This window comes from Pistacia vera, unplaced genomic scaffold, assembly GCF_008641045.1.
Source record: "Pistacia vera cultivar Batoury unplaced genomic scaffold, PisVer_v2 Contig333, whole genome shotgun sequence".
Lineage (NCBI taxonomy): Eukaryota > Viridiplantae > Streptophyta > Magnoliopsida > Sapindales > Anacardiaceae > Pistacia > Pistacia vera.
The window spans coordinates 584,375-645,976 of NW_022196150.1; the positions used below are offsets into that span (position 1 = coordinate 584,375).

The 61,602-nt window shown below is 35.5% G+C and overlaps 6 protein-coding genes and 1 pseudogene across 8 annotated transcripts; 5 read left to right on the plus strand and 2 right to left on the minus strand.

Moving 5' to 3' along the window:
- Window positions 1–1,597: 1,597 nt before the first annotated feature.
- Window positions 1,598–3,487, plus strand: LOC116137753 (annotated as a pseudogene).
- Window positions 3,488–15,384: 11,897 nt separating this feature from the next.
- On the plus strand, window positions 15,385–22,065 carry LOC116137736 (protein NSP-INTERACTING KINASE 1-like). Of its 2 annotated transcripts, none has more exons than XM_031423433.1 (11): window positions 15,385–15,836; window positions 15,972–16,104; window positions 16,191–16,262; window positions 16,362–16,505; window positions 16,621–16,692; window positions 16,781–16,840; window positions 19,917–20,014; window positions 20,131–20,280; window positions 20,373–20,714; window positions 20,805–21,184; window positions 21,313–22,065. In XM_031423433.1, the coding sequence occupies exons 1-11, from the start codon at window positions 15,734–15,736 to the stop codon at window positions 21,631–21,633; spliced, it is 1,875 nt and encodes a 624-aa protein (XP_031279293.1). In that variant the 5' UTR covers window positions 15,385–15,733; the 3' UTR covers window positions 21,634–22,065. The 2 variants fall into 2 exon arrangements, with proteins under 2 accessions (XP_031279293.1, XP_031279292.1); XM_031423432.1 differs by lacking the exons at window positions 15,385–15,836; window positions 15,972–16,104; window positions 16,191–16,262; ... (1 more) ...; window positions 16,621–16,692; window positions 16,781–16,840 and adding exons at window positions 18,385–18,831; window positions 18,967–19,099; window positions 19,186–19,257; ... (1 more) ...; window positions 19,616–19,687; window positions 19,776–19,835.
- Window positions 22,066–26,989: 4,924 nt separating this feature from the next.
- Window positions 26,990–27,385, plus strand: LOC116137754 (secreted RxLR effector protein 161-like). The gene has a single exon (XM_031423449.1). The coding sequence runs from the start codon at window positions 26,990–26,992 to the stop codon at window positions 27,383–27,385; it is 396 nt and encodes a 131-aa protein (XP_031279309.1).
- Window positions 27,386–31,842: 4,457 nt separating this feature from the next.
- On the minus strand, window positions 31,843–32,364 carry LOC116137756 (F-box/FBD/LRR-repeat protein At1g13570-like). Its single transcript, XM_031423450.1, has one exon. It carries the CDS (start codon window positions 32,362–32,364, stop codon window positions 31,843–31,845), a length of 522 nt encoding a protein of 173 aa, XP_031279310.1.
- Window positions 32,365–33,409: 1,045 nt separating this feature from the next.
- Window positions 33,410–33,931, minus strand: LOC116137757 (F-box/FBD/LRR-repeat protein At1g13570-like). The gene has a single exon (XM_031423451.1). The coding sequence runs from the start codon at window positions 33,929–33,931 to the stop codon at window positions 33,410–33,412; it is 522 nt and encodes a 173-aa protein (XP_031279311.1).
- A 10,703-nt stretch (window positions 33,932–44,634) lies between these two features.
- LOC116137758 (secreted RxLR effector protein 161-like) lies at window positions 44,635–45,030 on the plus strand. The gene has a single exon (XM_031423452.1). It carries the CDS (start codon window positions 44,635–44,637, stop codon window positions 45,028–45,030), a length of 396 nt encoding a protein of 131 aa, XP_031279312.1.
- A 7,149-nt stretch (window positions 45,031–52,179) lies between these two features.
- Window positions 52,180–54,181, plus strand: LOC116137734 (zinc finger protein CONSTANS-LIKE 2). 2 transcript variants are annotated; one of them, XM_031423430.1, is made up of 3 exons: window positions 52,180–53,038; window positions 53,307–53,693; window positions 54,049–54,181. In XM_031423430.1, exons 1-2 carry the CDS (start codon window positions 52,250–52,252, stop codon window positions 53,661–53,663), a joined length of 1,146 nt encoding a protein of 381 aa, XP_031279290.1. In that variant the 5' UTR covers window positions 52,180–52,249; the 3' UTR covers window positions 53,664–53,693; window positions 54,049–54,181. The 2 variants fall into 2 exon arrangements, with proteins under 2 accessions (XP_031279290.1, XP_031279289.1); XM_031423429.1 differs by lacking the exon at window positions 54,049–54,181 and having other exon boundaries at window positions 53,307–53,871.
- The last annotated feature ends 7,421 nt before the right edge of the window (window positions 54,182–61,602 follow it).

The window sequence follows — 61,602 nt, forward strand, 5'->3', positions numbered from 1 at the left end:
GTCATTATGAAGTTATTTTTTATATTTACATGTATGATAACTATATTATTACAAATTATATATATATTACCTTAAAAAAAAAAAAAGGGCTAACATGCGGTGATGTTATCTCTACCAATAAGATTCAATAGATCTTTCTACCAATCAGAATTTGACATGCACCTCAACATGAAAACCCAGATTGTCTCGAATGCCCATTAGTGAATTTGGTTTGCACACCTATCAAAGTCTTATTTCTCATTTAATTTAAGGTCTTATTTAATTTAAAGATGTACTTGGAGTTTTCAATGATAAGAAGGCAGAAAGAATCTTCTGCCATTAGACAACTTGTAAAAACCACCAATTACTTGAGTAAAGCGGGTATAAATAGATAACTCTCTCCTAAAAAAATAGGTTAGACAAACACTAATTACATTGAGCAATGGTCCGTTTAACAGGTCTCACATGGGTCTCATTAATTAATTATAAACTACCACATCAGGGTTATGAGAGAAAATTATAGGAGAGCGTTGTTGGTTAGTATTTATTTAAGGGGGTGTTTGGTTGAGGGTAATGTGGGATTACTGGGTTATGCATCTTATATTACTTGATTACCACGTTTGGTTGTGAAGTAAGATAAGTTCCGTAATTTTCAAATACCATAGTAACTACTATTGGTAATATTGTAAGTAATCTGATTACCTCAATTTTTTTAGGTATTCTAAGATTACCAAGAATCTTTTTTTTTTTTGTTACAATTTTATCCCTTATTAATAAAATTTAGGACATAATGGTCTTATTTTTAAATTTATTATATGCTATGGTTTTTACTATTTCACCCAATTAATTAACTTTCTGGATAAAATTATCATTGAATTCAAAACATATTGCAGCCCACCTAAGCCACCACCCCCACCCACCTGCCACCACTTGTCGCTGACAACCACCATCATGGCTAGCCGTGGCTGCCGTCGAACGGAGCACAAAAGCCCAAAATGTCGTCGTGCGTCGATATGGCCAATTTCTGACCAGATATCTGGTCAAAATGGCCAATCTTGTCGAAAATGGTCATATGGAGCACAAGCCATTTCTTGCCTTCCGTGCGTCGATAGGTTGTCGACGAACTACGGTGGTTCCCCTGTGACCGGCAATGGCTGGGTTGTAGGGGTACTTTATTAATTTTTCAAACTTTTATATGGAGTTATTTTTGCTAAGTTTTTAAATACCGGTTATAATAATCAAAATCATAATCAATATTAAAAAATAATTTAATATATTTTAATTAGAGGACAATTCAGTAATTTAAATATATACCCATCAATTTATTCCTTCCAACCAAACATATTAATATATACCCACTAATAACCATTTCAAGGTAATCTAACTTTTTATTAATCCAACATTCTTTTAATCAAAACCCTTTAATGTATTATTGAAAATATGGTCGAATTCACATCTAAATCCTGGACCCAAAAATAGTTGGCTCCGGGTCGGGTTGATTCGGTCCATTAAACTTTTAAGTACACCTCTCTAAACCCTAAAACTCACGTTCTTTCATCTTCTGAATCTGCAAATCTCTCTCACAAACCCCACAAATTTTTACCGAAATGAGACATCAATGGCGTTATCTCCTATTCCGAAAGTACCCTCGTTCGCCTCTCCAATTTCCCACAGTGCCTTCTTCCCAGGTACACTCCGTTTATGTACTCTCTTCATGAATCACTTCGTACTCTTTCTTCAAACATTCATAAAACACGCACTATCTCAGCGACAACCGTTCACAAAGATCCAGTTTCTATTTTCACTTTAAAAACCCCGTAAAATCTAGAAGTTCAATAGTTTATAAATCCCATGATTTGTAGCTTCTCATCTGAGCCAGCAATGGCTGAAAGACTCAGACTTCATGGTTGTTAGTGATATTTTCAATAAGTTTAGTGATGTTAATGATATTAACAAAGAGTTGGAATCGAGTGGTGTCTCTTCACTCGAAATGGTGCTGAAAGTGTTGAGTAATCTCGATCGAGCCCAGATGTCGCTCGGAGGTTTTTTATTGGGTTTCGGAAGAGAGAGCGCGAGTTGAGCTCGAAATCATATATTGATGTTAAAAATTCTGGGTGCTAATGGGTTTTGAGGAGTTTTGTGTCTCGGTTGATGCTAGGAAAAAAAGTTATGGTATATCTGGCCTGCGTATAAAAATGACTGAAAGTTCGAGAAAGAGGTTTAGATAGTGATTTAGAGAAGTTAAAAGGGGTTTTTGCTACTGGGTCGATTGATAATTCAATAGAGAAGATTAGCTCTAGGGTGTGCAAGATTGTCAGAAGTGGGTCTGGGGTGATGATGTTGAGAAGCGGTTACAAGAACTGAATGTTTACATTTTCTATTGATTTGGTTAAATTTGCAGTGGAAAATCTTGGTGATGACCCGATGAAGCATTGATATTTTTCAGGTGGGCTGGAGAGTGTTTTGGTGAAGCACGATGGGAAGAGTTATAATGCCATGGCAAGAGTTTTGGGGAGGGAGGATTGCATCGATCGTTTCTGGAGGTTGTTGATGATGAGGTGAGTAGAGGGTATCAGATGGAGAGGAGACTTGTTAAGGTTTTAGGGAGGTTCTCTAAGAGGAAATGTTAAGGATCCGTGGACTTGTAAGTTTGCAATGGCTGGTAAGAATAAGCCTTCGGTGCAGTGTTGCACGTTTTATTAGGAAAATAGTGTCGCTAAGCAGCTGATATGGGTCTTTTCTCAAAGGTTGTAAGTGTTTTTACAGAAAACGGGAATATGTTGACAGACTCAATGCTCAATGCAGTTTTAAAGAATTTGACTAGTGTTGGTAGGTTGGGAGAGTGTAAAAAGATCTTCCAAGTGATGGAGAAAGGTGGGTTGTAGCTAGTGGTAATATGAAGAGCAAAATTGTGTTTAGGCTTAGTAGTGTTGGTAAAAGGATGAAGCGGGCGAGTTTATGGATCATGTAGAAACTTCAGGAGTGATTTGGGCCACAGACTGGTGTCTTTGATTGAAGGGCATTGTGTACTGGGGATCTTGAAAGGGCATCAGATTGTTCCAAAAGATGGTTGGAAAAGAGGGTGCCTCTTGCGCCAGCCATGCCTTTGAATTGTTGATAAATGCTTATTGCAGAAAGAACAGAGCAACAGATGCTTGCAAGCTGTGCATGACTATGTGAGAGAAAATCATTTACAGCCTTCACATACAACATACAAAGAATTGATAAAGAAGTTATTGTTCAGCGCAGTTTTGAAGATGCTTTAAGTCTCGTGGGTTTAATGAAGAGTCATGGTTTCCCACCTTTTGTTGATCCATTTATTGATTATGTGTCGAAGTCTGGAACTGGTATGATGCTATTGCTTTCCTAAACTATGACCTCAAAGAGGTTTCTTCTACGACTGTGGTTCTCCGCTTGTTTGAAGCCTTTTTCCAGGCCAGAAGGCAGCGAAGCACAAGATTTATTGTCTAGGTGCCCAGGTTACATCCCAACCACGCTGATGTTTTAATCTCTTCCTCGTGAATAAATCTAGTGGGGTTCTGCTGCTGCTGTGGCTGCTTAGGCTTCAGTGTGGTGTATTTTCTTTGTATTTTTTGAGTTGATGTAGCATGGCATTTATTCAAAAATTTTGGGTATGAAATTTTGACAGTCATCATAGCAAATCTGTTTCCTGCTGGCACATCATCAACTTTTATTAAGTGGCAATAAAACTTTTAAGGTATTCAAGTTTCACATTTTACTGTGCTTTTAGTATTTATGTTTCAGTTTCCATACGCCCATATAGTATCTGAAATCCTCAATGATCTATGAATGACTAAATTGAATCAAAACCAAATACTTACAGTTTTATTCAATAGCTTGATGGAAGTTAAATTGTCAAATTCATATGTAATATGTTCTGAATTTTTTATTGTAACTGTAATGATTCTTCGAGTTTCAACTTACAGGAACCATCTTTGAAATGGCATGTTATTGCAACGTTTACAGCAAAAGACTGTTTTTACTTCTGAGTTTATGTTCTCAAATGATGATCCCTAACATGTTCGTTTTGTTTAAATTAGTTATCATTTATTTCTTTTCCAGATTATGTGGTACTTCAGCAGTAGGTTTATTAGGTTCTTTGATATTGAACCATATGAACTTTGGACGAGGTAAAATGAATGTGTTTAACAAGTTAGACTAGTCACCTAGTTTCTGTACTGTATTAGACATAGTATGGTTAGATCCAGGTCACTTGTTGTATGCCTGTTTCGATTCATGTTTTTCTTTGGCCATGTTTCCCCAAAGTGCATTAGAAATTTATCATACCTGTCTGCTCTCTAACTAAAACTGGTCTTAATCATTAATTGCCTTAAACTTTTTGGATAGAGTCAGTTACAAGCGCACATGGCAGAAAGGTTATTACAAGGATAGGTTATGAAGTAGATGGATTGGGATAATGCTGGAAGTATTACTATTAGATTATTGTTATTTGGAGAGAGATTAGTACAATAAGGACTATGGGTGGTGGATCATCTTAACAATTTTGTTCCTTGTTTTGATTTTGTTTTGCTGGTTGTTGTGTCCCACTCTTTGGCAGTTTTTGAAGGTCTTCATCTGAGGTTGAGTTGTTTTAAGGGATATTTAAGTGGGAGATACTGTCAATTTTAAAATATTTGGGAGCTAGGAACGAAAGTTTATGGAACCACAGTAGGAAACATTCAGTTATTGCAGAACTTTGAGGACCTCATATATCTTTTATTTTGGTTTGATGTTCTTTGTTGCTGATTTTTTTCTATTCCCTGTGTACTTTTAGTTAACTTGTGCATATGTATTTGTAATAATTTGTTAGTAATGAAATCCATATAACCTTTTAAAATGTGTTGCTTAGATCTATTATTATGGGGCATTGATATAAACATTGTCATGTAATTATCACTTAACTTAGAATACAAAACTTAAGATTGTACTTAAAATGATATTCTATTTTTAATTCTTTTAAGAAAATTCCTTGAGTTATCATATAGGTAATTTTTTTTTCTAACCTATTTCACTGTTACATGAAACTGATCTGAAAGTGTGGACTTCCTGATTACTCAGCATTGTTAGCACAAGACACAGTGTTTAATTTGTTGACACGCATTGGTCTATCATATGACCACCTTATCTTTGCAGCAGGACAGTTCTCTAAACTCATTACGCTTTGTAAATGGTTTTTGTAGGTCTAAAAAGCTTTAAGCTTTATAGTATTTTTAGACTTCCAACTTTCTTGGATCTGTTCTTAGGTGTATATCCAAAGCTGGGCTGAAATAGATGGGGATGCAATCATATAAAGAGTTTCAACTTAGGCCTCTGTTGGAAATATATTCAAATTGGAAGGCCTATGCGCACTGGACTTAATTTTGGTTTCCGGTTATAATTGTACCTGCTTTTCATTCTGTATGATGAGAAGTACTCTGCCACTCTGTTTGTCTCCATAGATTTGTTATGATAATGCTAACTTTCTGGGGTTATGAGTTAAATAATTATATGTAACTGAGGGTTGTTGCAACTTTACTCTATGTGCTATTTGCCCTTGCATAGGATGTTATATTGTACAGGTTCAAGTATTTATTGTAATGTCTTGTGTTGTCACAATGAAGCACAGTTGTATTGCCCTTGCTTGAAGGACTTTCTAGGTTTTCTTTCTTTGTTGTTTTAGTATGTAATATTTGTGAAGAAGAAAATTTATTAAGAAAGGAATCTTGGATCGGAGTGCAACCTTTTGTCTCTGGCTGGGCTTGGCTTTTTTCATGACCCAATGTTTAAATGGCATCCGGGAGTAGAAAGAGTATTCTGTACCATGTTTTTTATACAGTAAACTAATAAATTTATACCATGCAAATATTCTTTGAAAACCAAGTATATTAATTGTTGGAATATGAGGGAAAATATTGCATATATGTATTTATAATTTTTTTGTACTTTTCCTATTCTAGACATTTAGCTGAAAAAGTGATCAGGTGTGTATATTTTTAGGAATTTTGTCAGTTATATCTTGGATGCCCTTGTACAGTAAAACACAACATTTTTATATCCATATTCTTGTCTTAAGTTCTGATTTAACAACAGCAGTCTTCATATTAAACATTAATAATCTGGAGTTGTTTTTTGTGGGTGCTAATGCCTTGCCTTGCTTTGAAGCTAAGCTATAATTTGCTTCATGGAGCAAATTCTTTCATCTTTTTTTAGTTGGGGTAGGGGGGAACGAGATACATGTTTTTATTATGTTAAGAGTCGCATGACCTATAGAATTTGCTTGTTTACCGCTAAGATCTCCTGGCTGTTATTTAGTGGGTTTGTCAACACACATTAGTTGATGATTTCATTGGCTTTCATCTCATTGAATATTGTCTTTCACAAGTAGTGGCGGAAAATAACCTGCCCGGCCCACGACGGGTTATAGGGATTGGCAGGCCGGGCTAGGCTCAGCCTCCAACAAGGCAGGTTGGGTTAGGCCCACCTCTTGGCCATAAAGGCTGGCCCACCTTGGCTCGCCAACCTTAACCTACAGGTTATGATGCGGGCTGGGCCCGGTTAGCCCACAATTTTTTTTTTTGGTTTTTATTTTTTTTTTGTGTAATTTTTTAGTTAACTTTTCAAATATCAATAATTCAATTAAAATTTTTTTTTTTGTTAACATTTCAAATATTAATTCAATTTTAATACAATAAATTGTAATATAAGAAAAATTAGTTTATTCATTTATAAAAATAATAAGAAATTACAACAATTATTGTCTCGTTAAAAACCTTATCAAGAAAAACCCAATGGGACAAAAACTTTGGTAAAAAAATAGTGCAATAATTGACAATTAATTTAAAAGTTACAATTTACAAAACAACTAATTGGGGGGTTGACTATGCCCCTCCTCATCCGTATATTTATATTACAAAATTGAAATGATTCTATTAAAGATCGTCGCCCCCTCGTTTGATCCTAATGGCGCGACCGCTCCTAATCTCGAAGACATGTGAGGACTTCAATTTTTTTGTGAAAGTTTAGTCCTCCTTTTCATTTAAAATTCTTCCGCTTGCATTAATGTTGTTCGATGAGACGTTGAGACAAGAACTCGAAAACCTCCAAGGCAAGTCTTGATAATACCGAAAAAATACATTTTCTGGTTTTCCAATATTCTAAGACATCAAAGTTGGCTATTTGTTGTGGATCTACTGGTAATACTTCGGGGGTGTCCAAATATTGGTGAAGCTTATTACTCTATAACCGCATGGAGGACAGTACATTTGTTGTTGGTGCTTCTGAAGAGGACGCTATGCTTTGGGTTCGGGCCCTCTTCAGCTTATTAAGTGCACTCTAGGAGTCGAAGTCTTCATTTGTTTCTTCTGATGCAACTTCCTCGAGTATTTTGCCTCTTTGCTAGTTTCTATACCTGTTTTCATATTATAAATATACCTCTGCAAGACACTCGTTTACCTCTCTTAGTTGATTGGCATATGCTTCGTTTTGTAAATTTTCAGTTAATGTGTCTAAACCATTTTCTAAACTTGCTACTTTAATTATAGGATCAAATATAGGCCTAAATAATAAAGAAAATGAATGAGTTTCTAATATTTTAATTTTTGTTTTCATTGTCTTTATTGGTCCCCTTAAAATTTTATTGTTTCTGTTTTTTCTAAATAAATCTGAAATTTTTATAATTGTATGTATTACTAATGAACTAGTAGGATAATACACACGAAAAAGTTGTAAAGTGGATTGGTAAAATTTTTTAAGAAAGTTTTTTTAGCTATATGCCAATCATTTTCTACAAAATAATGATGACCTTTATTATTTGCTACAAAATAACTAATTAAATTTGTATAAGATAAACATGAATTAAACGTTAAATAAGTACTATTCCATTTAACAAGCATGTCTAATGCAAAAGTTCTAGGGCACATATTTGATTTTATACAAGCATATTGAAATTCAACATTTCTTTTATTACTACTAGTAATCCAAGCTAAAGAATCCCTAATTCTATTAATATTATCTCTAATTGTTTTCATACCACTTTTCACAATTAAATTAATAACGTGAGATGCATAACGTTTGTGAAAAAACTTCAAATTGTCATAAAAAAGATAATTAATTTTAAAAAAACTTATAGCTGTACTATTAACACTTGCATTATCTAAAGTTAAACTTATCACTTTATTAATAACATCATAATCTTCTAAAACTTTAACAATTTTATTATAAATTTGTTAACCACTATGATCTACATCTATTAATCTAAATCCTAATAAAGATTTATTTAATTTACATTCATTATCAAAATAACGACTAGTCAGACAAATATAATTTTGTTTAGCTCTACCACTCCAAATATCGGCGGTTAGAGCCACACTAACATGACAAGTATGTATTTTATTTTTTAATCCTAATTTCATTTTCTCAAACAATTTTATTAAAGCATTTCTAGTTGCAGTTTTAGAATAACTTTTAAATCCTGAGAAAAATGAATTTTTAATAAATCTTTCAAAATATTTATCTTCAGCCATATTAATAGGTTGATCAGCAATATATAAAAATAATTGCCCTCTATATACATTAGAGTTTAACGCCAAGTAGTACTCATATTAGTTATTTGAGTTTGATTGATTTCTTTATTTCCATGTTGAGTAATATATTTATTAGCATGTCTTTTTAAAGTATTAGTACCATTAACTGAATCAGCTTTATAAATATTTCCACAATACTTGCATCTTACTTTCTTCACTTGAAATCCATTTTCTGTCTCGTAAAACTTATCGAAATGCACTCAAATGTTTGATGTGTGCCTATCGTCAGTTTCGACAGCAGTTGATGAACCCGTTTATGCTTGAGATGAAGTTGGACGAGGACGACGATTACGATGACGACTTCTAGAACCATCGGGAGCTGTAGCAACATGAGGAGGAATCGGGGGAATATTATGAGGTGTATCGGATCTGAGACTGGGAAAGCGGGATTATTTGAATCTACTGCATTTATGTTAGTAAATTCAGAGGGACTATGATAGTTTTCTTCATCATCGAAATCAATGTGATGGAAATATCTATCCATTATAGTTAAAAAAAAAAATTGCTATAGAAGAAATAAAAAATTAAAGAAGGAGAGTTGAAATTTGGAAATATGAATTGAAAATTGCAAAAACTAATAAAAATTAAAATGAGAGCAAATTGACAAATGACAACAAATAGAATAATTGAGAGATTTCAATAGAGATTAGAGAAAATGAGAGAATTTGAGATGTAAGAAAATATGAGAGTTTAGGGCCTATTTATAGCCAAAAAAAAAAAAAATGGAAAAAGAAAATGACAAAAAAGACCCTCCAACTGCTATAAAACGATTTTATTTCAAAGGTAAAAAGGGTATTTGCAAAAAAAATTATTTTTTATTATTTATTATTTTTCTTCGTTCAACCCACCGGGTTGGTGGTTGCCAACCTGTAGGTCAACCCGGTGGGTTGGCGGGTTTTATTAAAAAAAAAAAGTAACCCGTTGGGTCGCCATATTAAAACCCGGCCCGCTCGACGAGGTACTTACGGGTCGGGTTCAACCTTATGTGGGCTGGATTTAAGGTTGACCTCCCTAACCCGGCCCATTTATTCCACCTCTATTCAGAAGTCAGTTATGTATTAGAAGACTCATTTGATATATTGCATGGTTTTCATTATGCTAATGGAAGCAAGAATTCTAAATTTGACATGGCATGTTCTGATATATTCTTTCTCAATAATTGAGGTGGGGGACCAAAGCCACAGCTTTTGTTTTATCTATTCATGCATGGTCCTGATAAGAATTGAATTTAACATATATGCTTCTGGAGTGTTTGAAACAGTGCAGGCTTTTTGCCTCCAAAAAAGAGTAGCATTTCTTCTTTTCATGAAAGCATGTGCATTAGAAATGCAGCACAACAAAGGCTTGGATCCTTTTCCATTGTTTAGAGCAAACAATATACCAAAGGGTTTAATTGATTAATCAAGGAGGGTTCAATTCATTTGATTTTCTTAGCTGTTTTTAGGGTTTATGGCCATTCTGATTGTCTTCAATAGAATGTGAAAACTGGTGTCCCTTATTTGTCTGAGCTTTGGTATAGAAAATGATATGTCATTGTTTATTTTAAAAATTTCTTTCCCAAAAGTGTTGATTCTATTATCTTTCCTTCTCAGTGTTATCTCTCTTGCTTCAACATTTCCATGATACTACATTGGGATGGTTGCAGATGAATTGAATGAGAATGAGACTCATCAATGAGCAAAACGCGATGACCGTGACAGAACAATCCATACATATTTGTTATCACTCCCCGGAGTGCATTAATACTCTGAGAAGTTTCTTTAGAAAAAACAGCAGTAAGTTATTGGAGTCTTGTGTTCCACATTCAATTTGCAGTGATATATAACTCTAGAATAAGGAGCATAAATAAAATGACAACTAATGTTGGTACAAACAGTGGGACAAAAGTGGCATCATGGTGAGATGATTAGTAGCTATTACTTCCACTCTCTCAGTGTCACTGTTGGTCAAGAGTGGGGAGGGAGGCCTTGAGGGGACCAACATTAACATTTTGTCTTGAAGATAAACAAATAGATATGTGATTCATAACCTTACTGAAAATTTCATAGCGATATACCATGTCATATCCTATTCCTATGTCCAACCTAGTATAAATTATTTGTTTTATACTTGCGTTTGCACATATTTACTTTCTTATTGAAAAATCTATATTATATTAAATTCTAGGTCTAAACAAGTAGAATTTGTCCGTTTTACATTTCATGTAAGTATCATTCACCTTAAACGAGTCTATTGAGTTATGGAGACTTACACTTTATAAACTAAATCACATATTCATTCATTAGCGACGTGAGATACGGGGACTTAAACTTTATAAACTAAATCAGATACTCGTGTTATTTGAATAGATGTCGAGAAACCAAATGCTTTCAACATCACTTTCTTAGTAAGGTAAACCAAGTTCAAAGTTGTTTGAGTTGATTTGTGTGGGAAAAACTTTCCCACCGAAAAAACCAAAAAAGGAAAGAGAATTGGTTTTCACAGTGAAGTTCAAGTAAAAAAGAAGTTGGGGGATTGAGCATGGACCAAACAATAATTATAGTAGGAAGAGCACAGATATAAAGTGAGAGGTAAAACATCATCAATTCATACATTATAAATAAAAAAATTGGGGACCCAATTGTTCCCTCAACCAAAGCTTTCATCAACCATGTCTGTCTTTCATCTAATGAACACTAGGAATCACTTTCACTTTCCTGTTAATTACCTCTCTCTCTCTCTCACTTTATAAAATTACAACTCATACCACTTATTATATTTATTTTTTCCTATTAACCAGTCAAATAATAACATGATAAAGGTAAATAACTCAACCCAGAATGACCCATAATGTCTCAAACAATGAAAAGAAAAGATGGCATAAAAACCCCAAGGAGTTGGCCTGACAATTAAGAAAACTTGCTCTCCTCATTGATTTCTGGAGTTCGAATCACCTACCATATTTATGGCTTATCTTGGAATATTAAATTTGTAGGGTGTTCAATAGACCTATACATTAGTTGAGGTATGCACAAGCTGAGCCAGACACCTCAGTCATAAAAAAAAAAAAAAAAAAAAAATGGCATAAAGAGAGAGCTTCCCACCAACACTAGATATATATAATAAATATGCTCTTGCTCAAGTCAAGAAATAGATTAATGTAAATATTCCTTTGTATTGATCAGAAAACGTTTAAAGTAATGCAAGGAACTCAAAATTAGAAATAAATTTATTCACTAGCCACGCATTTTGATGGAAAAATATAAAAAAAAATTTGACATTCTCTCTTTTAAAAAAGGAAATCACAAAATAATACACTTAAAGAAAAAATAATAGGGCTAAATTCAGTAGCCCTAAATTGACTCAAAGTTGGAATTTAAAAGTAATAGGGCGGGTACCCACTCCTTTTTCTTTTCTCCTTTTTTTTTTTTTTTTTTTTTTTGAATGGGGGGTGTAGAATCTAATCTTCTTTTTTCTTTTACAAAGAGCTAAATAATAATGCTTTTGCTTGGTGGCCACTACCCTCTTGCCAAAATCATTTCCAAAAGCATCACCACTATTTACTATTATAATGAAGAATGGACAAAGATTATTAACATGTTTTGTAGCACTTTTTACATACCCAATTGAACACAATTTGGACTTCTAATGAAGCTTGTGATCATCACCTTCTAAAGGATTACACGGTGTGGTATGATTAATATTTTCAGTGGTAATTGATAATGATCAAGATGAAGATGAAGATGAAGATGAAGATGAAGATGAAGATAAAGATGAAGTGACAACCCCACGTCTAAAATCCAGAAAAGAAATGAAGCCTATATACAAAGGAGAGTTTGATTTATCAGTGCACACATCTTCATTTCCATACATTTGAGTATTTCAGCATGCTTTAACAATTATGTGAATAGGGAAAGAAGGTACAATATGAAAATGGGTTGTGCGTTGTGGAGACAAGCGATGGCCTAATGCTGCTAGAATCAAGCTCGGATGTACTGTGATGTCTTGTTTTTTTGGTGAAGTACTGCCATTACAAATATCATGTGTCTGTGGACTCTGTACTTGAATGGAGGCAATATTAATGCAACTTCAACTGCTACATAATTACATCTTGGCTATAAAATTCACCTTAATCTTATCAAAAGTGATTGAATTTGTTAAGGAAAAAAATATAAGAAGAAGAATAAAGAACAGTTTCTGATTTTTTTTTTTTTTTTTTTTTTAACCAGGGGTGTCCGGGTCAGCTAATCTTGTGGGGCCTTGAAGTTAACAGTCGGGTAAATCCTGGGAGTGAGGACCCTTATTAGTGCCTGGAGGGACTTGAACTTTGAAACCCATATTGAATTCTTTTGCTCTTTTACCATCAGACCATCTAGCGGTGGTTTAATCTGTCTGTTCTTGAATTGGTGTCAATATTAATGCAACTTCAGCTGCTACATAATTACATCTTGGCTATAACATTCGCCTTAATCTTATCAAAAGTGATTGAATTTGTTAAGGAAAAAAAATATATATAAGAAGAAGAATAAAGAACAGTTTCTGGGTTCTGTATTGAATAGTTCAGTCCTCTATCTTCTATATATATTCCTATAAATACTGATCTAATGGCAATGGGACCTCCAAGGGTAGCAAAATTCAAAGACAAATTTGTACACTATCTTATTAATGTCCATATGCAGTTTACTGCATTATTCTCATTGCTTGCCCCTATTAAGCATAATATTATACTCATTTCCATTATTCTTTCCCTTTAATGGAACCTCAATTGACATGGCTGTCTATAACAATCCAATTATATGTGGCCGCGTGTCATAACCGGAACCTTGACCGGCGATCTCTTGAACACCTTTCAGGATCCAATAGGTTGCCTAATGTTACAGTCACACAGCCTTGGGCAATCTATCATTGTTACATGTGGTAAAGACAAAAGAAGGAAAGGACAAGCAATGTAGACAAATGAAGGGTTAAAAATTTGATCTTTGGGTGCAAAATCTTAGGCTAATGGTCCTTATTTTAATTTAGAGGTGATATAGATGATATGAGGAAAGAGACAACTAAATCTAGCTGTTCCCACTATTTTTTTGGCCCTTAATCCGTGGACATTTTTGTCATTTTACCCAACATTAAAGTTCTCTGTTCTTTTGCTGTGTTTGGTCAATTCTTCCTTGCTTTAACGTAAGGTTTATGATTGTTTGTCCCAAGTCCCAACTATGCCCTACTTTTTAAGAAGTGAATCCATTAGAGATTTTATCAAACATTTCATTTGGGTATTTAAGTTCAATCCCATCCAAAATAGTGTTCTTAAAAGAATTAATAATTATGAAAATCTTGACCAATGTGATCAACATAATATCTAAAATGGATTGTATGTATTGGGATACAATCCGATCTAATGACAATTTATTCCCAATAACCAGGAAGAAAGTTGCATAAAAGTAGGGCTGCAAAAAAAAAAAAAAAAAAAACAAAATAAAACAGAAAAACAGATAAAAAACAAAACAAAAAAAAAGATAAAAAAAAAAAAAAACAAAAAATAAGATTAGATAAAAAACAGAAAAAAAGAAAAAAAAAATAAGATTTAGATTAGAATAAACCATAAAACAAAAAAAAAGTTCGGTTCAAGATAAGACCAATCCGGTTCAGTTATCCGGATTTCCACACCCCTAGATAAAAGCAGGAGATAATGTATTCGAAGTGAGAAGAAATATCATATCTTGTCCAATCAAATAAATATTATCTGTTTGAGTTTAAGCCTACATAGTTTTGTCATTTAATCTTACAAATTGAATAGTAAACTCTTTCACCAAAGATGTGATATATGATAAAGAGGGTGTGTAATTATGCAATTCAAAGAAAGAAGGATGGCAGCTTTTGCTTTTAAAAGTTTTACTCTTTTTGAATAGTGCTTGTGGAATGGCTGTCTGGTGCTGCTGATGAGGCCTCAAAGGAAAGTCTTTTAGATAGACAGTGTGAGTGACCGTTAGCTGATAGTGGGTTTATGGAATCTATCAAAAAAAGCAGACCCATTTACAGCACAAAAGTAACTAAACATGCCCTTATATTATTTTACCATTTCCATAAAAAAAGAATATATACATATGAAAGCAAAGGCAACAAAGATACTCACTGTGGCTAATAAAATGGTGGGTGGGTGACCAAATCCACCTTCATCAATCTCGAGCTCACCTCGAGATTCTCACATTCTCTATTTATTATGTTAGAAATAAGTAAAGAATTGAGAGAAAAGATGGTTTCTGGGAATTTTACTGTATGGCCAAACTCAGGGAATGTTGGATTCTCTTCATTGTTACAAGCAAGCCCTCTGCCTTGCGTCTTCTCATACACTCTCTCTGCCCCATTTGTGGTTTCATGTTCTCATATTCCAATCACTAAATACAAAACACCCGCAGTAAAATATTTCCATTACTCTTCTCTATGCAGTATAGGATGACTCATCATCTCTCATATCTGCCTTTGTCATCAAGAAATGAGAATGCATGAGAAATTACATTTTCTAGTTTCAATGGTTAAAAATGAGACACAACACAACAAAAGCAAATAAAACATGTAAAATCCATCTGTGAAGTAAAAGAAATCAAGTTTTTCAAACAGAAATACATATGAAATGTAACATTGAACACAAGACATACAAAGGATTTATATGATACTTGAAAATAATAACCAAAACGGTCTTTAACTTTTTCTCATTTTTTACATCAAGAACATTAAACTTTGGTTAAAAAAGAAAAAGAAAAAGAAAAAAGAAAAAGTTACGTAGATACTTATATGAAAATGCAAAGAAATGGATGATTAATAGAGCTAGTGAATTCTCTATTCTAACCTTCTGATTTGAATATTGGTTCAAGATTTCGTTTCCATTTGTTGTTTTAAGATTATGGGCATTATATATTCTTTTCTTTGCAAGCGCCTGACTCAATGACAGGCATGCTAGTTCTCTTTACGGTACCAATAAAACTTGGTGTTTTTTCTTGGGTTCTGACACAGGATTTAGTGGATGGATTTCAGGCATAGAAAGCAGCAAGTGGGTTATTTTGATCTAAGGATTACATTCAACAAACTAAACTTAGTTCCAAGTTGGTTTTTTTCCTTGTAGTACTTATCAGTTTACTTCAGTTTTAGCAAGTTTTCTGCTTTGCTACAGCGTGTGTCTGGTTCTTTTGTAACTCAATTCAATGGGGAAGATTAGAAATGAAGTTGTTCTTTGTTTTATGGCTTTCTTGTGGTTTCGGACAACTGTAAATGGATTGTTATCTGCCAAAGGTGTAAACTATGAAGGTAAGAGTAGATGGTTTTCTTTTCTTTTATTGATTTTTGAATCTTTTATTGGTTCTTCAACAAGTTTTGTATTTGTTCTTTGGCTTCATAAGAGTTGGAACTGAAGATTTTTTCATCTGGGTGTTTTTGTTTCAGTGCAAGCTTTAATGGGTATAAAGAATTCTTTGCATGATCCTCATGGTGTTCTTGAAAATTGGGATGAGGATGCTGTTGATCCATGTAGCTGGACAATGGTTACTTGTTCTCCTGAGAGTCTAGTCATTGGCCTGTGAGTTTAAATTTTGAATATCCCCTCTTGAATTGATTAAATGTGAATGAACATGTTTTGAAGTGGTTGAATTTATTTTGCTGCAGAGGAATTCCTAGCCAGAATTTATCTGGTTCTCTTTCTCCAAGCATTGGCAACCTAACAAATCTTCAGATTGTGTAAGTGCTAAAGATAATTAGAAAATTTTATGGTGTTCAAATGGAATGCTTTATCTTGTTTCTGGTTTGACATGTTCAGTGCTTTTGTACAATTTACAGGCTCTTACAGAACAACAACATAACTGGACGAATTCCAGCAGAGATTGGTAGACTAAAAAAGCTTCAAACACTTGATCTTTCAAACAATTTCTTCACTGGCGAAATTCCTTTCTTTCTAGGCAACTTAAGAAGTCTTCAGTACATGTAAGCATGGAAATCTGTGAATTAGAATGTGAAACTTGATAATTATGTATATTAACTATATAAGTATCCACCTTCTGGGTCTAAATTTGACATTAATTCTCTGAACTGCATATAGGAGGTTTAATAATAACAGTCTCACTGGGGCAGTTCCGATGTCATTGGCTAACGTGACCCAGCTTATCTTTCTGTAAGTGTCCTGGCCATTATTCAGCAACCGCTGGTGTTTCTGATTGGAATGAGCTTATTGACAAGGTTTCAATTTTCTTTGCATTCAGTGACTTGTCCTTCAATAATCTGAGTGGCCCTGTTCCACGATTTCCTGCCAAAACATTCAGGTAAATGTCTCTTTCTTTCTTGTGTTCACTCAGGCTGAGAATTGTGATACTGAAGTGGTTATGTACCCTCTGTTGCTGCAGCATTGTTGGAAACCCTCTGATCTGTGCAACCGGTTCTGAACCAGACTGCTATGGGACACAACTAATGCCAATGTCCATGAACTTGAATAGCTCANAACAGATAAAAAACAAAACAAAAAAAAAGATAAAAAAAAAAAAAAACAAAAAATAAGATTAGATAAAAAACAGAAAAAAAGAAAAAAAAAATAAGATTTAGATTAGAATAAACCATAAAACAAAAAAAAAGTTCGGTTCAAGATAAGACCAATCCGGTTCAGTTATCCGGATTTCCACACCCCTAGATAAAAGCAGGAGATAATGTATTCGAAGTGAGAAGAAATATCATATCTTGTCCAATCAAATAAATATTATCTGTTTGAGTTTAAGCCTACATAGTTTTGTCATTTAATCTTACAAATTGAATAGTAAACTCTTTCACCAAAGATGTGATATATGATAAAGAGGGTGTGTAATTATGCAATTCAAAGAAAGAAGGATGGCAGCTTTTGCTTTTAAAAGTTTTACTCTTTTTGAATAGTGCTTGTGGAATGGCTGTCTGGTGCTGCTGATGAGGCCTCAAAGGAAAGTCTTTTAGATAGACAGTGTGAGTGACCGTTAGCTGATAGTGGGTTTATGGAATCTATCAAAAAAAGCAGACCCATTTACAGCACAAAAGTAACTAAACATGCCCTTATATTATTTTACCATTTCCATAAAAAAAGAATATATACATATGAAAGCAAAGGCAACAAAGATACTCACTGTGGCTAATAAAATGGTGGGTGGGTGACCAAATCCACCTTCATCAATCTCGAGCTCACCTCGAGATTCTCACATTCTCTATTTATTATGTTAGAAATAAGTAAAGAATTGAGAGAAAAGATGGTTTCTGGGAATTTTACTGTATGGCCAAACTCAGGGAATGTTGGATTCTCTTCATTGTTACAAGCAAGCCCTCTGCCTTGCGTCTTCTCATACACTCTCTCTGCCCCATTTGTGGTTTCATGTTCTCATATTCCAATCACTAAATACAAAACACCCGCAGTAAAATATTTCCATTACTCTTCTCTATGCAGTATAGGATGACTCATCATCTCTCATATCTGCCTTTGTCATCAAGAAATGAGAATGCATGAGAAATTACATTTTCTAGTTTCAATGGTTAAAAATGAGACACAACACAACAAAAGCAAATAAAACATGTAAAATCCATCTGTGAAGTAAAAGAAATCAAGTTTTTCAAACAGAAATACATATGAAATGTAACATTGAACACAAGACATACAAAGGATTTATATGATACTTGAAAATAATAACCAAAACGGTCTTTAACTTTTTCTCATTTTTTACATCAAGAACATTAAACTTTGGTTAAAAAAGAAAAAGAAAAAGAAAAAAGAAAAAGTTACGTAGATACTTATATGAAAATGCAAAGAAATGGATGATTAATAGAGCTAGTGAATTCTCTATTCTAACCTTCTGATTTGAATATTGGTTCAAGATTTCGTTTCCATTTGTTGTTTTAAGATTATGGGCATTATATATTCTTTTCTTTGCAAGCGCCTGACTCAATGACAGGCATGCTAGTTCTCTTTACGGTACCAATAAAACTTGGTGTTTTTTCTTGGGTTCTGACACAGGATTTAGTGGATGGATTTCAGGCATAGAAAGCAGCAAGTGGGTTATTTTGATCTAAGGATTACATTCAACAAACTAAACTTAGTTCCAAGTTGGTTTTTTTCCTTGTAGTACTTATCAGTTTACTTCAGTTTTAGCAAGTTTTCTGCTTTGCTACAGCGTGTGTCTGGTTCTTTTGTAACTCAATTCAATGGGGAAGATTAGAAATGAAGTTGTTCTTTGTTTTATGGCTTTCTTGTGGTTTCGGACAACTGTAAATGGATTGTTATCTGCCAAAGGTGTAAACTATGAAGGTAAGAGTAGATGGTTTTCTTTTCTTTTATTGATTTTTGAATCTTTTATTGGTTCTTCAACAAGTTTTGTATTTGTTCTTTGGCTTCATAAGAGTTGGAACTGAAGATTTTTTCATCTGGGTGTTTTTGTTTCAGTGCAAGCTTTAATGGGTATAAAGAATTCTTTGCATGATCCTCATGGTGTTCTTGAAAATTGGGATGAGGATGCTGTTGATCCATGTAGCTGGACAATGGTTACTTGTTCTCCTGAGAGTCTAGTCATTGGCCTGTGAGTTTAAATTTTGAATATCCCCTCTTGAATTGATTAAATGTGAATGAACATGTTTTGAAGTGGTTGAATTTATTTTGCTGCAGAGGAATTCCTAGCCAGAATTTATCTGGTTCTCTTTCTCCAAGCATTGGCAACCTAACAAATCTTCAGATTGTGTAAGTGCTAAAGATAATTAGAAAATTTTATGGTGTTCAAATGGAATGCTTTATCTTGTTTCTGGTTTGACATGTTCAGTGCTTTTGTACAATTTACAGGCTCTTACAGAACAACAACATAACTGGACGAATTCCAGCAGAGATTGGTAGACTAAAAAAGCTTCACACACTTGATCTTTCAAACAATTTCTTCACTGGCGAAATTCCTTTCTTTCTAGGCAACTTAAGAAGTCTTCAGTACATGTAAGCATGGAAATCTGTGAATTAGAATGTGAAACTTGATAATTATGTATATTAACTATATAAGTATCTACCTTCTGGGTCTAAATTTGACATTAATTCTCTGAACTGCATATAGGAGGTTTAATAATAACAGTCTCACTGGGGCAGTTCCGATGTCATTGGCTAACGTGACCCAGCTTATCTTTCTGTAAGTGTCCTGGCCATTATTCAGCAACCGCTGGTGTTTCTGATTGGAATGAGCTTATTGACAAGGTTTCAATTTTCTTTGCATTCAGTGACCTGTCCTTCAATAATCTGAGTGGCCCTGTTCCACGATTTCCTGCCAAAACATTCAGGTAAATGTCTCTTTCTTTCTTGTGTTCACTCAGGCTGAGAATTGTGATACTGAAGTGCTTATGTACCCTCTGTTGCTGCAGCATTGTTGGAAACCCTCTGATCTGTGCAACCGGTTCTGAACCAGACTGCTATGGGACACAACTAATGCCAATGTCCATGAACTTGAATAGCTCACAAAGTTTGTAAATTAGAATGCGTGATCTGCTTAAATTTCAATTCAGTTAACCATTTCCAACCAATTTTATTTACTTTTGTTGATCTTGAGTCGTGACCTCAATTCCTTTGCTTCTGCAGCTGCTCTACCTTCTGGCAGGCATAGAAGTCACAAATTGTCCCTTGTATTTGGGTTGAGTGTGGGATGCGTCTCCGCCATCATTCTTGCATTTGGACTCTTTATGTGGTGGAGGCAAAGGCGCAATGAACAGATATTCTTCGATGTTAAGGGTAAGTGATGTTGATGTAATACTTGACTGATACTTGGTATGTAATGACTGTTTGATCACTTGAAATCATTCCATATTTATTTGAAATCTCAGAGCGGCATCATGAGGAAGTTTCCCTTGGAAACTTGAGGAGGTTCCAATTTAGAGAACTTCAGATTGCAACACATAACTTCAGCAGCAAGAACATACTGGGGAAGGGAGGTTTTGGAAATGTGTACAAAGGGACTCTCCCAGATGGGACTGTTGTGGCAGTCAAGAGGCTTAAAGATGGAAATGCCATCGGAGGAGAGATCCAATTCCAGACCGAAGTTGAGATGATCAGCTTAGCAGTGCATCGGAATCTCCTTAGACTTTATGGATTTTGTATCACATCCAGTGAAAGGCTTCTAGTTTACCCATACATGTCTAATGGCAGTGTTGCTTCCCGTCTCAAAGGTAAAAGAACTTGAAAAACAAGAATTAAATACAACCGTCCTAAAAGGCAATTTCTAGGCTACTGAACTAACCTTTCATTCTCTTTGACAGGGAAACCGGTCTTGGATTGGGGCACTAGGAAGAGAATTGCCGTAGGAGCTGGTAGAGGACTATTATACCTCCATGAGCAATGTGACCCAAAGATAATTCATAGGGATGTAAAGGCAGCAAATATATTGCTTGATGACTATTGTGAGGCAGTTGTAGGAGATTTTGGGTTGGCAAAGCTTTTAGATCACCAAGATTCTCATGTCACAACAGCCGTGAGGGGAACTGTGGGGCATATTGCCCCCGAGTATCTTTCGACCGGTCAATCTTCCGAGAAAACAGACGTTTTTGGATTTGGCATTCTTTTACTAGAATTAATAACTGGCCAAAGAGCACTAGAATTTGGCAAGGCAGCTAACCAGAAAGGAGCCATGCTTGACTGGGTGAGCGAAAACTTCTTTATACACTTGCTTCTTCTTAAATTCTTAAGTTGCTTATATTATCAATAATCTAGATATGATGAATTCCGGTCTTAACTATTCATTTGAGTAACATTTTTTAATTATTTTAGGTAAGGAAAATTCACCAGGAGAAGAAGCTTGAAATGCTTGTGGACAAGGATTTGAAAAACAACTATGACAGGATTGAGCTTGAAGAGATGGTTCAAGTGGCTCTATTGTGCACCCAATACCTTCCTGGGCACAGACCGAAAATGTCTGAAGTAGTTCGAATGCTTGAAGGCGATGGGCTTGCAGAACGATGGGAAGCTTCTCAAAGAGCAGAAGCAACCAAATGCAAACCCCATGAATTTTCCTCATCAGATCGATACTCCGATCTCACAGACGATTCATCATTACTAGTCCAAGCAATGGAGCTCTCTGGCCCAAGGTGAATTTCTTAAAGACTAATATATTTTTTCTCCCTTCCAAGGAGAGTTAAGAGTATTAAAACAATGAATTATAGCTGTCTTGATTCAAAGTTTATGTTGTATAATAGTGGTACATCAGAGCTCCAAACTGGCTTTGATTTTTTTCCCCCCACCTAGTTGTATAGTTTTTTAGTTTGAGAAAATTATAGCTTTAGAGTGAAATTTTCATGTATTTGGTGTTCTTATTGAGTGAAAAATTTATAAGGAGATGTCCCTTTAAAATTTTGAGCTTGTAATTCAATTTTCTAGACTTGATTCTCATAGTTTTGAATCAATGCTTCACACTTGCCTTGTATAGGCCTTCTCTCTTGATATAATAAATTGAGGAAAGACCAAATAAGCAAGTGCTATGTGTAAATTTTTAATATGGAATCAACTAGTTTTTGTTCCCGCTGAGTTCCAGTTTACTTACATAAATGGTCTTTACTTTGTGTCGAGTGATATATTGCACTATTTTTGTAACATGAAGGGAGATTTTAGAGGAAAAAATCTGCAAATTCACATAATACACCAGAAAATAATTTTCTGCATTACAATGAGACTTTGAGTTTCTTGTCTTATGTTATGATCATACTTGCTTGATGCTTCAGTTTCTTGGCAAAGCCAGACAAATTTGCTTGACTACACACAATCAATTTCATAGAATATACAAACTGGATTCCCCTCATTGTGTATATTTTAATGCTGAGATGTTGCTTTTTCCATGCTAATTTTCATGAAACTCCAGTATTGTTATGTTGTCTTCAGAATTTTTATATGTATATGTTTCAAGCAGAAGCTCAATTTTTTTTTAACTGAAGCAGAACATTACTCTCATCTCCTGATGAAGAAACATAGGATATTCTACTATTCAAACTCCAACAATTAAAACTAAATCATCTATGATTGTCAAGCTGCCATTAAATTTAAAGCGTTAAAAGAAATTCTTGCTGAGCAATAAGCACCCGTCTACAATACCTGACACTATAAACCAAAAGCCTCAGCATCAAGTCATCATCAATTGATTGTACCATGGTAGTGAGGACACCGGACGGTATGCAATTCTTGCTTCTGGTGAACTCCGTTTAAACAACAGTATTTCTTTCATAAACCGTAAATTATATTTATCTCTATGCTCATCATTTAAAATCACCATTTTGTCAAGTATTGGTGAATGAGTAAGTAGGAACTCGATAAATTCCAATTTAGGTTGCCGGTAACTGAAATCTGTAACAGAACCTCTTCAATAAATCTTCACAATTTGAAGCTGGCCAAAATGGTAGATTGATTGACTTTGTGCTTGCAGAAATTTGAAAGATTGTATTAAATATTCGCTACTTCAGATGTAAATAAAGCAATAGGATTGATGTTGGAGATTGTTGAAGATCAACCCCAACCCATTACAGAACTCAGCCAATATTTTGATTTCAGCCCAAGGAAAATAAAAGCTCAATCCATTTTATCTTAGTCCAAAACAATAGAAGCTTCTCAACAAATGTGGAAGAAAAATATTTTTAGAGAAAATTGTAGAAGGATATAGAAAATAAATTTTTAGGAGAAGTATGTAGAATATGGTAATAATGTGTGGTTAGAATTATTTCTTAATTTTATATTTATGTGGTGTAGATTGCATGGTGAGGACTATAAATACCCTCCCTTGCATTTGGGTTAGGTATGCTCCAAAAATTAAGTCTTTGTATTCTTAGTTTGAGTGTGGTGTTTTGAGTGTGAGTTGTGAGCTTTATTTTGAGTGTTTGTATTTCTCTTCAAATTGTGAGTGGTTTTTGAAAAGTGTTGTAGTATTTTTTATTGTGGGTATAATACAAGTAATTTGGTTACTTGTTTGGGTCCAACATTAGTAAGTTTAGAGTTGTGTAATCTAAATTTAACTCAACAATTGGTATCAGAGCGGGACGGTTAGAGATCATTCTTGGTGGAGTTATCTTGAGTCGTGAGGAGTTTGGTACTCTGCAAGTTTGTTAGTCAAGCTTGTTCAGTATAGTCAATGTCCTGCTGGCACGATGGGTGACCTTCAAGTAGTTGGAGGAATCAAGAAACTTAACAACAAAAACTACAACACGTGGGCAACATGTATGGAGTCTTACCTACAAGGTCAGGACCTTTGGGAGGTTGTTGGTGGTGATGAAGTTACACAACCGGCGGCAGAAGATGCCAATGGCATCTTGCGAAAGTGGAAAATTAAAGCAGGCAAAGCAATGTTTGCTTTAAAGACCACAATTGAAGAAGAAATGTTGGAGCACATTCGGGATGCCAAAACACCCAAGGAAGCATGGGACACTTTTGTTACACTCTTTTCAAAGAAGAATGATACAAGACTGCAACTTCCCGAGAATGAGTTGCTATCAATGACGCAATGTGACATGATGATTGCCCAGTACTTTCATAAGGTGAAGTCGATATGCCGCGAAATTTCAGAATTAGATCCAACAGCTCCTATTGGGGAAACCAGGATAAAGAGAATAATTATCCATGGTTTGAGACTCGAATATCGAGGGTTCGTTACCGCTATACAAGGATGGCCGACACAACCATCTCTTGTTGAGTTTGAAAATTTGTTGGCTGATCAAGAAGCTATGGCTAAGCAAATGAAAGGCGTCTTGCTGAAGGGTGAGGAAAAAACGCTCTATACCAGCAAAAGCAGAGGCACTTTCAAGCGGTATAATGGTAGTGAATCTAAAAAGGATGGTGACAAAGGGAAAATTCCTCAAGGAAAAGGAGGTTCTCGTCCAAGGGGAGCTTCGAAGAATCGTAGTAATAGCAGAAAATTCAATGGTGAGTGTTACAACTGCGGGAAGATGGGTCATATAGCGAAAGATTGTTGAACCAAGAAAAAGCATGTTTAAAGTAATACTGCTACTTCCAGTCCTAAGGAGAATAACGAAAATGATTGGGATGCCGAAGCGTTATTCGCTATGGAGGAAGAAGAATTAGCCCTTACGGCAACAATACGAGGAAGGATTGACTACGAGAATGATTGGATCGTAGACTTGGGCTGCTCAAATCATATGATGGGTGATAGACAGAAGTTGCAAAATCTGTCTGAATACAAGGGAAATCGTGTGATGGTAACAGCCGACAACTTAAGGTTACCGATAACACACATCGGTAAAACAATAGTTACACCTCGGTATAATCCTAACCAGGCACAACTTCAAGATGTCTACCATGTTCCAGGAATGAAGATAAATTTGCTATTTGTGGCTCAATTAACATCATTAGGCCACTATGTCCTGTTTGGGTCGCAAGATGTGAAGGTGTTTCGAAACCTCAAGATCTCAGAAAAGCCAACGATTGGAGTCAGTTTATGTGATGTCAGCAGAGTCTGCATACGTAGACAAGACAAGAAGGAACGAGACAGTAGACTTGTGGCATATGCGGCTAGGACACGTTAGCTATTCCAAGCTAAGCGTGATGATGAAGAAGTCAACGCTGAAGGGGCTTCCTCAACTTGACGTGCGAACAGACACGGTTTGTGCAGAATGCCAGTATGGTAAAGCACACCAATTGCCATACGAGGAATCGAAATTTAAAGCAAAAGAACCATTGGAATTAGTTCACTCTGATGTATTCGGGCCCTTTAAGCAACCATCAATTGGCGGTATACGGTACATGGTGACATTCATTGATGACTTTTCAAGGTATGTGTGGGTTTTCTTTATGAAAGAAAAATTTGACACATTCTCAAAGTTTAAAGAGTTCAGAGAGTTAATTGAAGGAGAAGTGGGAAAGAAGATTCGTTGCTTGCGCACAGACAACGGGGGAGAATATATCTCAAGCGACTTCTCTCAATACCTAAGGGAATGCCGAATACGTCATTAATACACTTGTGCCAACATGCCACAACAGAATGGTGTAACGGAGAGAAAGAACCGGCATCTTGCATAAATTTGTCGGAGTCTGCTACATGAAAAGAGTGTACCTGGAAGGTTTTGGGCTGAAGCAATGAGGACTGCAACCTTTGTGATCAACAGACTTCCTCAACCGAGGTTAGGATTTGTTTCACCCTTTGAGAAACTGTGGAACATGAAACCTATAGTTAGCTACTTTTGAGTATTTGGCTGTGTATGTTACGTATTTGTTCCCGATCATTTACGGAGCAAATTTGACAAGAAAGCTATTAGATGTATCTTTGTGGGATACGACAGCTAGAGAAATGGGTGGAAATGTTACGATCCAACGAGTGGAAGATGCTACACTTCACGAGATGTGGTGTTCGATGAAGCATCTTCTTGGTGGTCCTCAGAGAAGGAGGTGTTGCCAGACTCAAGAGAATTTGAAGACAAGCTACAACAAAAGATGGGGGAGCATACTGTTCAACTTCAACCAAGTTCAAATGAATCAGAAGATCCAAACGGCGACGATGTCGAACAAAGAGTGACTTATAATCCTTGGCAAACCGGCGTATATCAACAACTAAACGAAGAAGGTGGGCCTAGTGAAACGAAAGAATCAACTCCACAATCTCAACTCCGAAGGTCAACAAGAACACGAAGGTCAAATCCCAAATACGCCAATGCAGCCATAATTGAAGAAGCAACTATAATAGAACCTGAGACGTTCGAAGAAGCATCGCAAAGTTCTAAGTGGGTGACAGCTATGAAAGAAGAGATTGATGCACTTCAGCAAAATCAGACTTGGGATCTGGTGCCAAAGCCAAGAGATGTGAAACCCATATCCTGTAAGTGGGTTTATAAGATAAAACGTTGTCCAGATAGGTTAATTGAGAGGTACAAGGCACGATTGGTAGCTCGTGGTTTCTCTCAACAATACGGACTAGACTATGATGAAACGTTTAGTCCAGTGGTGAAACTTACAACTGTACGAGTCCTACTTGCACTTGCAGCCAACAAAGACTGGAATTTGTGGCAGATGTGTGAAGAATGCTTTTCTTCATGGAGAGCTAGATCGGGAGATCTACATGATCCAACCAATGGGTTTTCAGAGCCAAGATCATCCTGAATATGTGTGTAAGCTGCGGAAAGCACTTTACGGGTTGAAACAAGCACCTAGGGCGTAGTATGGTAAGATTGCTGAATTTCTAACACAAAGTGGTTATTCAGTAACACCTGCAGATTCCAGCTTGTTTGTCAAAGCCAATAAAGGAAAGATAGCTATTGTGCTAGAGTACGTAGATGATTTAATCATAACCCGTGACGATGAGGTAGAAATTCTTCGGACGAAGGAGAATTTATCAATTCGTTTCCAGATGAAAGAACTTGGATAGCTCAAGCACTTCCTTGGTCTACAGATAGATCGCACACAAGAAGGAATATTTCTTTGTCAGCATAAATATTCCAAAGATTTGTTAAAGAGGTTCGGAATGCTTGAATGCAAGCCGATTTCGACGCTGATGGAACCAAATGCCAAAATGTGTTCACATGAAGGAAAAGATTTGGAAGATGCGACAATGTATCAAAAATTGGTAGGCAGTCTAATCTACTTAACCTTGACTCGACCTGACATTTCTTATGCAGTTAATGTGATGAGCCGATACATGCAAAATCCAAAGAAGCCTCATCTGGAAGCAGTTCGACGAATACTGAGATATGTGAAGAGTACAATTGACTATGGTCTTTTGTACAAGAAAGGTGAAGACTGCAAGTTAGTTGGTTACTGCGATGCTAACTATGCAGGAGATCATGACACTAGGAGATCAACAACTGGGTATGTGTTTAAGCTTGGTTCTGGAACAATTTCTTGGTGCAACAAGAGATAGCCGATGATATCATTATCAACTACTGAAGCTGAGTATCGAGTAGCGGCAATGGCAGCTCAAGAGAGTACATGGTTGATACAACTAATGAATAATCTACATCAACAGGTAGATTATGCAGTTCCGTTATACTGTGACAATCAGTCAACAATTCGTTTGGCAGAGAATCCAGTCTTTCATGCAAGAACTAAGCATGTTGAAGTGCACTATCATTTTATCAGAGAAAAGGTTCTGCAAGAAGAAATTGAGATGAGGCAACTCAAGACAAATGATCAAGTTGTAGACTTGTTCACAAAAAGCTTGAGCATTGGCAAATTCGAAATGTTTCGTTGTCAACTCGGCACAGTGAAAATAGTGAGAGCTGGTGTTGAGAGGGAGTGTTGAAGATCAACCCCAGCCTATTACAGAACCCAACCAATATTTTGATTTCAACCCAAGGAAAATAAAAGCCCAATCCATTTTATCTTAGTCCAAAACAATAGAAGCCTTAGCAATTGGTATCAGAACGGGACGGTCAGGATCGTTCTTGTGGAGTTATCTTGAGTCTGAGGAGTTTGGTACTCTGCAAGTTTGTTAGTCAAGCTTGTTCGGTATAGTTAAGTCCTGCCGGCACGATGGGTGACCTTGAAGTAGTTGGAGGATCAAGAAGCTCAACAACAAAAACTACACACGTGGGCAACATGTATGGAGTCTTCCCTACAAGGTCAGGACCTTTGGGAGGTTGTCGGTGGTGATGAAGTTACACAACCGACAAGAAGATGCCAATGGCATCTTCAAAGTGGAAAATTAAACAGGCAAAACAATGTTTGCTTTAAAGATCACATTGAGGAAGAAATGTTGGAGCACATTCGGGATGCAAAACAAACAAAGGAAGCATGGGATACTTTTGTTACACTCTTTTCAAAGAAGAATGATACAAGACTACAACTTCTCGAGAACGAGCTGCTATCAATGACGCAACTGACATGACGATTGCCCAGTACTTTCATAAGGTGAAGTCGATATGCCGCGAATTTCATATTAGATCCAACAGCTCTCTATGGGGAAACCAGGATAAAGAGAATAATTATCCATGGTTTGAGACTTGAATATCGAGGGTTTGTTATCGCTGACAAGGATGGCCGACACAACCCCTCTTGTTGAGTTTGAGAATTTGTTGGCTGTCAAGAAGCTATGGCTAAGCAATAGAAGGTCTTGCTGAAGGGTGAGGAAGAAGCACTCTACACCAGCAAAAGCAGAGGCACTTTCAAGCGGTACAATGGTAGTGGATCTAAAAAGGATGGTACAAAGGAAAATTCTCAAGGAAAGGGAGGCTCTCGTCCAGGGGAGCTTCGAAATCCGGTAATAGCAGAAAATTCAATGGTGAGTGTTACAATGCGGGAAGGTGAGTCACATGGCGAAGATTGTTGACAAGAAAAAGCATGTTTAAAGTAATACTGCTACTTCCAGTCCTAAGGAGAATAACGAAAATGATTGGGATGCCGAAGCGTTATTCGCTATGGAGGAAGAAGAATTAGCCCTTACAACACAATCCAGGAAGGATTGACTACGAGAATGATTGGATCGTAGACTGGGCTGCTAATCATATGATGGGTGATAGACAAAGTTGCAAAATCTGTCTGAATACAAGGGAAATCTTGTGGGTAACAGCCGACAACTTAAGGTTACCGATAACACACATCGGTAAACAATGTTACACCTCGGTATATCCTAACCAGGCAATAACTTCAAGATGTCTACCATGTTCCAGGAATGAAGATAATTTCCTATATGTGGCTCAATGACACATTAGGCCACTATGTCCTATCTGGGTCGCAAGATTTGAAGGTTTTTTGAAACCTCAAGATCTCAAAAAGCCAACAATGGAGGGACGACGATTGGAGTCAGTTTACGTGATGTCAGCAGAGTCTGCATACGTAGACAAGACAGAAGGAACGAGACAGTAGACTTGTGGCACATCGGCTGGGACACGTTAGCTATCCAAGCTAAGCGTGATGATATGAAGTCAGGTTGAGGGCTTCCTCAACTTGACGTGCGAACAGACACGGTCTATGCAGAATGCTAGTATGGTAAAGCACACCAATTGCCATACGAGGAATAGAAGTTTAAAGCAAAGAACCATTGGAATTAGTTCACTCTAATGTATTCGGGCCCGTTAACAACCATCAATTGGCGGTTACGGTACATGGTGACATTCATTGATGACTTTTCAAGGTATGTGTGGGTTTTCTTTATGAAAGAAAAATCTGACACATTCTCAAAGCTTAAAGAGTTCAGAGAGTTTAACTTGAGGAAAGACCAAATAAGCAAGTGCTATGTGTAAATTTTTAATATGGAATCAACTAGTTTTTGTTCCCGCTGAGTTCCAGTTTACTTACATAAATGTTCTTTACTTTGTGTCGAGTGATATATTGCACTATTTTTGTAACATGAAGGGAGATTTTAGAGGAAAAAATCTGCAAATTCACATAATACACCAGAAAATAATTTTCTGCATTACAATGAGACTTTGAGTTTCTTGTCTTATGTTATGATCATACTTGCTTGATGCTTCAGTTTCTTGGCAAAGCCAGACAAATTTGCTTGACTACACACAATCAATTTCATAGAATATACAAACTGCATTCCCCTCATTGTGTATATTGTAATGCTGAGATGTTGCTTTTTCCATGCTAATTTTCATGAAACTCCAATATTGTTATGTTGTCTTCAGAATTTTTATATGTATATGTTTCAAGCAGAAGCTCAAATTTTTTTTAACTGAAGCAGAACATTACTCTCATCTCCTGATGAAGAAACATAGGATATTCTACTATTCAAACTCCAACAATGAAAACTAAACCATCCATGATTGTCAAGCTGCCATTAAATTTAAAGCGTTAAAAGAAATTCTTGCTGAGCAATAAGCACCCGTCTACAATACCTGACACTATAAACCAAAAGCCTCAGCATCAAGTCATCATCAATTGATTGTACCATGGTAGTGAGGACACCGGACGGTATGCAATTCTTGCTTCTGGTGAACTCCGTTTAAACAACAGTATTTCTTTCATAAACCGTAAATTATATTTATCTCTATGCTCATCATTTAAAATCACCATTTTGTCAAGTATTGGTGAATGAGTAAGTAGGAACTCGATAAATTCCAATTTAGGTTGCCGGTAACTGAAATCTGTAACAGAACCTCTTCGATAAATCTTCACAATTTGAAGCTGGCCAAAATGGTAGATTGATTGACTTTGTGCTTGCAGAAATTTGAAAGATTGTATTAAATATTCGCTGCTTCAGATCTAAATAAAGCAATAGGATTGATGTTGGAGATTGTTGAAGATCAACCCCAGCCCATTACAGAACTCAGCCAATATTTTGATTTCAGCCCAAGGAAAATAAAAGCTCAATCCATTTTATCTTAGTCCAAAACAATAGAAGCTTCTCAACAAATGTGGAAGAAAAATATTTTTAGAGAAAATTGTAGAAGGATATAGAAAAGAAATTTTTAGGAGAAGTATGTAGAATATGGTAATAATGTGTGGTTAGAATTATTTCTTAATTTTATATTTATGTGGTGTAGATTGCATGGTGAGGACTATAAATACCCTCCCTTGCATTTGGGTTAGGTATCCTCCAAAAATTAAGTCTTTGTATTCTTAGTTTGAGTGTGGTGTTTTGAGTGTGAGTTGTGAGCTTTATTTTGAGTGTTTGTATTTCTCTTCAAATTGTGAGTGGTTTTTGAAAAGTGTTGTAGTATTTTTTTATTGTGGGTATAATACAAGTAATTTGGTTACTTGTTTGGGTCCAACATTAGTAAGTTTAGAGTTGTGTACTCTAAATTTAACTCAACAGAGATCAGCATTCAAAATGGGAAGGCAAAAAATACAAGAAAAGTTATGAACATCAATGATACAAACTTATTGTGATCCAGAGCTCCTGTAAGTTTGAGCAGAGTTTAAGAATTTTGAGAGTAGCCTTGGTCTGATCATGATCATTGAAACCTCAGAGAGACAAAGAGCCTTCAAATGGTTGGCTGCAGTAAAAGGAGGGTCTAATACATCTCGCAAGAGAAAATTCTGAGATCAAGTGCACAAAAAATCTAAAGAGTAAGATTATGTATGATATTATGTTTAGCAGTTAAATATAAGAGGAAATACAGAATACTGCAATTATTTAGGAATTACCCTCTTTTTTTTTGGCAAAATTCCGAAGTTTGAGGTTCAGCTCTTAGTTACTTACCTTAAGGAAAAACCAGAAATTTTAAGTCTCTTCAGACTGGATAGTTGACTGAGATAGTGGACCAAATGGTAAATCGTTCCTTGATCTTGATATTTAATGCTGGTAAACTCATCTGAAGTCATGATGAAGGCGATCTCTACAAGGACTGGACAATTAATAAGAATGATAGCCCCCAATGTTCCTTGGAGAACTAAGTGTTTGAGCTTTGGGGTCAGGATACTGAAACAAGCTTAATTTTGAAGACCTTTAAGCACCAATCTCTGTAGAACAGGGCAGTTGCCGATCAAGTTTTCCAGCAATTGAATATCATTAGGCTTCCCATGAAGTTGGAGGCTGACCAGATTTCTGAAACCTTTATAAGCACAAAGAGGTTCTGGTAATCCATATTGACGGAGTTGCAAATGGGTCAGATGTTCACAAGACCATATGCAAGCCGGTAACTTATATAAGTTTGCATTCTTATTTGCAGTGCAACCATACTCAAGAGTGAGTTCCCTGATACCGTTTCTTGCAAGATAATGTATCCAAGTCTGAAGATCGGAGTACTTTTCTAAGCTGGTGTTGCAAAGCTTAAAAGTGTGTATATTGCCACAATGAGATAGCAGAACATGATAAACCGAGTATTCGACACCTCTTGTATTTGGACGAGTCCAAAGGGCACGGTTAGAGACCACATCAAAGACCAGCTTTGAAAGGTTAACCCATTTATATCTCCACTGTCTACACAGTATGCTTGTTCTCACAGCCTCCATCTGTAGACGCCCAAGGATATTGTCCAAAAATAGCCCATGGCAATTCGCTAAGTCTATCGATTGTTGTAAGCTCACCTTTGAGCTGATCATGGTGGCTTTGCTCTTGAGTACTCATGGTATCTACACATTGTGAGTACCACATTTTTTCTAGATATGGACAGAGAACTATCACAAAGGAAATTCTCTTAGCAAGCATAAGGCCACATTTGACATAATCACAGATTGAAGTTACAGAATTAAAAAAAAAAAAAAAAAAAAAGAGAAATCATAAATTTTTCAGTGGCATTCAAAAGGCAATATTATTCTTCAAAATTATTATTAATCCATTTGTCTTTTTGCAAGATATGAAAAGCATCCACCACAGAGAAAAACACCAGGGAACAATNTTAGTAAGTTTAGAGTTGTGTACTCTAAATTTAACTCAACAGAGATCAGCATTCAAAATGGAAAGGCAAAAAATACAAGAAAAGTTATGAACATCAATGATACAAACTTATTGTGATCCAGAGCTCCTGTAAGTTTGAGCAGAGTTTAAGAATTTTGAGAGTAGCCTTGGTCTGATCATGATCATTGAAACCTCAGAGAGACAAAGAGCCTTCAAATGGTTGGCTGCAGTAAAAGGAGGGTCTAATACATCTCGCAAGAGAAAATTCTGAGATCAAGTGCACAAAAAATCTAAAGAGTAAGATTATGTATGATATTATGTTTAGCAGTTAAATATAAGAGGAAATACAGAATACTGCAATTATTTAGGAATTACCCTCTTTTTTTTTGGCAAAATTCCGAAGTTTGAGGTTCAGCTCTTAGTTACTTACCTTAAGGAAAAACCAGAAATTTTAAGTCTCTTCAGACTGGATAGTTGACTGAGATAGTGGACCAAATGGTAAATCGTTCCTTGATCTTGATATTTAATGCTGGTAAACTCATCTGAAGTCATGATGAAGGCGATCTCTACAAGGACTGGACAATTAATAAGAATGATAGCCCCCAATGTTCCTTGGAGAACTAAGTGTTTGAGCTTTGGGGTCAGGATACTGAAACAAGCTTAATTTTGAAGACCTTTAAGCACCAATCTCTGTAGAACAGGGCAGTTGCCGATCAAGTTTTCCAGCAATTGAATATCATTAGGCTTCCCATGAAGTTGGAGGCTGACCAGATTTCTGAAACCTTTATAAGCACAAAGAGGTTCTGGTAATCCATATTGACGGAGTTGCAAATGGGTCAGATGTTCACAAGACCATATGCAAGCCGGTAACTTATATAAGTTTGCATTCTTATTTGCAGTGCAACCATACTCAAGAGTGAGTTCCCTGATACCGTTTCTTGCAAGATAATGTATCCAAGTCTGAAGATCGGAGTACTTTTCTAAGCTGGTGTTGCAAAGCTTAAAAGTGTGTATATTGCCACAATGAGATAGCAGAACATGATAAACCGAGTATTCGACACCTCTTGTATTTGGACGAGTCCAAAGGGCACGGTTAGAGACCACATCAAAGACCAGCTTTGAAAGGTTAACCCATTTATATCTCCACTGTCTACACAGTATGCTTGTTCTCACAGCCTCCATCTGTAGACGCCCAAGGATATTGTCCAAAAATAGCCCATGGCAATTCGCTAAGTCTATCGATTGTTGTAAGCTCACCTTTGAGCTGATCATGGTGGCTTTGCTCTTGAGTACTCATGGTATCTACACATTGTGAGTACCACATTTTTTCTAGATATGGACAGAGAACTATCACAAAGGAAATTCTCTTAGCAAGCATAAGGCCACATTTGACATAATCACAGCTTGAACTTACAGAATTAAAAAAAAAAAAAAAAAAAAAGAGAAATCATAAATTTTTCAGTGGCATTCAGAAGGCAATATTATTCTTCAAAATTATTATTAATCCATTTGTCTTTTTGCAAGATATGAAAAGCATCCACCACAGAGAAAAACACCAGGGAACAATGAATGAGATCCTAGCAATTAGCATTATGATTTAGCTAGACAAAACAAAATTTAGAAACTACATCTCTTTCACATCAAAGTGGTGGAGGGTTTTTGTTAAAAATACTAACCCTAGAGACAAAAACACTAATAATAATAATAATATTAAAAAAAAAAAAAAACCATATATGAGGTGAAAACTGTTAAGATTATAGAGTCAAATTCAATTCAAATTAGTATTGTATCAAAACATGTGTTTTTCTAATATGTTTCTAGGATTGTGTTTTCTTTATGAATACAAGAATATAATTGCATTAAGAATTAAAATAAAAATTCTAAGAGATTTGAGTCCTATTAAGAATAGTATCTCATGCATTACCTATAAAAATAGGTTAAATTCTAGGTAAATGAATACAATAAAAGACAAGACCATAATTAGAGAGTGAGACCCACTAAAGTGAGGTTCAATAAGAAAGCCATTATTTTTTATAGTGAAATTTCGCAACGGTAAAATAGATGTAACTCTTATATGGTGAGTAAGTCATTATAAATCTTGTGTTTGTGTATATGGTTGATTATTTGTGTTTTATTGTCTATATTTTTGCTTTGTATATAAGATTTGCTAGCTTTTGATCAAATCCCCACAACAAAAACTAACCCCCAATTTATCATGAAGAAAACTCTTCCCCGTTATCTTTGGAAACACCCAATATCACCCCCATTTTTTTGAATTTAAACATTAAAGCTTAACTGTTTTGAGACAAAAAACCTCTGTTGACAAGATTTCTCTTTCACGGTCTAAGTTATAGCACTTGAATTCGAAAGATGGGATAATATTGGGTGTTTTCGAAACTAAAAGCATAAAATTGTCTTTGTAGATAGATTGGTGGTAAAAATGTCATTCAACCTTTATTTTATTATGTGTATTCCGAATATTAGAAATGTGTTTCGCTTTAGTTAAATAGGTTTTTTAGGGGTAAATTAGGTAGAATAATTTTAAATTAAAGAAAACCCTAATGATATTCTATTTAGTATTTTTTTTTTCAATCGAATCAAAGAAAAGAAAAAGTTACCCATAAAGAAGTGAAAGGTTACGAGTATTAGTTTTCAAAGAGATATGAACTCTAGGATTTCATGTTTAATTATTTCTTTAATTTCTTTATTTACTCCCTCTGTTTCTCTTTGAAAGTCGTTTTAGCCTTATAAATTTGTTCCAAAATAAATGTCGTTTGGCCAAATGCAACACTCTCTCTCTTTCTCGAAGTATACCCCTGTCTCCTCTCTCTCTCTCTCTCTCACCCCTCCTCTCTCTCTCTCTCTCTCTCTCTCTCTCTCTTTCTCTTTCTCTTTAAAAGCCATTTATTTTCTATCAATCATCATTGTCATTTCCCACGCACTTTGAGCAAAGAGAAAAAAATTTTACATTAAAAAATTAATTTATTAAAAAGCATGCAATAACTTAAAACGACTTTTAAAGAGAAATGGAGAGAGTATTTTTTTGTTAAATATTTGGTTGTTGATAATGTTTTGATTTGGAAAATCGATTTATTATAACCATTATTCGTTATTTTGATACCAAATATGTTATAGAATTATTTTATAAAGATTTTTTTTTTCTTTCTAAAGTAGTACCATTATTTAAAGAGACATATTGAGGTATTCTTGACCTTAACATCTAATTATAATATATTTGTCAAGAAAATAATGAATAATAATTGTAATGAATCCAACTTCCAGATCAAAATATCATTAACGACCAAATATTTTTGACAAAAAAATAAAATAAATTAAAGAATAAATTAAAACCTTAGGCCATATTTGGTTTGTGGATTAGAAATTAATGGAATGAAAGTATTATGAATGGAAATTAATGAAATGAAAATATTATGAATGAATAGAACGGATTACCTTGATAAGTCCAATTATTATTGGACGAAGATACCCCTCATTTTTATTTGAAAAGTCAATTTATTTTATTTAATAAGTATAAATTTTATTTTTATTTAAATAAAATATTTCAAAGTTTTAAAAATCTGAAATTTTTTCTTAATGTTAAATTGGAAAAATTGAAATTTCTTCAAACTGGCTAATGTCGATCAAATTCACAGATAACAACTTTTTAACATGGTAGGGCGTCAATGCCAACACATGGCAAACAAGCGGCTAGCGATTTACCAATTTGGGCAAATTGAGATTGCATACCACTGGTGATATGATATCACCCGAGATAGCCGTCGATCGTAGCCATCACAAGTGACATCACCTCACCAGTGGTATGCGGTTGCGATTTGCCTAGATTGGTAGATCGCCAACCACTTGTTTTCCACACACAAGAGGCGACACTCTAACATGTTGAAAAGTTGTCGTCCAGTGACGACAGCGTGGCCGGCAATAATACTAACAACAACAACAATACTATACTGGTGTTAGAGATAAAACAGTGAATAACTTTAAAATTTTAATTGTTAATATTTTAATAAAAGAATTTAATAATTTAAATTTAAATAAATATATTAGGGGTAAAATGAGAAATCAAAATTTAAAACAAGGATAAAAGGGACATTTTAACATCTATTACTAATATCCTTATAAATGGAATGCCAATATGAACTTTTTAAGGGATCATAGATGAGCTTCCAAATTTCTAATATGGAATGTCAACTTACGCGTAACTCAACTAATTTCTTTTGAGATCTTGGAATTATTGGTTAGATAAAAGCTTTAATGAACACCTCTATTAGCAATCGAGATAAATCGAATTTAAAGCTTTTTAAGTAATAAACCAAGAGTTCTTGTCCATTAAAAATTTCTAACACGATAACTCATATATAAAATTGACAGAGGAGAGCCTTAGGAAATGAGGCTCAGAAAATTGGATTTTGGGCTATAGATTGGTTTCTTGAAAGGCGACTGGGCTACAATTATTTGATCATCAGCTGTGTGATGCAGATGGTTCACATTTTAAATGCCTTTTTTCAGGATTGGGCAAAAAGTGTTAAAAGACTTTTGGCACTTGGGATCCTGGATGAGGCTCCATTATATTTATAGCCACATATTTGAAAGGGCAGATAAGAAATGATCATTAATCATTAATCAACCCAAGTGGAAGTGATGGCGACCACCATCACCATGCATTGCATTCAACACAGGAACTACCGACAAAATAATACACCGTTATTCCTTATCCTCTTCTCTCCTCTACTGTGTTGCCACATTTTGACTATTACATTACACATGAGAAATTTCTAATTCACGTCACTTGGAATTCTTTGGAAACCTCCCTCCGCCTCCCCACTTCGACAATTATCCAACTGCATTAATATGCAAAAATAACTTACCCTTAAGTGTATCGGTAAAAACTCTTAAATATATTATTTGAGAAATCTTAAGTTCGAGTCTTTTAAAGACCTGAGACGTCCGAAGAGCATCGCAAGTTCTGAGGGGTGACAGCTATGAAGAAGAGATCGATGCACTTTAGCAAAATCAGACTTGGGATCTGGTGCCAAAGCCAAGAGATTGAAACCCATATCCGTAAGTGGTTTTATAGATAAAACGTTGTCCAGATGGGTTATTGAGACGTACAAGGCACGATTGGTAGCTCATGGTTTCGCTCAACAATATGGACTAGACTATGATGAAACGTTTAGTCCAGTGGCGAACTTACAACTGTACGAGTCTACTTGCACTTGCCGCCAACAAAGACTGGAATTTGTGGCAGATGTGTAAGAATGCTTTCTTCACGAGAGCTAGATCGGAGATCTACATGATCCAACCAATGGGTTTTCAGAGCCAAGATCATCCTGAATATGTGTGTAAGCTGTGGAAAGCACTTTACGAGTTGAAACAAGCACCCAAGGCGTGTTATGGTAAGATTGCTAAATTTCTAACACAAAGTGGTTATTCAGTAACACCTGCATTCGAGCTTGTTTGTCAAAGCCAATAAAGGAAAGATACTATCGTGCTAGTGTACGTAGATGATAATCATAACCGGTGATGATGAGGCAGAAATTCTTCGGACGAAGGAGAATTTATCAATTCGTTTCCAGATGAAGGACTTGGACAACTCAGCACTTCCTTGGTCTAGAGGTAGATCGCACACAAGAAGGATATTTCTTTTGTCAGCAGAAATATTCCAAAGATTTATTGAAGAGGTTCGGAATGCTTGAATGCAAGTCGATTTCGACGCCAATGGAACCAAATGCCAAAAGTGTGTGCACATGAAGGAAATTGGAAGATGCGACATGATCAAAAATTGGTAGGCAGTCTAATCTACTTAACCTTGACTCGACCTGACATTTCTTATGCAGTTTAATGTGATGAGCCGTACATGCAAAATCCAAAGAAGCCTCATCTGGAAGCAGTTCGACAATACTGAGATATGTGAAGAGTACAATTGACTATGGTCTTTGTACAGAAAGGTGAGACTGCAAGTTAGTTGGTTACTGCGATGCTGACTATGCAGGAGATCATGACACAGGAGATCAACACTGGGTATGTGTTTAAGCTTGTTTTGAACAATTCTTGGTGCAGCAAGAGACAGCCGATGATATCATTATCAACTACTGAAGCTGAGTACGAGCAGCGACAATGGCAGCTCAGAGAGTACATGGTTGATATAGTTAATATAATCTACATCAACAAGTAGATTATGTAGTTCCGTTATACTGTGACAATCATCAATTTGTTTGGCAAGATCCAGTCTTTCATGCAAGAACTAAGCATGTTGAAGTGCACTATCATTTTATCAGAAAAGGTTCTCAAGAAGAATTGAGATGAGACAAATCAAGACAGAGATCAAGTTGCGGACTTTTTCACAAAAGGCTTGAGCATGGCAAATTCGAAATGTTTCGTTGTCAACTTGGCACAATGAAAATAGTGGAGCTGGTGTTGAGAGGGATGTTGAGATCAACCCCACCCATTTCAGAACCCAACCATATTTTGATTTCAACCTAAGGAAAATAAAGCCCAATCCATTTTATCTTAGTCCAAAACAGTAGAAGCTTTAAACAAATGTGGAAGAAAAATTTTTTAAGAAATTGTAGAAGGATATAAAATAAATTTTTAGGAGAAGTATGTAGAATGTGATAATAATGTTTGGTTAGAATTATTTCTAATTTTATATTTATGTGGTGTAGATTGCATGGTGAGGACTATAAATACCCTCCCTTGCATTTGGGTTGGTATCCTCCAAAATTGTCTTTGTTTCTTATTTGAGTGTGGTGTTTGAGTGTGAGTTGTGAGCTTTATTTGAGTGTTTGTATTCTCTTCAATTGTGAGTGTTTTTTGAAAAGTGTTGTAGTATTTTTTTATTGTGGGTATAATACAATAATTTGGTTACTTGTTTGGGTCCAACATTAGTAAGTTTAGAGTTGTTGTACTCTAAATTTAACTCAACAGAGATCAGCATTCAAATGGAAGGCAAAAAATACAAGAAAAGTTATGAACATCAATGATACAAACTATTTGATCCAGAGCTCCTGTAATTTTGAGAGAGTTTAAGAATTTTGAGAGTAGCCTTGGTCTGATCATGATCATTGAAACCTCAGAGAGACAAAGAGCCTTCAAATGGTTGCTGCAGTAAAGGAGGGTCTAATACATCTCGCAAGAGAAAATTCTGAGATCAAGTGCACAAAAAATCAAAGTAAGATTATGTATGATATTATGTTTGATAAAGAAGCATTAAATAAAAGGAAATACAGAATACTGCAATTATTTAGGAATTACCCTCTTTTTTTTTGGCAAAATTCCGAAGTTTGAGGTTCGCTCTTAGTTACTTACCTTAAGGAAAACCAAAATTTTAAGTCTTTCAGACTGGATAGTTGACTGATAGTGGACCAAATGTAAATCGTTCCTTGATCTTGATATTTAATGCTGGTAAACTCATCTGAAGTCTGATGAAGGCGATCTCTACAGACTAGACAATTAATAAGAATGATAGCCCCAATGTTCCTTGGAGAACTAAGTGTTTGAGCTTTGGGTCAGGTACTGAAACAAGCTTAATTTTAAGACCTTTAAGCACCAATCTCTGTAGAACAGGCAGTTGCCGATCAAGTTTTCCAGCAATTGAATATCATTAGCTTCCCTGAGTTGGGCTGACCGATTTTCTGAAACCTTTATAAGCACAAAGAGTTCTGGTAATCCATATGACGGAGTTGCAAATGGGTCAGATGTTCACAGAACCATATGCAAGCCGTTAACTTATATAGTTTGCATTATTATTTGCAGTCAACCATACTCAAGAGTGAGTTCCCTGATACCGTTCTTCAAGATAATGTATCCAAGTCTGAAGATCGGAGTACTTTTCTAACTGGTGTTGCAAATCTTAAAAGTGTGTGTATTGCCACATGAGATAGCAAACATGATAACCATTATTCGACACCTCTTGTATTTGGACGAGTCCAAAGGGCACGGTTAGAGGCCACATCAAAGACCAGCTTTGAAAGGTTAACCCATTTATATCTCCACTGTCTACACAGATGCTTGTTCTCACAGCCTCCTCTGTAGACGCCCAAGATATTGTCCAAAATAGCCCATGCAATTCGCTAAGTCTTCGATTGTTGTAAGCTCACCTTTGAGCTGATCATGGTGGCTTTGCTCTTGAGTACTCATGGTATCTACACTTGTGAGTACCACATTTTTTCTAGATATGGACAGAGAACTATCCAAAGGAAATTCTCTTAGCAAGCATAAGGCCACATTTGACATAATCACAGCTTGAACTTACGAGAAAAAAAAAAACGGAAATCATAAATTTTTCAGTGGCATTCAAAGGCAATATATTCTTCAAAATTATTATTAATCCATTTGTCTTTTTGCAAGATATGAAAAGCATCCCCCCAGAGAAAACACCAGGGAACATGAATGAGATCCTAGCAATTACATATGATTTAGCTAGACAAAACAAAATTAGAAACTACATCTCTTTCACATCAAGTGTTGGAGGGTTTTTGTTAAAAATACTAACCCTAGAGACAAAACACTAATAATAATAATATAATTAAAAAAAAAAAAAAACCATATATAGGTGAAAACTGTTAAGATTATAGAGTCAAATTCATTCAAATTATATTGTATCAAAACATGTGTTTTTCTAAAATGTTTCTAGGATTGTGTTTTCTTTATGAATACAAGAATATATTGCATTAAGAATAAAATAAAAATTCTAAGAGATGATCCTATTAAGAATAGTATCTCATGCATTACCTATAAAATAGGTTAATTCTAGGTAATGAATACATAAAAGACAAGACCATAATAGAGAGTGAGACCCACTAAAGTAGGTTCAATAAGAAAGCCATTATTTTTATAGTGAAATTTCGCACGGTAAAATAGATGTAACTCTTATATGGTGAGTAGTCATTATAATCTTTGTTTGTGTATTGTTGATTATTTGTATTTTGTTCGCTATATTTTTGCTTTGTATATAAGATTTGCTAGCTTTTGATCAAATCCCACAACAAAAACTAACCCCCAATTTATCATGAGAAAACTCTTCCCCGTTATCTTTGGAAACACCCATATCACCCCATTTTTTTGAATTTAAACATTAAAGCTTAACTGTTTTGAGACAAAAAACCTCTGTTACAAGATTTCTCTTTCACGGTCTAAGTTATAGCACTTGAATTCGAAAGATGGGATAATATTGGGTGTTTTCGAAACTAAAAGCATAAATTGTCTTTGTAGATAGATTGGTGGTAAAAATGTCATTCAACCTTTATTTGTATATTTGTATACGAAAATGATTGGGATGCCGAAGCGTTATTCGCTATGGAGGAAGAAGAATTAGCCCTTACAACAACAATACCAGGAAGGATTGACTACGAGAATGATTGGATCGTAGACTCGGGCTGCTTAAATCATATGATGGGTGATAGACAAAAGTTGCAAAATCTGTCTGAATACAAGGGAAATCGTGTGGTGGTAACAGCCGACAACTTAAGGTTACCGATAACACACATCGGTAAAACAATAGTTACACCTCGGTATAATCCTAACCAGGCATAACTTCAAGATGTCTACCATGTTCCAGGAATGAAGATAAATTTCCTATATGTGGCTCAATTGACATCATTAGGCCACTATGTCCTATCTGGGTCGCAAGATGTGAAGGTTTTTTGAAACCTCAAGATCTCAAAAAAGCCAACAATGGAGGGACGACGATTGGAGTCAGTTTACGTGATGTCAGCAGAGTCTGCATACGTAGACAAGACAAGAAGGAACGAGACAGTAGACTTGTGGCACATGCGGCTGGGACACGTTAGCTATTCCAAGCTAAGCGTGATGATAAAGAAGTCAATGTTGAAGGGGCTTCCTCAACTTGACGTGCGAACAGACACGGTCTATGCAGAATGCTAGTATGGTAAAGCACACCAATTGCCATACGAGGAATAGAAGTTTAAAGCAAAAGAACCATTGGAATTAGTTCACTCTAATGTATTCGGGCCCGTTAAGCAACCATCAATTGGCGGTATACGGTACATGGTGACATTCATTGATGACTTTTCAAGGTATGTGTGGGTTTTCTTTATGAAAGAAAAATCTGACACATTCTCAAAGCTTAAAGAGTTCAGAGAGTTAACTGAAGGAGAAGTGGGAAAGAAGATTCGTTGCTTGCTCACAGACAACGGGGGAGAATATAGCTCAAGCGAGTTCTCTCAATACCTAAGGAATGCCGAATACGTCATCAATACGCTTGTGCCAACATGCCACAACAGAATGGTGTAGCGGAGAGAAAGAATCAACATCTTGCATAAATTTGTCGGAGTATGCTACATGAAAAGAATGTACTTGGAAGGTTTTGGGCTGAAGCAATGAGGACTGCAGCCTTTGTGATCAACATACTTCCTTAACCGAGGTTAGGATTTGTTTCACCCTTTGAGAAACTGTGGAACATGAAACCTACAGTTAGCTACTTTCGAGTATTTGGCTGTGTATGTTATGTATTTGTTCCTGATTATTTACAGAGCAAATTTGACAAGAAAGCTGTTAGATGTATCTTTGTGGGATACGACAGCCAGAGAAAGGGGCGGAAATGTTGTGATCCAACGAGTAGAAGATGCTACACTTCACGAGATGTGGTGTTCGATGAAGCATCTTCTTGGTGGTCCTCAGAGAAGGAGGTGTTGCCAGACTTAAGAGAATTTGAAGACAAGCTGCAACAAAAGATGGGGGAGCATACTGTTCAACTTCAACCAAGTTCAAATGAATTAGAAGATCCAAATGGCGACAATGTCAAACAAAGAGTGACTCATAATCCTTGGCAAACCGGCGTATATCAACAACTAAACGAAGACGGTGGGCCTAGTGAAACGAAAGAATCAACTCCACAATCTCAACTCCGAAGGTCAACAAGAACACGAAGGCCAAATCCCAAATACGCCAATGCAGCCATAGTTGAAGAAGCAATTGATAATAGAACCTGAGACGTCGAAGAAGCATCGCAAAGTTCTGAGGGGGTGACAGCTATGAAAGAAGAGATCGATGCACTTTAGCAAAATCAGACTTGGGATCTGGTGCCAAAGCCGAGATGTGAAACCCATATCCTGTAAGTGGGTTTATAAGATAAAACGTTGTCCAGATGGGTAATTGAGACGTACAAGGCACGATTGGTAGCTCATGGTTTCGCTCAACAATATGGACTAGACTATGATGAAACGTTTAGTCCAGTGGCGAAACTTACAACGTACGAGTCTACTTGCACTTGCCGCCAACAAAGACTGGAATTTGTGGGCAGATGTGTGAAGAATGCTTTTCTTCACGGAGAGCTAGATCGAGAGATCTACTGATCCAACCAATGGGTTTTCAGAGCCAAGATCATCCTGAATATGTGGTAAGCTGTGGAAAGCACTTTACGAGTTGAAACAAGCACCCAAGGCGTGGTATGGTAAGATTGCTAAATTTCTAACACAAAGTGGTTATTCAGTAACACCTGCAGATTCGAGCTTGTTGTCAAAGCCAATAAAGGAAAGATAGCTATCGTGCTAGTGTACGTAGATGATTTAATCATAACCGGTGATGATGAGGCAGAAATTTTCGGACGAAGGAGAATTTATCAATTCGTTTCCAGATGAAGGAACTTGGACAACTGCAACACTTCGGTCTAAGGAGATCGCACACAGAAGGAATATTTCTTTGTCAGCAGAAATATTCCAAAAGATTGAAGAGGTTCGGAATGCTTGAATGCAAGTCGATTTCGACGCCAATGGAACCAAATGCCAAATGTGTGCACATGAAGGAAAAGATTGGAAGATGCGACAATGTATAAAAATGGTAGGCAGTCTAATCTACTTAACCTTGACTCGACCTGACATTCTTATGCAGTTAATGTGATGAGCCGGTACATGCAAAATCCAAAGAAGCCTCATCTGGAAGCAGTTCGACGAATACTGAGATATGTGAAGAGTACAATTGACTATGGTCTTTTGTACAAGAAAGGTGAAGACTGCAAGTTAGTTGGTTACTGCGATGCTGACTATGCAGGAGATCATGACACTAGGAGATCAACAACTGGGTATGTGGTAAGCTTGGTTTGGAACAATTCTTGGTGCAGCAAGAGACAGCCGATGATATCATTATCAACTACTGAAGCTGAGTTCGAGCAGCGACATGGCAGCTCAAGAGAGTACATGGTTGATATAGTAATGAATAATCTACATCAACAAGTAGATTATGTAGTTCCGTATACTGGACAATCAGTCAATTTTTGGCAGAGAATCCAGTCTTTCATGCAGAACTAAGCATGTTGAAGTGCACTATCATTTTATCAGAGAAAAGGTTTGCAAGAAGAAATGATAGGAGACAAATCAAGACAGATGATCAAGTTGCGGACTTGTTCACAAAAGGCTTGAGCATTGGCAAATTCGAAATGTTTCGTTGTCAACTTGGCACAATGAAAATAGTGAGAGTGGTGTTGAGAGGGAGTGTTGAAGATCAACCCAACCCATTTCAGAACAACCAAAATTTGATTTCAACCTAAGAAAATAAAAGCCCAATCCATTTTATCTTAGTCCAAAACAGTAGAAGCTTTAAACAAATGTGGAAGAAAAATATTTTTAGAGAAAATTGTAGAAGGATATAGAAAATAATTTTTAGGAGAAGTATGTAGAATGTGATAATAATGTGTGGTTAGAATTATTTCTATTTTTATTTATGTGGTGTAGATGCATGGTGAGGACTATAAATACCCTCCCTTGCATTTGGGTTAGGTATCCTCCAAAATAAAGTCTTTGTATTCTTAGTTTGAGTGGTGGTTTTGAGTGTGAGTTGTGAGCTTATTTTGAGTGTTTGTATTTCTCTTCAAATTGTGAGGGGTTTTTGAAAAGTGTTGTAGTATTTTTTATTGTGGGTAAATACAAGTAATTTGGTTACTTGTTTGGGTCCAACTTAGTAAGTTTAGAGTTGGTACTCTAAATTTAACTCAACAGAGATCAGCATTCAAAATGGGAAGGCAAAAAATACAAGAAAAGTTATGAACATCAATGATACAAACTTATTGTGATCCAGAGCTCCTGTAAGTTGAGAAGAGTTTAAGAATTTTGAGAGTAGCCTTGGTCTGATCATGATCATTGAAACCTCAGAGAGACAAAGAGCCTCAAATGGTTGGCTGCAGTAAAAGGAGGGTCTAATACATCTCGCAAGAGAAATCTGAGATCAAGTGCACAAAAAATCTAAAGAGTAAGATTATGTATGATATATGTTTGTAAAAGATAAAGCAATTAATATAAGAGGAAATACAGATACTGCAATTATTTAGGAATTACCTCTTTTTTTGGCAAAATTCCGAAGTTTGAGGTTCAGCTCTTAGTTACTTACCTTAAGGAAAAACCAGAAATTTAAGTCTCTTCAGACTGGATAGTTGACTGAGATAGTGGACAATGTAAATCGTTCCTTGATCTGATAATTAATGTGGTAAACTCATCTGAAGTCATGATGAGGCGATCTCTACAAGGACTAGACAATTAATAAGAAGATAGCCCCCAATGTTCCTTGGAGAACTAAGTGTTTGAGTTTGGGTCAGGATACTGAAACAAGCTAATTTTGAGACCTTTAAGCACCAATCTCTGTAGAACAGGGCAGTTGCCGATCAAGTTTTCCAGCAATTGAATATCATTAAGCTTCCCATGACGTTGGAGTGACCGATTTCTGAAACCTTTATAAGCACAAAGAGGTTTGGTAATCCATATTGACGGAGTTGCAAATGGGTCAGATGTTCACAGACCATATGCAAGCCGGTAACTTAATAAGTTTGCATTATTTTTGCAGTGCAACCATACTCAAGAGTGAGTTCCCTGATACCGTTTCTTGCAAGATAATGTATCCAAGTCGAAGATCGGAGTACTTTTCTAAGCTGGTGTTGCAAACTTAAAGTGTGTGTATTGCCACAATGAGATAGCAGAACATGATAAACGAGTATTCGACACCTCTTGTATTTGGACGAGTCCAAAGGGCACGGTTAGAGGCCACATCAAAGACCAGCTTTGAAAGGTTAACCCATTTATATCTCCACTGTCTACACAGTATTGTTCTCACAGCCTCCATCTGTAGACGCCCAAGGATATTGTCCAAAATGCCCATGGCAATTCGCTAAGTCTATCGATGTGTGAAGCTCACCTTTGAGTGATCATGGTGGCTTTGTCTTGAGTACTCATGGATCTACACATTGTGAGTACCACATTTTTTCTAGATATGGACAGAGAACTATCACAAAGGAAATTCTTAGCAAGCATAAGGCCACATTTGACATAATCACAGCTTGAACTTCAGAGAAAAAAAAAAACCTGAGAAATCATAAATTTTTCAGTGGCATTCAGAAGGCAATATTATTCTTCAAATTATTATTAATCCATTTGTCTTTTTGCAAGATATGAAAAGCATCCACCACAGAGAAAAACACCAGGGAACAAGAATGAGATCCTAGCAATTAGCATTATGATTTAGTAGACAAACAAAATTTAGAGAACTACATCTCTTTCACATCAAAGTGGTGGAGGGTTTTGTTAAAATAACAACCCTAGAGACAAAAACACTAATAATAATAATAATATTAAAAAAAAAAAAAACCATATATGAGGTGAAAACTGTTAAGATATAGAGTAAATTCAATTCAAATTAGTATTGTATCAAAACATGTGTTTTTCTAATATGTTTAGGATTGGTTCTTTATGAATACAAGAATATAATTGCATTAGAATTAAAATAAAAATTCTAAGAGATTTGAGTCCTTAAGAATAGTATTCATGCATTACCTATAAAAATAGGTTAATTCTAGGTAAATGAATACAATAAAAGACAAGACCATAATTAGAGAGGTGAGACCCACTAAAGTGAGGTTCAATAAGAAAGCCATATTTTTTATAGTGAAATTTCGCAACGGTAAAATAGATGTAACTTATATGGTGAGTAAGTCATTAAAATCTTGTGTTTGTGTATGTGTTGTTATTTGTATTTTGTCGCTATATTTGCTTTGTATAAGATTTGCTAGCTTTTGATCAAATCCCCACAACAAAAACTAACCCCCAATTTATCATGAAGAAAACTCTTCCCCTTATCTTTGGAAACACCCAATATCACCCCCATTTTTGAATTTAAACATTAAAGCTTAACTGTTTTGAGACAAAAAACCTCTGTTGACAAGATTTCTCTTTCACGGTCTAAGTTATAGCACTTGAATTCGAAAGATGGGATAATATTGGGTGTTTTCGAACTAAAAGCATAAAATTGTCTTTGTAGATAGATTGGTGGTAAAAATGTCATTCAACCTTTATTTTATTATGTGTATCCGAATATTAGAAATGTGTTTCGCTTTGTAATGGGTTTTTTAGGGGTAAATTAGGTAGAATATTTAAATTAAAGAAAACCCTAATGATATTCTATTTAGTATTTTTTTTTTCAATCGAATCAAAGAAAAGAAAAGTTACCCATAAAGAAGTGAAAGGTTAGAGTATAGTTTTCAAGAGATATGAACTCTAGGATTTCATGTTTAATTATTTCTTAATTTCTTATTTACTCCCTCTGTTTCTCTTTGAAAGTCGTTTTAGCCTTTAAATTTGTTCCAAATAAATGTGTTTGGCCAAATGCAACACTCTCTCTTTTCTCGAAGTATACCCTGTCTCCTTCTCTCTCTCTCTCTCACCCCTCCTCTTCTCTCTCTCTCTCTCTCTCTCTTCTCTTTTCTTTAAAACCATTTATTTTCTATCAATCATCATTGTCATTTCCCACGCACTTTGAGCAAAGAAAAAATTTTACATTAAAAAATTAATTTATTAAAAAGCATGCAATAACTAAAACGACTTTTAAAGAGAAATGGAGAGAGTATTTTTTTGTAAATATTTGGTTGTTGATAATGTTTTGATTTGGAAAATCGATTTATTATAACCATTATTCGTTATTTTGATACCAAATATGTATAGAATTATTTTATAAAGATTTTTTTTTCTTTCTAAAGTAGTACCATTATTTAAAGAGACATATTGAGGTATTCTTGACCTTAACATCTAATTATATATATTTGTCAAGAAAATAATGAATAATAATTGTAATGATACAACTTCCAGATCAAAATATCATTAACGACCAAATATTTTGACAAAAAAAATAAATAAATTAAAGAATAAATTAACACCTTAGGCCATATTTGGTTTGTGGATTAGAAATGAATGGAATGAAAGTATTATGAATGGAAATTAATGAAATGAAAATATTATGAATGAATAGAACGGATTACCTTGATAAGTCCATTATTATTGGATGAAAATACCCTCATTTTTATTTGAAAAGCAATTTATTTTATAATAAGTATAAAATTTATTTTATTTAAATAAAAATATTTCAAAGTTTTAAAAATCTGAAATTTTTTCTTAATGTTAAATTGCAAAATTGAAATTCTCAAACCGGCTAATGTGATAAAATTCACAGATAAAGACTTTTTAACATGATAGGGCGTCAATGCCAACACATGGCAAACAAGGGCTAGCGATTTACAATTGGGCAAATTGAGATTGCATACCACTGGTGATATGATATCACCCGAGATAGCCGTCGATCGTAGCCATCACAAGTGACATCACCTCACAGTGGTATGCGGTTGCGATTGCCTAGATTGGTAGATCGCCAACCATGTTTTCCACACACAAGAGGCGACACTCTAACATGTTGAAAAGTGTCGTCCAGTGACGACAGCGTGGCCGGCAAAAATACTAACAATAACAACAATACTATACTGGTGTTAGAGATAAAACAGTGAATAACTTTAAATTTTAATTGTTAATATTTTAATAATTTAAATTTAAATAAATATATTAGGGGTAAAATGAGAAATCAAATTTAAAACAAGGATAAAGGGACATTTTAACATCTATTATAATATCCTTATAAATGGAATGCCAATATGAACTTTTTAAGGGATCATGATGAGTTCCAAATTTCTAATATGGAATGTCAACTTACGCGTAACTCAACTAATTCTTTTGAGATTTGGATTATTGGTTAGATAAAAGCTTTAATGAACACCTCTATTAGCAATCGAGATAAATCGAATTTAAAGCTTTTTAAGAATAAACCAAGAGTTCGTCCATTAAAATTTCTAACACGATAACTCATATATAAAAGACAGAGGAGAGCCTTAGGAAAAGAGGCTCAGAAAATTGGATTTGGGCTATAGATTGGTTTCTTGAAAGGCGACTGGGCTACAATTATTTGATCATCAGCTGTGTGATGCAGATGGTTCACATTTAAATGCCTTTTTCAGGATTGGGCAAAAAGTGTTAAAAGACTTTTGGCACTTGGGATCCTGGATGAGGCTCCATTATATTATAGCCACATATTTGCAAGAGCAGATAAGAAATGATCATTAATCATTAATCAACCAGTGGAAGTGATGGCGACCACCATCACCATGCATTGCATTCAACACAGGAACTACCGACAAAATAATACACCGTTATTCCTTATCCTCTTCTCTCCTTACTGGGTTGCCACATTTTGAATATACATTACACATGAGAAATTTCTAATTCACGTCACTTGGGATTCTTTGGAAACCTCCCTCCGCCTCCCCACTTCGACAATTATCCAACTGCATTAATATGCAAAAATAACTACCCTTAAGTGTATCGGTAAAAACTCTTAAATATTATTTGAGAAATCTTAAGTTCGAGTCTTTTATCAATTTCTTATAGGGTAATCATAAAGTTCTTTTTCTATTGATAATTTAAAATCAAGAGATTAATTGAAGTGCGTATAAGTTAGTCCAAACACCCCCTTAAAAAAAAAAATTTGTTTTGCAAAAAATCATAAACTGAATACTTATTAATTGTTGTATGCCAAACATTATATACACTTTGTTGGGGTTCATTAATTAGATATATATATATAAATATAATATATATTATATATATATTATATATATATATATAATATATATATATATATAAGTGGGTTAATCTCGTTTTTCTTTTTACCATACCGTTTACAATGAAACTTATCCATTTGTTTGAAGTATTAAAATCTTTATCATAACCTTTTTTTTTTTTTTAAATAATATTATAAGGGAGTGTTTCAGATTTTTAAGGGGTTTTTAATAATGATAAAAGATTTTTAATATTTGCTAAATAAAACTAATGAATTTAATACTAAACTATTTCATCAAAAAAGGTGAAATGATTTTTTTTTTTTTTTTTATAAGTGTTTTTCATATCTTGCTTTACTAGTAGTTTAGAAAGACAAAATAAAAATTTTATAATTTATTAGAAAATAAGTTTTTTGAGCTAATTTATGCATACCTCAATTAATTCTTTAGAACCTTAAAACTATCAATCGGATAAAAGTTCTAATGATTACTTTTATTAACAAATGATTAAGTTGATGAATTGTATCGCTATAAGACATTTTATTGTAATAATACAACATATAATAAATAATAATTTAGAATAAATATCTTTTTTTTGTTTTTATTATTAGTTGCTGGGGCTGGGCTGGCCCGCCTGGCCAAGAAGATGCTGATTGATGACTTTAACACCAATTGAGATTAGCACACAAGCTTGTGGAGGAGAAGATGCATCCTCATCTAGTCAATTCCTACGTGTTAATATTTTATTGGGTCAAAAAAATTCATTTTAACTTTTATGAAATATTTCCACGTCACCATTTCTCTCACAAATCTTACTCTCATATTTGTGGCACTCATCAACTCACGTCTTCTCCGATTCCAACCAAATTCTTTTTCAATAATTCCAATTAAATCCTATTTATAAAAACCATTTTATCAACTCTTTCTGCATTTTCTAATCTAAGAAAAGTAAAATAAAAAATATATATACAATTTATAAGAGAAACTCAATTTAAGGTCTTTTTTCAACTTAAACAAAGTATTAAAATTTCAAAAATATCTTTATTATGTTTTATAAATTTAATTTGATTTATTCATAAGATAAATTAAAACTAGAAAGTTGTTTTTATATTTTTTTAATTAAACAATTAATAATTTTTTTATACGCTCTACTTTAGTAAATTCCTCTATATACAGTAGCAATTCACTATAATATGGCCCACGAACAAGAAGCCTGACACAAGCCCACGTGTACCAGAAGAATTCCACGTGGACATTCAGAATCCGACCAGTCCACGTGGACGCAAAAGGAGCGAGTACAGGTACGCAAATGCCAGTCCTGAGACTACGCCAACCAAAGTAAAAAAACTTTCCCTAACACTAAAAAATATTCCAAAAGCCAAAGCATGTGGGCCCTCTCTAGAACATCAGCCAACCACAAGATAACGTAATACCTTTTTCAGACCAGTAACTTCCCGCCACGTGGGCGCCCCAGATTCTCTCCCTCCTCCTTACAGTTACACCCCCCTCACCTCTTCACTCCCCAAACCTCAAACTCAAACTCAAACTCCACACTCGAAGAAGAAGAAAGAAAGAAAAAAAAAAAAAATCAAAACTCTCACTCTAACGAAATGATGAAAGAAGAGAGTAACAACGACGGCGGTGGGAACAGCTGGGCACGTGTGTGCGACACGTGCAGGGCGGCGGCTTGCACGGTGTACTGCAAAGCGGACATGGCGTACTTGTGTGCCGGGTGCGACGCACGTGTTCATGCGGCAAACCGCGTGGCGTCGAGGCATGAGCGGGTGTTTGTATGCGAGGCTTGTGAGCAAGCCCCGGCTGCGTTTTTGTGCAAGGCCGATGCGGCGTCGCTTTGCACTGCGTGTGATGCTGATATCCACTCAGCCAACCCGCTGGCGCGCCGTCACCAGCGTGTCCCCATTCTCGCCATCTCGGGCTCAACCTACGGGCCGCGGGCGAACGGGCCCACCGAGCAAGAACGGCTTTTTGGGCAGGATGGAGATGAGGATGACGATGACGATGACGATGAGGAAGAGGCGGCTTCTTGGTTGCTATTAAACAATCCAGCAACTGCAAGAAATGGTGGAAATAATAACAACAACAACAACAACAACAATAATAATGGGTTCTTGTTTGTTGGAGAGGTTGATGAGTATTTGGATCTTGTGGACTACAATGGCGAAACTCAGTATGTTGATCAGTATAATAATAATAATCAGCAGCAACAACAACAACAGTATAGTTTTGCTCAGAAGGGTTATGTGGGAGATAGTGTTGTGCCTCATGTTCAGTGTGAAGTCAAGGATCAGCAACAACATCATAATAATGATTTTCAGCTGGGATTGGATTATGAATCTTCAAAAGCTACCTACAGTTACAACGGTTCAATTAGTCACAGTGTAAGATTTTCTTTGCATTCACATAATTTTCTCTGTTCAATTCTCAACTTTGACAAGATACAAACGTATTCAAAGATTATCAGGATATTTCTTTTCTGCACTTTAGTAGCAACTTTTGCCCTTTCCTTTGCCTTTTTCTCTCTAAAGGGTGGAATCAATTGACATAATATTCTACCCTCTTGTTTTACTTTCCCTTTTGCTTCATACCATATGTATCTGAGTTTAAGCTATGAATCTAATTATGTTTTGTGTGATTATGTAATTTTAGGTCTCAATTTCATCCACGGATCTTGGTGTTGTGCCAGAATCAACAAGTGATATTTCCATCTCACATTCAAGACCTCCAAAAGGGACTATTGATCTCTTCTCAGGGCCTCCGATTCAAATGCCGCCCCAACTTACTCCAATGGACAGGGAGGCCAGAGTGCTTAGATATAGAGAGAAGAAGAAGAGCAGGAAGTTTGAGAAGACAATCAGGTATGCCTCAAGGAAGGCCTATGCTGAAACTAGACCCCGAATCAAGGGTCGATTCGCCAAGAGGACAGATGTCGAAGTTGAAGTGGATCAGGTGTTCTCCACAACATTATTGACAGAAACTGGATATGGGCTTGTTCCTTCATTCTAAATCCAGATCTTGTACTACTTCTGATATATTGTAGGTTTATATATTAATCTAATTGCTATTCAAGTAATGAGATATATGTTCTATAGTTTCAATAGCTTTGTTAAACATTTCTTGTAGTCTTCTTATCTTGTCACCATACTACTACATTCTTGTAAAAATGCATGTATATTTTTAGTTTAATTTGGAATTATTTTCTTTTGCAATTACAGACTTTGACTTGCAATATCTTTTTGTTTTTTTTTTTTTTTTTTTTTTCATTTCTGAAACTACAAATGTTGTGTTAGATGGAAAAGGAATCAAGAAATCAGAAGATGTAACCATAAAAAGTGAATGGTCTATATGTTAGTGATTTTGACCATTGACGATATTTACTTTTTTGGGAGAGGAAAAAGGAAGAAATTTCAGCCACAAGGTGGAGAATGATAAGAGGATCCAATGTTACACAGTATCCATGAATCCAAAAGCTCAATAATTTGCTACTTCTAGGCTCTAGCATTGCCTTTAAGAGGGTGTTTGGTTGGAATGTTTATCAGATTAATTGGGTAATGTCATCTTATATTACTTATAGTTAACGGTATTTTCCCACTCGAACAAAAGCTTAATGACACTTTCCCACCCTTACATTTTTAAAATAGCATTTTAGTACCCAAAGCACAATTTTATTAGTAATTTTTATTGTAAGGAAGGGTAAGATGGTTAAAAATCCGTAATAAGTGAGGGCAGAATAGTCAACAACCATTTTGCATATGAAATCAAAACTTAAAATTCCAGAAGACAGTGAACGGCGGCGATTCAAGACTGACGAATGACTCGTAATCAAATATCGGTGTTTGAGGGGTTTTGAACAGGGAAGATTGGAGGTTGAAAGTGTGGTGGAAGATTGAATTTTGGTCGCAAGAATCAGGCGGAATCGGCACAAAAAAAGTGAAACCCTAGGTGGTGGGGAGCGAGAACGGCGTGTAATTGGCACTAGGAAGGTTAAGGGTTTTGGAGATGGGGGGTCGATGAGTTGATTGGTGGTCTCAAAAGGGATTTCTGACGTCATAATTTACCAGAAAAGGGAAAGAATCATGCAAACCAACAGTGTGTTGTTCTAGTCGATTTCGTTACCGAAAATCATTCCTGTCACCTCCAATTGACTCTTTGGATCTTCCTCTCCAAAGGCCCCAACGTGTCACCACAAATCATCCTTGTCTTGCGCGCATGCTTGGCTGGAGAGGCTATTGAGGAATTTCCTCAAACAGCTGGTGGGCTTGAAATGGGGAGGCAGTTGTGGGCAGGTGGGGGCAAACCGGTGGCCAAATAATACACAACAACCACAATTAAGCAACCAAGTGTAGGTTGGAGGCACAAGAGGGTAGAAAAAATGGTGAAAAATGGTGGAAAAGGGGCGCAAAAGCAGTTGTAGCACGATGCAGAGAGTGGGTTGAGGGCGGCAAACAGTGAGTGAGGTCAGCCGATATGAGGGTTGGTTTTGTAGTAGGGATGAAGTGGGTTTGAGTGGTGGCTTCGGGGTATATTTTTAGTTAGAAAAACAGTTGGAAATTGGCTGCAAAGGAGGGAGAAAGCGCAAACCACAAAGAGGCTATTTTTCAGTGAATAGAGGGCGTAGAGGGGTTTTTTTTTGTTTTTTTTTTTCTTAAATGACTGTATTTCCCACCTAAACCAATGAGAAACATAATATTTGAGTAGTAAATGTGTATTTTAAAAGTCTGAGGGTGGGAAAGTGTCACTAAGCTTTTTTTTGGGTGGGAAAAATTCGTTAACTCCTACTTGTATAGTAAAACCTCTTTATAGTTATAATGGTAGGATCAAACATATTTATTACTATAAGGAGGTTAAAACTTAATAAAGACGTAGTTACAAAAATTATTGTTTCGATTTCTTATTTTATAATTCACATTTTAGTAATGTGTATTAGGATTTCAATTCATTGTTTTAGTAATCATTGCTACAATTAGACAAAAAGATAAAAGAAATAATCATGAGGATGATAGTATGGATATGCAAAAGGTTTCGTGCTAAGAAGCTTTAAATATGCTTGAGAAGTTAGAAATATTTTGGCTTCAACAAGAAGGTGTCCATGCTAGCGAATTATACATACCCGCAAGTTAAAATATATGGTAACAACTCTTAAATCATTGTCCCAAACAAGTTTAGATAAATATTTTATTTCATCTTAAACCTTTAATGTAACATAACATATATATTTTTGCAATATACATATAATTATTACTATATAGAGATAATTTTCTTAAGACGAGAATTAGAAAAATTATAACTTATTACAATGTATAGTTTATTCTTATTTATAACCATCCCAAGTTGGGACTAGAATTTTTATGATTATATAAAGGTTATTCCTATATAGAGTATCAGTATAGATATGTTTTACTGTATTACCATGTTTGGTTATAAAGTAATATAATATTTCGGTAATCTTCCAAAACCAATAGTAATTACTGTTGGTTATATAGGTTGTAATCTGAATACCACTATTTTCTTAGGTAATTTAAAATTACTTGGTAATCTTAATTTTGTTATAATTTTACCCCTAAGGGTGTGTTTGGTAGGAGGAATATTTTATTACTAAAAAGATATGATTACTAGTGAGATAAATTACCTTGAAGATTATGAGAGAATATTATATCAATATGTTTGGTTAAATTGGTGGGTTTAGATAATTAAAATGTTTGGTTGGGAAGAATAAAATATTATCAATAGAGGCTTTTACTGAATTACCCTTCCTTTTTAATATTAATATTATTATTATTATTATTATTATTATTATTATTATTATTATTATAGATTACTTTTAACCCCCTACATTTGAGAATTTAGCTAAAACACCCCAAAAACAAAAGTTTAAATTTTAACAAAACACTCCTAGCCACTACAGACGACTACCGGCCACCACCGCCAGATTTGGCCGTTTTCGACCTTCGATTTGGCTAAAAATAGCCATATCGACACACAGTCAGCCAAATCAGACCGGTCGTGCGTTATTCCAGCGGCGACCAATGGTCATTTGTAGTGGCTAACTAATTTTGGGTGGTATTCATATAAATAGTGAAGGGTTTATGTCCAAAAAAATAATTTATGAGGTTATAGAAGTCATTTTGCATAGTTGGGCTAATTGTTATTTGGTAGACATATGTGAGCATTTGTGTCCGAAATGTTTTTTAATTAAGGATAAAATTGGTATGAATAGTAGATTACCCCGGTAATCTTTTAATAACACCCTCTGAGACGGTAATCTGATTCCTATATCACCTAGAGTAAACACTATTGGCTTTGCAATATTACTGAAATTTTTTATTATTTGATAACCAAATATGGGAATGTCTGGAATAAAATATAGATTATCCGAGTTATTTTCCTATAGCCCTAACCAAATGCACCCTAACTATTAAAATTTTTGGACAATAATACCCTAAAAATATGCATGAACTATTTTATCCTTATATATAAAATTTTTAGGATATAAATACCCTTGAACTTGAAAGCAATTACCTAAGACTGGTGGTCGGATCTAGTCACCATCGCCGGTAGTCGAAATGACGCACGACTGACCAGATCTAGCCGTTTCCTTTTTTAATTCTTTTACCTTAGTCATTTCTTCACAAATATCTTGCTGAAGATTCCTTCTACACATTACTCATAGGATGTCCAAATATGCTAAAGAGAAAGGAAACATGAGCGACACTTTTAATGACGATTTCATGGATGACATAAAAATAGAAGCATCAGATTCCAAAAGTGAGACTATAATTCCCCAATAATACCACATGTAGATAGAAACTATCAGTACAAGTAACTGCTTCAATGATCCATGATAGAATAAGCAACAGATAGAGAAGGATTGTATCATTTTTGTTGGAGTTTTTGACTACTTCAACATTATTGGGTTATGCAGATGCATTCGGGGGTCTTACTGATCGGTCAGCGGGCAGATGCCCCTCTCTCCGATGAGAAAGTACATTGAGGAGGTGTTGCAAATTGTGGTTACGACAGAGAAAGTACATTGAGGAGGTGTTGAAGAAATTCAACATGGCAGATTGCAAACCTGTGAAGACTCCTATGACTTTGGGAGTGAAATTGTCTACTGATCAATGCCCTAAGGTTGAGGAAGATGCTGAAGAAATGAGACATGTGCCATATGCTAGTGTTGTAGGTAGTTTGATGTATGCCATGGTGTGCACGAGACCTGATATTGCACAAGCAGTGGGAGTTTTAAGTCATTTTATGTTAAATCTAGTAAGGAGCATTGGAGTGCTATAAAGAGGGTTCTTAGATATCTACGTGGGACCTCTGATTTAGCATTATGTTATGGGGGCATGGTGACTGGGTATGAGCTAGATGTGATAGGTTTTGTGGATGCTGATTGGGGAGGTGATCTCGATAGTAGGTGTTCTACAAGTGGGTATGTATTCACTCTATTTGGTGCTGCTGTTTGTTGGATGAGTAAAAGGCAAAATATTGTGGCTTTGTCATCGATTGAGGCAGAATACATGGCATTGACACATGCTAGCAAGGAAGCTATGTGGCTTCGAAGATTGAGTTTAGAGTTTGGTTTCAAGCTTGATGTTACGAAGATAGGGTGTGACAATCAAGGGGCTATTTACTTAGCCAAGAACCCTGCCTTTCATTCGCAATAAAAACACATTGACATACAATACCATTTCATCAGGTAAAAGGTGGAGAAAAAATTGGTGTCGTTAGAGAAGGTTGATACACTTGTTAATGCTGCAGATTTTCTTACCAAGGCTGTGAGCTTAGCAAAGTTTACATGGTGTGTTGATGAGGTAGGCCTTCATTGTGTGAAGTATTCGCCAAGTGGGAAAATGTTGGAGTTGTCGACTACTTCAGCATTATTGGGTTACGCAGACGCATTCGGGGGTCCCATTGTGTAGCCGCTATAAGATTTCCATGTATAGCTATTGTAGGATTTTTTTAAGTTATTAATTCTTTATTGGGTTGGGCTTAGGAATAAGAATCCTTGTAAAACTAGGTTTTGCCACTTAAACCCAGTATATAAACGTATTTTTCTCTTGTTATGAGTGTGATAGTAAATCATAGAGCAATTTCATTCATTGTAAACGAGAGAGAGGTGAGGAAATATTTCAATAATATTGACTTAGCTGGACGTAGCCTATATTGGATGAACCAAGGTAAATCGCACGTGTTATTTTCTCTGTGTTTATTATCTGTGATTTGCTTTATTGTTGTTTTGTTCTCGCTGCTATCTCTATCTCGTTCAATTTTAACATAATAGAGGTAGTATCTCAACATTTTGAGTCTCCATTTGCCAGTCCTCATTTTAGAATAATATGACAAATCATTCACACTTCACAGTACATATAAAAACGAACATTCAAGTTCTGACAATTCCATCTGATACAATATGCAAAACTTGAAAAAATAGACCATTGACAGAGTGAAAGCCATACATTATAGAAGTAATTAATGACCACTTAATCTTATGTTACAACAAGAGTTAAATTTTGAAAAAGCAGATTGCACTTTTTGTTGTGATGGATCAAAGTGGAAAGGCAAGGCTCAAGGGCAGAGTAATAAATTGAAGGTATGAAGCTTTCATGAAGGAAAGGATACTGTTTAATGTTGTAGCACCTGATACAAATAATGGTACAATTCGGATTCTATGAATGCCATGATGTTAGGGCAGCTGAGCTTTTTCGCTTTACAGTCGAGGTCCTCAACGATGCCAAACTGCTTTACGTTTCCAAATTTGCAACGCCATTTGTCAGGCAGGCATCAGTGGTTCTTGCCCACCAAGTAAGCATTAAGGCTAAGATTCTTATATATTGATCATCACCATGCATCTTCCAACACTGATGTATAAGTATATATCTATGATTCAAATGACAAAATATCAGATGTTGATGCTCCATAAAAAGACAAGAAGTGAGTGGAGTAGAAGTTAAAGTTGAATTGGGTTCATATGAAGGTTGTACTGAAAGAATAATAAGTGAAAGATAGGCAAGGCACTCGCATGAGTATATCTTCATTAAAAGCTTTCGGCGGTTTTCCCCTTTCCCAGGGAAATATGCACTTAAAAATTAAAGTTAGAGGCACATGCAGCATTTGATACCCTTTCTTGTCTGCAGTATAATCTTTTCAGTATTTCAGCTTCAAGTGCATGTGTCAGTTTTTTTGTTATGCCATTGCCAATCACCCTTCTGCTTCTACCTTCCTAGTGTCAATTTCTCCACTCGGACTCACTGTATAAGCACTGAAACACCTTAGACTCTTTGCTTTAATTTTTATCACTGATGATATTATTCCAAAAGATAGATAGGTATCCATCTGCAGACAATGAAGCGAATATCCATCTATATCATTTGACGAATATAATGCTCTGATTACTTGCTCGCTTAGGGTTTTAGGTAGGATAAAAACTCATAACACAGTATCAGAGTCAAAGGTCTAAAGTTCGAATTCCCATATTTAATTGGATTAGAAAAAATGAAAAATAGTATGATTTTCATGTGAGAGTTGGACTAATATGATGTTGAACCCTCATCTATTAGCTTAAACTTTTAGGTAGGATGGATGTCAACTTATAATGTATGCTCATTGAATTGCAACAATCTCTCTTACAATATGTTGTCAGAAAATAGCAAAAACATTAGAATAGCTCATTCCCATACACAGCAAAATCTTCTACAATGTGAAATAATATATAGCAGAAACATAAATTGTAATTTTTTATAGATGATCGATGACGAGGATAAAGTGTAAATGCACAAGTGGGAAAGGGTTTTTTTCAAGCTAACACTTTGCACTTTTTTAAGAAGGATAGGGAAGAACAAAGTGCAATAGCAGCCACAAAAAGTTGCAAGTCATGGAAGCATATATATGAATAGAGAAAGTTGGATTATAGTTCATAAAAGGGGAGATGCTTAAGATAAGTCTGTCAAGTACTACTTCAATTACCTTTTGCAGAAGCGACCAAAGGATCCTTTGGGAATTGGGCCCTCAGAATGTCACTTTCTGCAATTTCATACGCTCTTGAGCATCAGTCTTTCTCTTCACTCGTTTTATATGAAAGATTCTTACCTACTTCATTTCAGGGTTATGTCCCAGTGCCAAAAAAAGTGCTTTTTCAATCAAGAAATTCCTTAAACGACAGCTTCTATTTCTGCTCGTCAACCTGCAGCACTTGTTGCTCTTCCCACCTTTTCATGTATTCCATCACTTCACCACCTCCCTTCTAATTCTAAACATTAATCTTGGTTTTTATTAAACTGACATACATTAGGCTAGAGTCAATTCATGAGAATTTAATCAAATGACAATTCTCTCAAAAGGTTAGAGTTGCTCAAGTTATCTATGAGACTAAAGAAATTTATATATTTTTAAGTATTGTATATGGGCTTAAAAATAAATGATGTGTATATCTAAGTCAACTGAAAATCTAATATGACACTCTATCTATTGTCACAGGTTGGAAATCTCCTAGTTAGTCAATGCGTGCCCTGGTCATGATTGACACTATCACTAGACAAACACACTCTATCCATTATCACGGGACAAACACTTCCTAACTAATCAATGGGTACCCCTGTGATGATTGACACTATCACTAGATGGACACACTTTGTCCATTATTACGGAACGAACACTTTCTAATTAATCAATTTGTGCCTTTGTAACGTTTGACACTATCACTAGTTCGCTTGACCCATCTTTAGTCGATTCTAAGGGTTCATAAGTCAAAAGGTGTTTAATAACCCAAAAAACTAAAGAATAATCCTGCACTTACAACCCAATCTCATAAACTTTCTCTCACAACCCCGATGTGGTAGTTCGCACTAAATCCTGCCTATCTAATTGCAAACTGATAAGTCAAAGTTGTGAGAAATAGTTTATAAAATTTGGTTGTGAACCAATTTTTATTGAAAACTAAAAGTCTATT

Coding starts and splice junctions, on each gene's coding strand:
- LOC116137736 (XM_031423433.1), top strand. CDS start 15,734: ATGGGGAAGATTAGAAATGAAGTTGTTCTTTGTTTTATGGCTTTCTTG. Junction 16,506..16,620: donor TTAAGAAGTCTTCAGTACAT/GTAAGCATGGAA, acceptor AACTGCATATAG/GAGGTTTAATAATAACAGTC. Junction 20,281..20,372: donor GATATTCTTCGATGTTAAGG/GTAAGTGATGTT, acceptor TTGAAATCTCAG/AGCGGCATCATGAGGAAGTT.
- LOC116137754 (XM_031423449.1), top strand. CDS start 26,990: ATGCTTGAATGCAAGCCGATTTCGACGCTGATGGAACCAAATGCCAAA.
- LOC116137756 (XM_031423450.1), bottom strand. CDS start 32,364: ATGGAGGCTGTGAGAACAAGCATACTGTGTAGACAGTGGAGATATAAA.
- LOC116137757 (XM_031423451.1), bottom strand. CDS start 33,931: ATGGAGGCTGTGAGAACAAGCATACTGTGTAGACAGTGGAGATATAAA.
- LOC116137758 (XM_031423452.1), top strand. CDS start 44,635: ATGCAAAATCCAAAGAAGCCTCATCTGGAAGCAGTTCGACGAATACTG.
- LOC116137734 (XM_031423430.1), top strand. CDS start 52,250: ATGATGAAAGAAGAGAGTAACAACGACGGCGGTGGGAACAGCTGGGCA. Junction 53,039..53,306: donor ACGGTTCAATTAGTCACAGT/GTAAGATTTTCT, acceptor ATGTAATTTTAG/GTCTCAATTTCATCCACGGA.